This window comes from Erigeron canadensis, chromosome 1 (genome assembly GCF_010389155.1).
Source record: "Erigeron canadensis isolate Cc75 chromosome 1, C_canadensis_v1, whole genome shotgun sequence".
Taxonomy (NCBI): Eukaryota; Viridiplantae; Streptophyta; class Magnoliopsida; order Asterales; family Asteraceae; genus Erigeron; species Erigeron canadensis.
In genome coordinates, this window is record NC_057761.1 from 21,828,322 (window position 1) to 21,900,410 (window position 72,089).

Consider the following 72,089-nt stretch of genomic DNA (forward strand, 5'->3'; position numbering starts at 1 on the left):
GTTTGATTAGAATCCTATACTAATAAGAACAATGAAAATGAAAATGAAAATAAAAAAATAGATATGAATTCTTACCTCTATAGTCGATGATATGGATGGATATGGATAGTAAGAAGCTTAATCATCGATGGTAGGTTAGAGGAATTGTATGGATGGTAGGTTTGAGGAATTGTAGAAGAATAAGACTTTAATTATTTATTAATTTCCAGTTATTATTAATTTACAATAGCATTCATCTAGTTATTAATTTCCAGTTATCCTTACATTATATAAATCTCACTTCAAAATTTGTTAGTTATTGCCTATGTGGTATGTTTAAAAATGCAAGAAAGCCCAAAAATCATTACAATATTGCACCTTGGAAGGTCTACGGATTAGTTACTTTTATAAGAAGTTTAAATTTTCAAAAACGGATTAGTTATGCTTTCAAGAAGTTCAAATTTTCGAAAATTTGAATGTGTAACCGTTCGTGTATTGCTTGTGGCAGTTACTTCCTTGCATGTCTATGTCTATATAAGGCCACTTCCATTCAGTTTTAAGGCATTTCAAAACGTAAACACGTAACAGATCAATTTTAGCACGACTTCACTAAACCATGTTTCAATTAGAAATTAGCGTTCAAATAATAAGCCATGTACGATAACGGTTAGAATTTTGCTGCTATGGAGGCAACCTCTATATGGAGATGTTAATAACATAGGTAGTATTGAGATGATCCTGATGGACGAACATGTAAGTATTCATTGTTTGTGAATTTTTCTTTTTTGATTAGATTACTTTTTAACATAACTTTCTTTCGAATTTATAACTAGCCTTTTAACATTCTAATGTATAAACATTTTCATTTTGACAGTTTGATAAAGTGTTTGTTGTTGCAACAATCGGTTTTATTCTAACCGACCGGTTATGGTATTCAATGGAATGTGTGAACTGTTCTCAAGAAGTTAAGTTGACCGATCTCTACATGGATGCAGACGACATTATTGATGCTTTAAGGGACAACAAAATGTGGATTTGTTGTTCATGTAACAAGGAAGGAGTTCTCATCAATCCTAGGTATATATTTATATTTCATATTAAAACTCTATAATCATTAAGTTGTGTGGTAAAATTGTATCTCTGTTTTTTTTTTGTAGGTTTAATATGCAAGTTAGGATTGTAGATGCCACTGGTGCTATTGGAGTTAAAATGAATAATCAACAAATTTTAAATCTTATACAAAGAACAGCCTATCAAATTTGTGATGAAAATTATGAAGTATATTTGGTTTATTTTAGTGCTAAATAAGACTTTTCTATGCATTTTAAAGTCATTAATTTTTTTTAAAATGATCATTAGTTGTAATAGGAGTACAGTTACTTCGCTACATGCATGCTTGAACTGGTGTTAAAGAAATTATTTAAGGTTATAGCGCATTCACGTGGGTCTATATATCAAAGTGGGGGAAAATTCATAGTACCTATCACATCCAGGTAACCAACATAATCCTTCTTATATGCGCAAACTATGGGCAATCAATTTTATAATTTATCTTCGGCGTGCAATGTACGCGTTTTAAGCCCTCGTGTATCATTAATAAATCCCAAGGTATATCTAGCATTCTTCTTCGTTAAATTAATCAACTCATAAGAATATTTTTATTATGTCCAACTCAATTATATTTATTCATTGATACAATCTTAAAATAAAGTTTAAGAAAAATTATTTAGGGTTGTCCGTGCATCGCACGGGGTCTAAGCACTAGTTATTAATTTATTACAATAGTATTCATCTAGCTGAATATGATACGTAGCTTATCAACTTGTGCAAGACTTGGGCCTGATATGGGGCTTGGACTGATGAGCTTATGTAATTAGAGAATCATATGTAAAGCGTAATTGAACATTGAACATTTAGATATATCTAGAGGTGCACAAAAAAAATCGGTTAACCTAACCGACCCGTTCAAAAACCGGTTAACCTAACCGGTTACTAACCGATTTATACTGTACCGGTTATAGGTTATTATAAACCGTAGGTTAGTAACTGATCATCACTTTCAAAACAAGAACCGGTTATTAACCGATTAATCATTAACCGGTTTTTTTATAGAAAAATAACCTATAACCGGTTAACCTATCTAATATACTATTATCTATTGACAATCATTCATAGTAGTTCCATCATCTTTCAAATGTGTAAGTAGCTCTTGTGTTCATACCATTTTTTGGCTGAAACCTTGATGGGAATGAAGCTATTTCATACCATAATCTGCACATCAGTCGATGTATCTTGCAAGATATATGCTTTTAACTACTTCATTTGCTTTCTTGATTGCCTGCTTTCTTGCTTGCCATTATTGTGTGTTTAGGTTTAAGTTTTTATGTTTTCTTAATGGTTTGATGAGATATTTCTAGGCTTATTTGAGTGGAAAGATAATAGTTTTCGTATTTTTTTTTCCTTCATGTATATGCTTATTTGTGCTTATTTGATGATGGCTCAACATAGAGATGAGGTGGGATACTTTGTAAAAAAATGGGAAAAGCATGTGTCACTATATAAACTGAACTTACTATACCCCATTTTGCTTTTATATTTACGTGGCATCAACCCACTCCAAGATAATAATATATTTATTTATTTTTATCAATATAAAAGTATAGCTAATAGAATATAGTTGTTTCTCAATGTTTTGATTAATTCAAGTATGACTTTATTATATTTGATTAATGTGTACTTACATTAGTTTATATGTACTTCTTTTCACATGCTGCCTTCGTTCCTTTTCTTGTTACTGCTGTTCTGCTACGCATTCTTGCTCCTGTCTGCACCGGTTAATAAAAACTGCTTATCAGTTAACCACTATCGGTTAACCGGTTTTTATAAACCGAAATCGATTACATCAGTTAAGGTTTTCCCGTATAGGAATCGGTTATTAACCGGTATAGGTTAACCGAAACCGATTATTTTTTTTTAATAAAAAAAACCGGTTTCAGTTATTACATATAAATAACCTAACCGGTTAACCGATTGTTGCATCTCTAGATATATCTATCGAATAGAAATCCATAAAGATAATCCGTAAATTCTTAATTTTATTTTTTTATTTTATAATTATGACATCAGCGATTTTCAATTTGAGAAAATTGAGAGATATGATTGGTCAATAAGTTATTACGTCAGTTGTCTTTTAGTATATATAAAAATAAAGATTATATTTAAGATAGTATCTTCAAACTTCTACTTCATGAAGATTAAATATTTGGTAAAAAATTTTAATAAAGATTAACAGATTTCTAAATACATTATAGCAAATATCTGTTAAAAAGAAAAAAAATAATATTGGATGGTGACATGTGAAAAAATTTATAGCAAATAGAATTGAATATAAAAAAAGAAAAGTAATAAACAGCTTGACATTTATTTAAGGGAAATGATAAATTTTCATAATAAAATAGCCTAAAATTTTTTTTAATTATTGGATGGTGACATGTGGAAAAATCAGGGGACAAGATTAGGAAAAAGAATTAGTGGACACCACATGTCACCTTCTTGGAGTGTTAGGAAGAATTTTAGGCTATTTTATTAAAAGGATAAGTTATTTTCTTTTATTTAACTAACTAAAATTTATAGTTTGTTAACCAGCCTTGTAGTCTAGAATGAAAGTTGGGAGTTTACGAGCATCAGTTAGTTATTAAGGCTAATGTCGACACGTATTAATTGTTGACACTTTTTTCTAGGAAGCATAAGTATATGTATATCCAGAGGCGGCCTTGCATAAGGGCCAAATGGGCTCAAGCCCAAGGCAAAAAAATTATAAGAGACAACAAATTTCTACCTGTAGATTTAATTAATGACTTGTGTGAGTTTCTTAGCTTAAATGAAAAATAGACATAAACAAAATAAAACAATTCATAGAGTCGTAACTATTGACTTTTCACTTTTATTCTTTCATATACTTGCACCAACTATGGCCTTTTTTTTAACAATTTAAGATTCTAACTTTCAAGGTGACATTTTTTCAAGTTTTTATTTTTATATAACAAGTTTATTTAACTTAATTTGTATTAGGAGTTTCATATTATATTTTTGGAGTATTATCTTCAATAATTTGTATTGTTTATTTACTTCTTCATACAAATTTTGTTAAGAAATTAACATTTAACCATGAGTCAAGAGCGGTTAAATAAGTTTAACAATAATAAGTATCAAAAGTAATTATTTAGGTAATGTAGATTGTAAGAAAATAACTGAAGTTTTTGTAAAAAAAAAAATACACTTAGACATCGTTTTGTAACTTTTTATTTAGATAATAAATTCGGCATAAGAATGAGCCTAACTTGACTAGGTTCCAAATCATCAAAAATATAGAGTTGTATCGTTTAAAGATTTTTGCATGGGCATAACTTTAACCATTAAGCCCTGAGCATCTGAATTCTCTGGACCGGCTCTGGGTATATCGCCCAGTTTAAAGAGTTTTTTAATAATTTAATTTTAATTTTAATGATAATATATACATACATTTGAAGTCTATCTCCAGCATACATAACACTATCAATATAAATAACCTTTTTATCTTCTTCCCCACTTCTATGATCTATCTTTCATTTCAACTTCCTCCCAATGTAAGTTACAATCGGAACATATTTCCCAAATTGTTGTCATATATAACCAAAATAAAAAACTAAATAGATCAATTGACTCCTTTACTTATTCATTGTAAGAAAAAGGGGGTGAACATGAGTAAAGTTTATACTTTTCTTCACTTCATCAACAAGCTAAGTGTGACATTGGTTGGACACGTGTGAAGACCGGTCACCTAGAGACCGGGTTTAAGGAAAAAGACAGAAAGTCGGTCTCTTAGATACCGATTTTTGGGTGAAAACTTTGAAGACCGGTGTCTAAGACACCGGCTTTACCTTCCTGCTTGCCACATCAGCTAAGACCGGTGTTGGAGTGACCGGCTTTCCTCCAAGAAAACTTAAAACCGGTGTCTTACCGGTGTCTAAAACACCAATTTTCGTAAGTTTACAACTTTTATAACAAATGTTCATATTCGCACCAAATGGGTCCAGATTTGTAGCATCCGTAAAAAAAATTCATCTGTGTGAGATATGTATTCTTTATCCCATATATTGTCGTCCAACGCCAGCGTGAATTCCGCGAAAGAATAATTACAATAATAAAAAGTTGAACGTGATGGTGTTTTTTTTCTTCGATTTTTGTATATAAAAATATTTGAGTGGATATCCATACCAAATTTCATTATCCTGTGCCATTTTCATGTTTTATATGTATTGAACGTAATAGTGTTGTCTGCTATCTTTTCTTTTATATAAAATAAAAAGATCCCTTGTAAAATCATACTGAGTATAGTATAGTATTATATTTCATCTTGGTTTAAACAAAAGATTGCAATCATTATTTACCCTTTTCATCATCCACATCAATCTTTACTACAATTTACAATCTAACTTCGATTTGTAATGGCAGAAATCATTCTCTCTGCTTTGCTTCCCATTCTTTTTGAGAAATTAGCCTCTAATGCCTTCAACAAAGCTACTCGCTCCAAAGAAATTCAGTCCCAGCCGAAGAAATTATAGACCTCGTTACCCCTAATCAAAGCTCTACTTAACGACGCTGCTGAGAAGGAAATACAAGATAAAAGAGTCAAAAACTGGCTGAATCGACTCCAACATTTGGCTTATGATATAGACGATATATTCGACTCTTTGGCTACTGATGCTATGCATCATGAGCTGACTAAGAAACCTGCTGGAGGCATTACTAGAAAGGTAACAAAGCTCATACCAACTTGTTGCACTACTAGCACTTTCTCGTTGTCAAATACTGAGATTCACCTCAAACTTAATGATATTACCATCAACTTACAACAAGTGTATGATGAAAGAAATGATCTTGGTTTGATTGTGAAAGATAAAAGGTCAAAAAATATAAACAGAAATTACCAGACCTCTTTATTACCACCTGGTATTATTGGACGTCAAGATGAAAAGGAAACTTTGCTCCAAAAGCTCTTAGCAGATCATGAACCATGTGATGATCAAAACTTTAGCATCGTGCCGATTGTTGGTATGGGTGGGATCAGCAAAACCACTCTTGCAAGACTTTTGTATAACGAACCAAAAGTCAAGCAACACTTTGATCTCATGGCCTGGGTTTGTGTCTCGGATGAGTTTGATAGTTTTAATATCAACAAACTTATTTTCGAATCTGTAGCCAAGGAAGGGAAGAAATTTGAAAATTCAAACCTGCTTCAAGAAGCTCTTAGAGATGAACATGCAGGAAAACGATTTTTGCTAGTTTTGGATGACGTGTGGAGCGAAAAGATTGAAGATTGGGATACCTTAGTGCCTCCGTTTCATGCGGTGGCCCCTGGAAGTAAGAAATCACCACTCGGAAGAAACAGTTGCTTCAACAGTTAGGAAACGATAATCCATACCATCTAAATAAGCTATCACAAGAAGATGCTGTGTCTTTGTTTGCTCAGCATTCATTAAGTGCAACTAACTTTGATTCATATCCAACACTCAGATCATATGGTGAGGGTATTGTGCAAAAATGTGATGGCTTGCCTTTGGCTTTAAAATCACTTGGAACTTCATTGAAGACAAGAACAAATGAAGAAGATTGGAAAGAGTAATTGAATAGTAAGATATGGAGTTTAAAAGATGAAGGCGGTATTCTTCTTGCTCTTCGACTAAGCTACCATGAGCTCTCTGCATGTTTGAAGCAAATGTTTGCATACACTTCCATGTTCCCCAAAGATTATGTGTTTGAGAAGGTGGACTTGATTCTGCTGTGGATGGCGGAGGGGTTTTTGCACAAATCAACTACAGGACAGCCAATAGAAATATTTTGATGAGTTGTTGGAAAAGTCGTTTTTTGAGAATGCAAATAGTGATAAATAATTGTTTTTAATGCATGACCTTATGAATGATTTGGCAACATCTGTTGCCGGAGAATTTTTTATAAGGTTAGACATTGAAATGAAAATTAAAATTGAAGAACAAAGTTTGAAAAAGTACCACCACATGTCCTTTGTTCTTGAGGAATTTATGACTTGCAAAAAGTTTGAGGCATTCAAAAGTGCAAATAGGCTGAGATCATTTTTAGGAGTTCCGATTGTGTCGACAGATTGGAAGAAATTTTATTTACCAAACAAGATTTTGGTTGACATTCTTCCCCGACTACCATTATTAAGGGTTCTTTGTTTGAGTAAAATATGGATAAACGAGGTACTAGATTCTGTTGGCGATTTGAAGCACTTGCGGTATCTTAATCTATCTCAAACTCCAATCACACATTTACCAGACAATGTTTGTAATCTTTATAATTTACAAACATTGATCGTGTCTGGCTGTAAAAAGTTGAGGGAGCTGACCGACAGCTTCTTGAAACTTACAAATTTACGGCATTTTGACATTAGGGACACTCCGATTTTGAAGAACATGCCGTTAGGTATTGGTGAGATGAAAAACCTACAAACACTCTCCAAGATCAGTATTGGGGGAGAAAACGAATTTCCAATAAGCGGGCTAAAGAACATGAAGAATCTACGCCGAAGAGTTTGCATTGATGGGCTAGAAAAATTGCGAACCAATGACCAAACACGAGAGCTCAACCTATCACAAATGAGGCTTAGTGAGTTAGCAGTCAAATGGAATGATATGTTTGATGGGTCTCGAAAACAAAGACTTGAAATAGAGGTGTTGGATGTGCTTAAGCCTCACAGTGAAAATCTGAAAAAACTTGAAGTTGTGTCATATGGAGGCACAAAATTTCCAAAATGGGTTGGGGATTCCTTGTTTTGTAAATTGACTATTGTTTGTATGTATAAATGTAGAAATTGTGTTTTTCTGCCACCACTTGGACAGCTCCCAGCGCTAAGTCTATTAAAAGCATGGATGATGTGAAAGAGGTAGGTTCAGAATTTCTCGAGAATGGTCCTGCAATTTTCCCCTCACTTGAGATTCTAAAATTTGAAGATATGCCATAGTGGGAGGTATGGTCAGTCAATGCGGTTGTTGTAGTATTTCCATGCCTTGAAGAGATTTATATAAGAAACTGTCCTAATATGGCACAATAGGAGGTGCGGTCAGTCAGTGCCGATACAATGTTTCCTTGCCTTCAAGAACTTAGTGTAAGTAGTTGTCCTAATTTTTTTAGTCTCACTTGAACCACTACCCTCGTTGAGGAATTTAAATGTATGGAATTGTGGTGATGTTTTGTTGAAAAGTCTGGCTAGTGTAGCTTCAGAAGTCACTAAATTGAGTATATCTGGTAAATTAGGACTCACCGATAAGGTGTGGGGTGGCGTTGTACATTATCTTAGGGCACTTGAAGATTTCGAGATTGGTGAGTGTAATGAAATACGAAATTTGTGGGAAATAGGAGGGGGGGAGAGAGAGGAGGAGAAAGGGAGCAATCTCCTCCCAACATCTCTTAGGATTTTAAGTATATGGAGTTGCGAGAACTTGAAGCATTTGAGTTGTCCAGCCTGCATTGAAACCTTGGTTATTAGTAATTGTGAAAATCTGGAGCATTTAAGTTGTCCAGCTAATAGCATTCATATGTTGAGAATATATGGTTGTAGTTCAATTACATTTGTCTCCTTCCCAAGAGAAGGAGGAGGAGGATGCCATAAACTCAAGTCACTTGATATATGGAGTTGTAACTCAGTATTGGAGAAGGAGTTAGAAGAACAACTCTATTTAATAATCAACAACACCACAAACATTCCGCCCATGATTCAAGTCTTAGACATTAATGGTTGGAATAATCTGAAATCGATAATGAAATTTTCATGTTTCACTCGACTAATGAAATTGGAAATAGAAGATTGTGGGAATATCGAGTCATTCCCTGATTTGCAGGATCTTGTGTCTTTAAAGCGTCTGAAAATCGTGAATTGTCCAGGTATAGATGGTCTTCCTCCCATTACAAGTGGGGTTTGGCCTCCCAAATTGGATTCCTTAACAATAGGGAATTTAAAGAGAACCATCCCAGAATGGGGCCCACTTCCAACCTCACTCGTTGAACTAACTCTATGGGGTGGTCCTGGAGAAGGGGAAAACATGAAGTGTTTCCCACCCTTGCTTCTTATTCCATCATCATCTCTTACTACCCTTGTATTATTTGGTTTTTAAAAAATGGAAAGAATATCGTCAGAGGGACTCCAACACCTCACCTCCCTCCAACATCTCTCCATTTCGTGTGGTGCCCAAAGATGAAAGATCTGCCAGAAACACTGTTGCCTTCACTTTTGAGTTTGCGAATTTTGCGTTGTGATGAACTGAAAGAAAAGATGATGAGTAGAAGAGGATCCTATTGGCCCCTTCTTTCCCATATCCCTCAAGTCGACATAGACTGATTAACAAACTATCAAGTGACATGAAGGTATATATTTCCTTATCTCGGCCTTCTACTCTTTTAAGCTTGACTTTCTACGGTCTATTTGTGGAATTACTTACATGGGTATGCTACTTTGTTCTTTATATTTACATCTGTTAAAAGATTTCAGGTTTATTAGGTTGGTGTTGTAGTGTTTTTTTTTTTTTTCATGAGTATTAGCTTGTGACTTGACTGTTCTGTTATTGCGTTTGTACTTTTAATGGCTGCAATGGGACTGTTCAACGCGTGTTTTTTAAGAATGGTTTAGGCTTACCTGCACGCATTTCCTCATCTTCTTGTCGAATTTCATTTGATGTATTATATTATTATTATGAAATCGTCTTATTAAAATGAAAGTGTCTTCTTTTTTTTCGAATAGTAGGATTTAGGAGAGGTAATTTGTAATCATTTGAATGCTCTTTAATTTGTTTTTGACCTTTTCTTTTGGGCTAAATGCTTGAAATTTACCTGTGTGACCCACCCATTGGAGATAGTATATATAACCATATAAACTAAATTTCACATAAAAGTTGCGGAATGTTTTGGCTTATATAAACTCATTTAGGTTTGTTGAGCTGCAAATCTTCTATAGTTGAATAATACTTCCTTGGTTATCTAAATAAGATTAAAATTATGTTTTTGATTTTTTACTTATACAGGTTGAACATATTTGTTTCCATACTCTTCCTTACACGGGCTATTTTGGTGCCGATTAACTGGACAAACAAGTGGCCCGAGATCTCTAAAGCAACTTACAGTGACATCAATAAGCTTTTTATATCAAACATTCCACAAGGATCTCACAGGTATGGAATATATATCTCATTGCATTTCAGTTCAGTGTCTCTCTATATTCATTATGTGTGTTGGATGTGTAAATGATGATCATTTGGTGCAATACATTTTGATGTTCCAGGTTTTATGTTCATCATGCAATGGCATATGTTGTTACATTTTGGTCATGCTCTTCTTTGAGGAAGGAATATGAGACGATTGCAAATATGCGGCTGCATTTTATGCAATCAGAAAAACGTCGCTGGACCAATTTACAGTAAGCTACACTACGCTCATACAATAACGATTGTAGTTTTGAATTGTTATCAATCCCGACGTTTTCACAGGTTCTTGTGAAGAATATGCCACCAGATGTGGATGAATCTGTCAGTGAGGCTTAGGAGCATTTTTTTTAGTCAACCATCACGTAACTATTTAAGTCATCAGGTTGAGCTCCCGGGCTCTCGGGATGACTATAATTTTAAACCAGTATGACTATAATTTTAAACCAGTATCATTATTATATACAAGGGTTCTTGATGTGGTTTTTGTTTAATAAAAATAATTATAATGTACAGGTAGTGCTAAATGCGAACAAGCTTGCAGATTTGGTTGAAGAGAAGAAAAGTAAGCAAAATTGGTTTGTCTGTTACCAGAATAAGTATTCAAGAAATCAAGATAAACGACCCATAATGAAGGTTGTTTTGTTACATGTAGATACTTTTTTGTTCTATATATTTTCCTAATTTTCTGTTTAATTGCTTTCTTATGTGGTCTATTGGATAGACTCATTTTCTAGGCCTTTGGGGAGAGAAAGTGGATGCTATTCAATATCACATAACTGAAATTTAGAAACTCAAAGATCAGGTAGTGGTTACATCTTTCAGTTGATTTTAGTTGATATCTTACAATAGATTATGGTTGATTTTAGTTGAATGGCACATAAAAAGAACGTACCTTCAAACGTTTTTTTTTTTATATTTTTTTAAATAGATAAAAGCATATTCGAAGGGCAATATAATTGTTGTTGAACCGTACTAAATTTAATTTAGTGATACCTAATCTACTACCATGGCTTAATGTTTCAAGTCATAACTATATTGGATCCGAGCAAACCAACATTTGCTTGTTGGTTTGCTTCGTGAGGTGAAGGTGTAGCACCTCGTGTTCTTGAGAATTTAGGTGCAGACCCAAATAGCAACTGTACACAGGCAAGATATCTTCATCATCTCTGCTTTAGTAGAATGGTATTTTTTATTTCGTGCATTCTTTAATTCGTCATCTTCAATTTCTTGTAGGTCATCAGAATGGTTGGTGAGAGTGCAGAAGCTGTAGGTGCTAGAGTTGGTGGTGGTACCTCTGGTAACAAGATGCCAACCTTAGAATAATATGGTACCAACCTGACAGAATTAGCTGAGGAGGTATCTTTTATTCAACAGGGAGGCGTTGTACCTTTGAAATAAGTATTTTCTTTACAGTTGGTTGCTTTTGTTATATAGGGTAAGCGAGATCATCTTATAGTTGTTGGAAGGCAACCACAAATTGTTAGGCTTACACAATGTTCGGACGCCGTATAAGTAGCAATCCCTGTCCATCGGAGAACCTGGAGTTGGAAAGCCTGCTATTACAGAGGGTCTTGCACAAAAAATTGCAAACGGTGATGTTCCAGAAACAATCGACGGGAAGAAGGTGGGTTGCAGACGTGCAGTTTGTAAACTTGGCGTTTGAAAATATTTTGCCAGTAAAATAGGTCATCTTATAATTTGCTCCTGATTTCAGGTGATTACACTGTTGTTGCTGGCAAAAAGTACGGTTGAGAATTTGAGAAGAGACTAAAGAAGCTGATGGAGGAAATCAAGCAAAGTAATGAAATTATGCTGTTTATTGATGAGGTCCATACTTAAATTGTATCAGGAGAAGAGGGAGCTATTGATGCTGCAAACATCTTAGAGGTGAATTGCAGGCAAGTATACAGCTGAATAACAAGCTAATGACACTTAGCATCTGCTAAAGTTATGTTGGTGGTATATACAAATTTGTTTTTCCTTTCTGTCTCTGATTACAAATATGAGTTTAAGTATGAGTTAATGTACACGTGTATGCACGTGTATGAGTTAATGTACACGTGTATGAGATATTTGAAGGACGTGCAATATCATTGATAACCATTAACTTACTGAGATACAAAGGGTATGCAAATTTGTGCAGCGAAAAATCATCCCAAAAGCACATGATAACATGGAAACGCTACTAAATTCCATTTGGCATAACATAAGATTCTTGAGGAAAGGAAAGTTGGTAGAGACCGGATTTTGAGCAACATCTTCTGGCAAGAACTAGAAAAGATACATTGAAAGAAAGCCACTTTAACTGGTGAAATGGTCATTAATCCTCCAAGTCGCAATATTATGTAAAGTGAAGTTCAAAGACTCAATTTAGCATTACCTTGCAGTTTTCAAACCTTAAACAAAGCTCCTGAAGTTTTGGAAGAAGGTATATATGCTGGAACATAGTGGAAAGTCTGACCATGGTCACATTAATGTCAAACAAAGACAATGACAAATCTAACTTCTTGACATTTTCGAGTAGTTTTGCAATCTCAACCAATTTCACTCCCCCTCTAAGGTTGCTATATCCCAAATTTTCAGTCTCAAGTAAGGGACACTTTGCAATTAATTCCCCATATTTGTGGTCTCGAACATTTACCTTATACAAGTCTAAGGTCAATAGCTTTGGAAAGCCACAAACAAAAGTGGATGGGCATTTAGCAAAGTGAGTTCCTTAAATCCTCGTATTCTAGACACGAACATAATCCAATGATAAATATCCTCATAATATGAAGTTACTGGATATAGTGAGATAAAATTTCGTAACTTGTTTTAAGATGAAGGAGAAGTCTACTTATATCAATTTTATTTAAAGGAACTTTTCGCGATAAACTAATAAAGAACATGCAATCAAATATGAGTTTGGTAAGAAGGGTCCACTTAAATCTCCAACTTGGAGACAAAATACTAGTCTTCACCGCGTCTTTCAACGACAAACAATCCATAAGGCTATCTCCAATGGGGTGTTATTGGGGGCCCTTGAATATTCTTTGCCGTTGAAGCTTGTTCAAAACTAAGGATTTTTTGAAGGATGCAAAACGTAAACTCTTGTAATGGAAGGTTGTTGCTGTAACTAAAACATCTTTAAAACATCTTTGACTTCTTTTGTTAGGAAGACTAGCGGATTTTTCGAAATGAAAGGATTTTTTGAAGGATGTCTTTATCTAAGGGCATGCCCTTACTTATCCTTACATAATATATTTTTGTTTTCAGTGGAGGGAAAATGATATGTAAGGATGTTTGTATGGTTGGAGATAAAATTATCAGATTTGAAGGATTTATAAGAATGTATAAGGATTTGTAAGGATATGATGTGGCAGATCAAGTACGCCTAACATTGGAGATAGCCTAATATTAGCGATCACATTGTCTGGCATGCTGCTCATAACATCATCTTTTCTGCCTTTCGCTGAAAATTTGGGTTCTTTGCAGCGACGCTGAACCACTTCCATTGTTCTAAAAGCAATAAAAAAAATCAGATTTACACAATAAGTCCATCGTATATGATTGTATTTCAAGCTTTCTATTGGTTCAATTTTAAGATAATTTCAAATGGTTATACTTATTATGCCTGGCTGATTGATAATAAGAATCATAAGATAAATAAGAATAATAATACGAGTAATAATAATTGATTTTCATGTAAAAAATGATAATAATATGGGAGACATATATCTTACTTAGATGATGTCTAATACAGTATAATTACAGATGTACAGTAGTTAGATATATGCATTACCGTTTGATTTCTTTGAGACAAATTGTCAAGCAGATGGTGGGCAAAATGGTGTAGGGTAAAAATATCTATATAATATAATAATTTTTAAATAATAGAGTAAAGAAATTACCTCTGAAATTGTTGTGGATAATGAACCAATGACTCGACAGTAAAAGCGGGAATATTTAGCGGGACAAATTAGGCGCCAAAATGCTTCATTAATTAGATTTTTTTTAAAAAATACTAACAAGGTCTGTCCATTGTTCTTTTTTATTTTTCTTAATCTGGAAAGTGGAAATACATCAAGTTGGTTGAAACTTGAAAAAGAGGAGTTGACAACACTACATCACACAAGCAGAAGACATTTTATTTGGAGAAAGAAGTCTCTCAAGTTTCTTAAACAAAAAATCCTCATCTTTAGATTAAAATTAAATATTAAGAGTTGAAAACTCTGATGCACGGAAACGCCCCTTGGGCACCGTATCCCGTCCCGGAAACTCGTCGGGGACAGAAACCCCTACGGGGACGTGTGAGAAATGTTTCTGGACCGTTTCCAATATTTTGGGTACCTTCGTCGACCGAATCTGGAAGTCAACGAGTGTTTCTTATAGTTTTGGGACGTTTGAGACATTCTAGGGACGTTTTTTAAAATCTACCAGAAGTCCAGGGGTGTTTCTTGTAACTTTCAAGGCTTATCATGTAAGCTTCCAATTTCCAAGATGTATTACCTTAGATATTTTATAGGGTTTTTCAATCAACAATTCATATTTTTTTCCTTCATCTGTAAACCCAAAATAATCTTCAATAACGATTCTTCATAAAATCAAGAACCACCAGCGGCTAGTTCTTCATCAAGAATAACCTTCATTAACAATAATCTTCATCAACAATAATCTTCATTATGGCTAGTTCTCAAAAAACACAAGGTCAAGGTTCTTCATCAACACCAGCAACATCAACATCAACACCAGCGGCAGCGGCATCAACTGCAACTGATGAATAGCCATTGTGGCAGTTTGTAACCAAAACCAAAAAGGCTGGTATAGGAGGTACTTGGAAATTTACGTGTAATTTTTGTCAAGAGAATCGACAAGGCTCATATTCAAGGGTTAAAGCACATCTACTTGGGATCAAAGGTAATGATCATATTGGAATTTTTGAGCAGCCTGTTCTCTGGTTTTATTTGTTATTTGAGCAGCTTGTTCTATTCATTTATATATATAGTTGTATTTGAGTATTCATATATACAATATTATACATAAACTGTTTCAATTAGGTGTTGGGATTAAGGAATGTAAGAAAGTAACAGTGAGTGACAAAACTAAGATGAGAAAGCTAGAAGATGCTTATGAAGAGAAGAAAGCCGCATCAAAGGCGAAAGAAGTTAGGCTGCCTTGTGAAGCTACTATCGGTTTACAGAAAAGAAAAACTATTTAAATCCTATTGAAAGAGCATTTGATGTTCTATACCGGCGGTTTACCTTTCAATCTTGCAAGGAATCCACATTTTCAAAGGGCCTTTCGGTTTGCAGCTAACAATAAAATTGATGGCTATGTACCACCTAGCTATAATAAGCTTAGAACCACCTTGTTAGAAAAAGAAAAGGAGAATGTACACAAGTTATTGGAACCAATCAGGTTATCATGGAAAGAAAAAGGTGTATCTATTGTTAGTGGTGGTTGGTCTGATCCTACTAGAAAGCCACTAATTAATTTCATGGCTACATTAGGTAATGGTCCCTTGTTTATAAAAGCGGTGAATTGTTTTGGGGAGTTCAAATATAAGTTTTTTATTTCAAATCTGATGAAAGAAGTTATAAATGAGATTGGACATGAAAATGTTGTGCAAGTCATTACTGACAATGCAGTAGTTTGTAAGGCGGCTGGAGAGCTTCTCATGAGTGAGTTTCCTCGCATCTACTGGAAACCGTGTATTGTTCATACACTGAACCTTGTGTTAAAGAATATTTGTTCACCAAGAAATGCGGACAACAATGAAATGGCATATGATGAGTGCCACTGGATAAACGATATTCACTTAGATGTTGTTGCGATAAAAAAATTTCATTATGAACCATGGCATGAGACTCTCTATTTTCAGCAAGTTTACTTCCCTTAGACTGCTTTCGATTGCTGATACTCGCTTTGCCTCCATTATTGTGATGCTCAAAAGATTAAAACTTATCAGAAGGCCTCTTCAAGAAAATGGTCATAAGCGAAGAGTGGGCTGCTTATAGAGAAGATGACACGGTTAAAGCAAGCATTGTTAAGGAGAAGATTGTGGATGATGAGTGGTGGGATAAGGTGTCATATATTCTTAGTTTTACAGGACCTATATATTATATGATGAGATTTTGTGACACACACAAACCATGTTTGCACTTGGTTTATGAAATGTGGGATTCAATGATCGAGAAAGTGAAGGCCGAGATTTACAAGAAAGAAAGACGTCCATTATCTGCTCGTAGTATCTTTTATGATGTTGTCCATCAAATTTTAGTGGCTCGATGGGCGAAGAACAACACTCCTCTTCATTGTTTAGCTCACTCCTTAAATCCAAGGTATGTGATAAAATACTATATGTTTGATTTCTATTATGTATTTATATTTTTACTTTTGAATGTTGTAGATATTATAGTGATTCTTGGTTGCTTGTGGATCCTGCAAGAGTTGCTCCACATAGGGATGATGAAGTTTCAGTAGAAAGGCAAAAATGTTTTAAAAGATTGTTTCCAAATGAATATGAACATAGTAGAGTCTTGGAAGAGTATGCTTTGTTTTCGATGAAGGCTGGTCTTTTTCAAGATTTAATATGTATTACAAAGATGGATGAGATGGAACCCAAGAGTTGGTGGGCTAACTTTGGTGCTGGAACTCCTCTTCTCCAGACTTTGGCTTTTAAATTACTAGGACAGCCTAGTTCCTCTTCATGTGCTGAGCGTAATTAGAGCACCTACGCATTTATTCACTCTCTTAGGAGAAACAGGTTGACTACTAGTCAGGCTCAAGACTTGGTTTATGTACACAATAATCTCCGACTTTTATCTAGGGCTCCCAATGATGACTTGAAGATGTGGGATATTGGTGGAGATATTTTTGACTCGATGGAAGATGTAGGCTTTTTGCAGTTCCCGGATCTTTTACTAGATGAACCAGATCTTGAAAACGGTTTGATTGATAATATTTGATTACCTTTGCTTTAGAAGATGTATGAATTTTAAAAGATTTATGATTATCTTCGGAAGATGTATGAATTTTGAAGTTTATATCTATGAATATATTTTAGGGTTTGTGGTACATTATCTATAATATATATTTTTATTATTTATTTATTTTCGTACCTGTGCCGTACTCGTTTTTAAAATTTTTAGTTTGGTTGTTTCCCGTTCCTGTACCCGTACCCATACCCGTATCTCGTTCCCATGCAACATAGGTTGAAAATTTTAACCTTTTTATTTTAATCTAAAGGTTGAGATGTTTTCAACTTAATCCTTCAAATTAAAAACAACTTAAGAGGATATCTTCTTTTTTATTTGGTATCTTGCATGTATAGAATGTAGTCATGGAACTCACAGGCATAGAGGAAAAGATATAACACCTCATACACGACATGTTATAACAAGACACGATAAGACCCAATATCTCTACAGGCTTGACACGAACATGACAAAGAATTGTATGATTTTCAAAACTCAATAGCTAACAGGTTGCTCGTAAAAACCCGTTAAAAACATTTTAATAAATAAGCACTTTTTTCATCCATGTGGTTTCCCGTTTGTGCACTTTTCATCCCTCCGTTAAGTTTTCGGCCAAAATCATCCATGTAGTTTTCAGTTCGTCCTAGCTTCCGTTAAGTCCCCCACGTGTGTGTTACGCGAGGGGTATTTTTGTCCACCAGGCATTTCATGTGTCTTATAAATAACTGCCCAACCGTAGTTTCCCCCATTTCATCGCTGTGCTTTCCCCATATTGTTTAAACAAAAGAACACACACGTACATATTAAACACAAAATCAAAATCAAACCTTTGATTTCACCATGAAGAAAGCAGAAAAATGGCTACGAAGAAAACCAAATTCCATCGTCATCTCATTCATATTTGGTTAATTATTACTTAATTTTGTTGATTTAGGGTTTTCTTTATACTTAAAATTAAAATAATTAATATTTAACTTCTTTGTTGATTTTCACAAATAATTAATATTCAACTTCTTTGTATCTTTTTTTCCCCTTATTTCCTATGCAAACTTAGCAACCCTATCCCCTTGTGTTTATGCTCCATCCTCTTTACTTGTTTTGCCATTATCTACTACTTTTTGATTCCCACTTTATTTGTTAACATTGTACCATTATGTCCAAAAACTTTACAATGAGTGTAAAACAAAAAGGTAAAAGGGGGAAGGTTAGCCCCATACCATAATTAGATACCCAATGGCTACAAACTGTAGACTTTCAAGTATACTCCACGATAGGGATGAGTACGGTTCGGTTAGGTCCGGTTTTGGCTTAAACCAAAAATCAAACCAAATCTTTTGGTTTTTGAAAAACAGAAATTGTTGGATTCGGTTTTGGTTCGATTTGGTGATTTGTGCACAAATATAGTTTACTTATATTATTATGATGTGTACAATATTATCTTCTCCCGTGTAGAACCCAATTTTGCAAGAAAAACTCTTCAATTGGCACTAGCAACTAGCTAGTTTTGCTCCATTCGTCCATTCCATTTGCTTCAGCCACTTTCGAACTATATATATGTACGTGTTTAATTACTGTCAACAAGTGGGACTAACATTCTTCTTGCCAAACTCCTGTCGACCCACTCGCTAAGGCTACATCATCGAAGTCCAGTTGCTAGTATACTCGGATATATGTATAGTAGACGTTTGGGAGCGGAGTCAGACTATATGCACGTCATCATTAGATTAACTAACATATTATATATATATATATATATATATATATATATATATATATATATTCATGGTTTTATAGATATATGTCAAAACATATGGTATAATAATAAATTAAATTATAAATTAAATTAAAATATATATGGTTTCGGTTCGGTTCAGTTTTTTCGGTCAATTTCCGCGTACGAAATCGAAACCCGAACCTATCCGTTCGGTTTTTAGAAAATCAAAACCAAATCAACTGGTTTGGTTTTTTTTTTTGTTCGGTTTTGTTGATTTTTCGGGTTTTCGGTTTTCCTAGTTTGGTTTTATTCACCCCTACTCTACGGTAATAAACTTAGATCTTTTGATATTTTGCTTTGCATCTTTGTAAACCACGTACCTTATTAAATTCCTTTTTTAGCTCCACCTTTATCAAAACTCTAGCATACTCATTCAGCTCTATGTGACATATATTAGCTGCCATATTATCCATCATTAAAGGCTTTTCTAATCTACTAGCTATAGCACTTGTTCCTCTCAAGCTTCATGCTACCGATGGTAGATACAAAAGCTTAATCCACATAGAGATCTTAGTTAGTTCAGTCTTTTCAACACAAACATCCGGTTTCCATTCTTTCCCAACTAGAGGTTTCCTATTAACCATCCAAGGAATTTTATCTATTACACAATTCAACCCTTCCAGAGTGTTAAAACTTGAAATAGCATATATCATTGCTATCCTTAACGATTTCCTCTAATTCATGTCTTCCATACATTATTCTCAAACTATATCTCATCTCATACAAAGACATAATACATCCCGCAAAGAAACCACATGTAGTTAAAACTCGAGAGTGGTACCAAGACGCTCAAAATTAAATTCTGCAGAAACACTTGCCAATCAATTCTGCAAAGTTCAACGGAAAGTAACCATCGCGCGACCAGCCGGGTCACCTCCTTTTTTCATCTTCATGTTTTAATTTCTTTTTAAATCAAGAGTCTTTAACTTTCATACCGTAAATATGGTTTGAATGGAGAAGCATAAAAATAATAATAGAAAAGAATTCACCCGCCAAAATATTAATTAAAATAGCTACATGTATGTTTTAATATCTGGATATTGATGATGTTGTATGATTAGGTATGTGTTCTTGATTTCATATCTTGATTGTTTGTCTGACGAAGGTGGTGGGGAGTGGTTGATGATGGTGGTTGACCGCATATGTGTTCCCACATTTATTTTAGTGATGATGAATGATGATTGATATGTATACATATATATTATAGATGTGTACATGAACAAGTATATGGAATAGGTATAGGTATCTATATAATATAATTAAAACAGGGTTAGGGTATACTTGGCACTCCTAATTCCCTTTACTTTAATACTCTTTCCTTATTAATTCTTTATTTTTTTAATAATTATTTAATAAAAAATGATTTTATTATTATTTAACATTGAATTCTTATATTATTGTTATTATTATCTCTTTTAATTTAGTTTGTTGTCCATTATAGGCTCATTATAGCTTCTTATTTAACAACAAAAACTTAAATAAGACCACATTGTTTCACTTGAAGATCTTAATCCAACACATGTTAATTATCATCTACGACTCTGTGTTGTGCAAGTATAAATTGTTTCGGAGTGGAACAACCCGAAGAAAATCAAAACGTTTGAGATGGTCTTTCTTGATGAATTGGTATGTATTTTTCAAATTGTATACTCTATACTTTTTGTATTCTCTTTTTATATAACTAAAGTTAAAAAAAAAAAAGTAAACTGGAATTAATATTTAGATGGAGTTAATTTTCATATGTTTCTTTTCTAGCTTTTGTATTGATTAAGTTGTGATATTGGTCATAGACTTTTTGTTTCCTTTTTATTTAACCAAAGTTGAAAAAAAGGGTAATCCAGAATCAATATTTATAAGGAGTTAATTTTCATATGTTTCTTCTTTAGCTTTCGTATTCCTTAAGTTGTGATATTAAAACATACATATAACATATAATCATAATCATATCAACATCTAATTTTGCCTATCCACATTTGACAACTCATATCGTTTAAACATCTCATACCTTCTGATTATATATTGCCTCCCGACGTTTTGGTCACTTATGTAGTACCAAAAGACTAGTAGTGCATGTCTTTGAAATCTTGTGGACAATTAGATAGGGGGTATGTACGTAATTAGGAGTATTGGGGGAAAAAAATAAATTCACAAAAACAAAGATACATACATTATTGATATGTTACATCCGATGATTCAGTAGGGTCTCAAGACAAACAAAGAGACCCCGTTATTTATATATCACACAAATGAAAGAGATTCATCATACAAAATAAGATGCGATAATATATCGATCACTGCTAGTTAGTTGGCAGATTGATCATCAATCGTACCTTTCGTGGACACTTGGTTGTTGACAACATAAAAACCGTAATGGTTAACGCCGAAAAACATCCCATCATCCTTGACGGTGGTCATGACCTCTCCGTTTACAAGCACATCACGTTGGGTGTACGAAAACGGCACATCGCAAGCCGCCTTCGAACAGCCCAGCGTCACCTTCACTGTCGTAAACGGTGGCACCACAGTAGCGTAAGTTACTTCTTTCTGAACCTCCGTTGTTTCAGCCACTCCCCATTCATGTGTATCGCGTATATATTGATTTGACAATTCGATCGAATCATTTGTTGCGATAACCGGAACAGCCGTAACCTTAAAGTTTACCTTGACTCCGGGAGGAGTCGCTACTGACGCGTCGTTAGTCCATTTGGTGATATTTGATCCGGATGCCGATAACGTGAGGGTAAATGTGTCTTTTTCGTTTGTGTAATTTGACGCAATAGCTTGGGCAACTTGTTTGTCTTCTTTGTTATAAATCCTGGCATCCGAGAGGCGGTACGTGATTTCGAAGATGTCGCGTTCTGCCACGCGCTCTTCCACGATCAGCCTCGTCTCTCTGGTTATCTGTTGATACGAGGCATTTAAACAGCCTTCTAATTCCCCGTCATCGGTTTCTGTAGCTGCTGCTTCTTCTTCTTCTTCATCGTCATCTAAACTTTCGGGTTTTCCAGTACCGCAGAAGTTTTTGCTGCCCAAACTGCGGACAGCAAAGACTCCGTCTGTTATTTTGACGAAAGAGAATGTGGAAGTCTCGTTGTCAGCTTCGACGCCGTCATCCAGTATCCACTTGGAAGGACCTTCCCTCCAGAACTTTCCGGAGTTGAGGTCCTTTATGCGATAATTTCCGTCAGAAGTGGGGAAGAGCTGGTGGACCACCAGCGGATCTTCGGCTTCCAGTCCAGATTCGAACCTAAGATACGGTGTCGTTTCGATCACCCGAGAGCAAAGGTACTTGCCCTCGTATTTGAACGAAACTTGAGATGGAAGCACAACTAGTGTTTCCCAATCAATGATGTTGAAATCAAGTTTCTCTGAATCCGAAATTTTGAGCCCGTCTGCCCAGTCCGTATCATCTGCGCCGCCTGTCGAGGCGGTCGCATACTTGGACATCCCAACACTAAATAAACACACACGACCTTGTTCTCCTGTTTGAGGTTGGAACAAGGTGCATGAGGGGTCTGTTTGGTCTTCCTGTGGCTCGTTTGCGGACGCGATGACCCAGTAGCCGTCATCGTCGGTTTTATGAACCGTTAAGTACTTGTTGTTGTAGCAACATCTTATGTTGACTAGTGTGCCATCCCCGGTCTTGGCTTGCTCGGCTTCAAACTTGGCACGAGGACTCCAGATTTGTTTTTCATGGAATTTTAGAAAACCCGATGGAACACTTGCCGGGAGATCTTCAGGTACGCTCAGGTATGGGCCTCCGGAAGTCGCTTGCATCACGAAAAAGCTCGGAAGCAATGCCATTATGGTTCGATCGAGTATGTATGGTATGGTACGAGAGTAGTGATTAGCTAATGCTATGTGATCGACTGCTGCTGGCCGGGTGGGTGGATTTGGTGGTAAATTACATACCAACTTGACACTTATTTATAGTATGGTAGTGATCAGCTAATGCTATATGAATACTGTTGCTGGATATTTGGTTATAAATTACATACGAATTTGACACTTATTTATAGATAGGATATACGGACTGTATAGTATATAATGCATGATTTATTGAGGGATAATGGATTGAAGATAAGTATAGGTAACATTTTTGTTCAAGTTGTAAGAAGTTTGGACCACACTTCAATAATCGATCACTTATGCCGGTGCTTATAAGGATGCATTCCTTCCGGCTTCTTGACTGGCACGTCAACATTACATCACTCAGGACTCCCCTCAAGACTCTCACTGTATATAAGACAAGTTTCTTCGAACTTCTTCCTCACATCATCAATTAATTAATTTTTGCTTGAATGTTTTAATTTTATTACTTCAATTAACACTGAAAAAGCATCAAAATGCTATAGATATTTTTGTATACCACATGTTTTGGAAAGTGGTCCAAGCTTCTTTAAAAAGAAAAATCGACCTCACCTTAAAAAGTTGATGAAAATGGCAATGATACGATTGTCATACTTATCAACAATTATCCATTATAAGACTATCTCCAATGTTAAGGATGCCCTTAAGCGTCCTTGAGCTGCCACATCATATCCTTACAAATCCTTATACATCCTTAAAAATCCTTCAAATCCTATAATTTTATCTCCAACCATACAAACATCCTTATATGTCTTTACATATCCTTATATATCATTTTACCTCCAACTAAAAACAAAAATATATTAAGTAAAAACAAGTAAGGGCATCCTTCAAAAAATCCTTAGTTTTGGACAAGCTTCAACGACAAAGGATATCCAAGGGCACCTAAGGACGCCTCCATTGAAGATAGCCTAAGATCTGGATCTTATATATTTACAAAAGAAAAAACGAGTTTTATTTAGATTTGAAAAGGACAATCAATAATGGTCCATACTAGCTAATTAAATATGCAACAAGCAAAGCAAGAATTATTACGGGCATTCATTCATTTTGTGGTCTGGTTATGTATATAAATAAATGACAATAGAGCTGGTATTTCACAACCCATGCATCCCCAAAACACCATCCTTCATCTTCCTCACTGCCACATCATGTTTTTTCTCTCATAAATTAGCTCTTTCCCACTCACTGCCAACCCTATCTCTTCCTCAACTTTTATTTATTTTTATTTTATATTTAACATAATTTTAAAATTACCAAAAAAACCTTAAACTTTCATTATTATATTCGGTTTGTGGGTCCGTTTTATTAATGACCATTGCTCAATAAAAAATTTTAAAAAAAAATCGAATTTTTGAACATAACAGCTAGTAGGCAGTTTTGTTTTTTTTTGGAATTTTTTTTGAAAAAGGGACTGCGAACAACAGTTTGAGGCAACAAGCACCAGGCCGCAAGGTCTCAAAGCACGAAAAGACATATTCTTTGTTTCTCCAGGATGAGATCAAGAGGGTCAAGAGGGTGGTCGATGATGTTTTTAAGGCTGGTCACATGTTGAGTGACCAATGCACTTGGGCCGAATCGTACTACGACAATTGCGGGGAAGACAAAACTTCGTGGGAAGTCAAATGCCCGCAACACGACAAGTGGTGACTTGACAATTACGCTTACCGTGGTTTAGGAAAAATGTCAATCAAAGATAATGAAGATGAAGATTAATCGTATCATTATTATGAATTTCGTGTCTTTTGTTTTGTAATGTGTTTTAATAATAAAATGCGTTTGATTGTTAAAAAACATACAAATAATCTTCTTCAAATACATAAATATATACTATACATATACATACAAAAAAAAAACAAATCAAAAGAAAATTAACTTTTGACCCCATACGCTCCCCCTCTTCCTCCGTCCACCCCCTACGACCGATCGACCAATGCCCATCGACGTTGGCCACGAACATCCCCTGCCAACAGTTTCCTCGTCGACGACCCTCACGAAGAAGGCGTCGACGGGCCGTTGGCACATGCCTTACTATATTTGTTTTTCTTTTTATATTGACGAGTGAACCACCTGTATATCCCCCCTATTTTTTAAAAGGGACCAATAAACCACAATTTTTTAAAATTCACTGAAGCTTGGACTGTTTAAGTTTTATTACTTCAATTAACACTGAAAAAACATCAAAATATTATAGATATTTTTGTATACCACATGTTTTGCAAAGTGGTCTAAGCTTCTTTAAAAAGAAAAAATCGACCTCACCTTAAACAATTGATGAAAATGGCAAAGATAAAATAGTCCTACTTATCAACAATTATCCATTATAAAATCTGGAACTTATAAAGAAAAAACGAGTTATATACAAACATGAAAAGACCAATATATAATAGCCCATACTAGCTAATTAAAATATATAACAAGCAAAGCTATAATTATTATATGCATTCATTCATTTTGTTGTCCAACCATGTGTATAAATAAATGACGATTGAGCTGGTATTTCACAACCCATAAATCCCCAATTAAGACACCATCATTTCTCTTACTGACTGCCATATCAACTTTTCTCTCTCCTAAATCACCTCTTGCTCACTCACTACCAACCCTACCTTTTCCTCAACTTTTATTTATTTTTATTTTATATTTAACAAAATTATAAAATTACCAAATAAACCCTAAACTTTCATTATTATATTCGGTTTGTGGGCCCGCTTTACTAATGGTCGTTGCTCAATAAAAGAATTACTAACGGCTAGTAGGCAGTTTTTTTTATAACTTTTTTTTTTTGAAAATGCGACAATGCGAGCAACATGATAAAGCAATACAAGCACCAGACTGCAAGGTCTTGAAGCATGAAGAGACATATATTCTTTGTTTATACGTGATGAGATCAAGAGGCTGGTCGATGATGTTTTTAAGGCTGGTCACACGTTGGGTGACCAATGCACTTGGGTCGAAGCGTACCACGACAATTGCGGGGAAGACAAAACTTTGTGGGAAGTCAAATGCCCGCAACACGACTGTGGCTTAGGAAAAATGTTAATCAAAGATGATGAAGATGATGAGTAATCGTATCATTATTATGAATTTCGTGTTTTTATCAAGTACTTTTTTTTTAATTTTGTGTTGTCTTTTTTATTCTAATGTGTTTTGATAATAAAATGTGTTTGATTGTTAAAAAATAAATATAAATAATATTCTTCAGATACATATATATATACTATACATGTATATAAAAAAACAAAACAAAAGAAAAGTAACTTTTGACCCCACATGCTTCCCCTCTGGCCCTCTTCCTCCGTCCACCCCCTTCGACCGATCGACCAATGCCCATCGACGTTGGCCACGAACACCCCCTGCCAACAGTTTCCTCGTCGACGACCCTCAGGAAGAAGGCGTCGACAGGCCGTTGGCACAGGCCTTACTATATTTGTTTTTCTTTTTATATTGATGAGTAAACCACCTGTATATCCCCCTTTTTTGAAAAGGGGACCAATAAACCATAATTTTATAAAATTCACTGAAGCTTGGACTATTTTAATTTTATTACTTCAATTAACACTGAAAAAACATCAAAATGTTATAGATATTTTTGTATACCACATGTTTTGGAAAGTGGTCCAAGCTTCTTTAAAAAGAAAAAATCGACCTCACCTTGAACAATTGATGAAAATGGCAAAGATACGATAGGCTTATTTATCAACAATTATCCATTATAAAATCTGGATCTTATAAAGAAAAAAAGAGTTTTATACAGACATGAAAAGGCCAATCGATAATGGTTCATACTAGCTAATTAAAATATCTAACAAGCAAAGTTAGAATTATTACAGGCATTCATTCATTTTGTGGTCCGACCATGTGTATAAGTAAATGACGATTGAGCTGCCAAGACACCATCCTTTCTCTTACTTACTGTCATATCAACTTTTCTTTCTCCTAAATCACTTCTTCCTCACTCACTACTAACTCTACCTTTTCCTCACCTCTTACTTGTCTTTCCTCAACTTTTATTTATTTTAATTTTATATTTAACATAATTATAAAATTACCAAATAAACCCTAAATTTTCATTATTATATTCGGTTTGTGGGCCCGCTTTACTAATGACCGTTGCTTAATAGAAGAATTAAAAAAAATTCGAATTTTTGAAAATAACGGCTAGTAGGTAGTTTTATTTTTATAATTTTTTTTTGAAAATGCGACAATGCGAGCAGCAGGTTAAGGCAATAAAAGCCCCAGACCGCAAGGTCTCGAAGCACGAAAAAACATATATTCTTTGTTTCTGCAAGATAAGATCAAGAGGGTCAAGAGAGTGGTCGATGATGTTTTTAAGGCTGGTCACATGTTGGGTGACCAATGCACTTGGGCCGAATTGTACCACGACAATTGCGGGAAAGACAAAACTTCATGGGAAGTCAAATGCGCGCAACACGACAAGTGTTGGCTCAACGATTACGCTTACTGTGGCTTAGGAAAAATGTCAATCAAAGATGATGAAGATCAAGAGTAATCGTATCATTATTATGAGTTTCGTGTTTTTATTAAGTACTTTTTTTTTTTAATTTTGAGTTGTTTTTTTTTTATTGTAATGTGTTTGGATAATAAAATATGTTTTAATTGTCAATTGAAGAGGGGGTGCGTGTGGGTTCAAAAGTTAATTTTTTTATTTTGTTTTTTTTATATATATGTATAGTATATATTTATGTATTTGAAGAAGATTTTGGTTAATTGTAAAGTTGTTACAAAATTAACACCGAAGCTTTTTCCAAATAAATAAATCGATTTATTTATTTATTTGATATAAAATTATCAAACTCAGTGATATTAACAAAATAAATCGATTGAAGCTTGGACTGTTTTAATTTTATTATTTCAATTAACACTGAAAAAACATCAAAATGTTATAATATAATTTGTATACCACATGTTTTGGAAAGTGGTCCAAGCTTTTTTAAAAAGAAAAATCAACCTCACCTTAAATAATTGATGAAAATGGCAAAGATACGATGGTCCTACTTATCAACAATTATCCATTAATCATAAAATCTATCTTATATATATACAAAGAAAAACGAGTTTTATGCAGAAATGAAACTGAAAAGGCCAATCAATTATGGTCCATACTAGCTAATTAAAATATCCAACAAACAAAGCTAGAATTATTGTAGGCATTTATTCATTTTATGGTTCGGCCGTGTGTATAAATAAATGACGATTGAGATGATATTTCACAACCCATAATTAATCCCCGCTCATCTATATTTAGCTAGCATTGTAATGTAATACATACTACTAAATATAATCATGTCGTTTATTCCAAGCTTTTTCGTGTTACAAACCACCCCTACGAGTCAATATCTGAGCTCAGGTGCATCAGGCAACCTGCATTGGAATGGTGGTTTTTCGACTCCAGGTTCAATGTTTGCTGCAGAGCCGTCACAACGAGTTAGCGGGGCAGTGCACTTAAGATCCAACTTCAACAACCGATATTGGTTGCCACATCAAGTCGGCAATCGGGTGGTGATTAGTGCAACCGCAGTTGAAGCCGTGGACAACACAAATGATGCCCGATGCACCCTTTTCGCTTTTGTGCGCCATGTTACGGGGTGGGATAGTAGAGTTACATACTCATTCAGGGTACTCAACACCCGATATAGTGCACCGGTATTTGCAGACCCGGGAGGTGTGACAATTTCCTGGCAAGCAACTTTTTTCCATTTGGTTGATTGGGAAACGCTGGCGTTGCTTCCTTCTCAAATCTCGTTGGTATCCGTGGATCGAAGAGACCACTGGGCTACCGCCTGGATGTTGAGAAGAGTTAACTACCTTTGGTTCGATACGGGGAGGGATATTGGAGACCTACGTGTCGCGTTAGAAGTCAGGCCTACTCTTGAAGCATCAACCTATCGTATACTTAGCCTACATTTTGGCAGGTTTCTGCGGAATAATGACTGGATAGTGGTTGATGCGGACAATAACAACACCACCCCGGCCACCGTATTCGGTGTTCTGAGTCTAGGCGGTGGGGAGTTCACTATTCGCAGTTTGTCCAACAACCGTTTCTGCACTCCAAACGGGAACACCCCTTATTTAAGAGCTAATAGTCTAACAATGACAAATCAAACACGGTTCAGAATTTTAGAGCGCGTCCTGGAAAGGACTATCTCAGACATCGATTACCGGTTACAAGACGCAAGGATTCATCAGGTGCAGAACTTAGAGGTTACAACCGCTTTCGCAACAAATAACACCAACACACCAGACCAAATGGCTGTCACCTTTACGATCGAAGACTCTCGCACCACTACTTTTAGGAGTACTCATTCGGTAACCCTTAGCGTAACGACAACGTTGAACGTCACCATTATTCCGGTTATTCTCACGGGGACAATCGAAACAAGAGCTGAATATAACTTCACGCAAGAATGGGAGGAGACAAGAACAAGAACCACTACGAGATCACTGGAATACAGAGTGATGGTGCCGCCATTCAGCAGACGAAGGGTGACACTCGTCTGTAGGGAGGCTTCTTGTGATGTGCCTTACAACTACACGCAACATGACCTTCTTCCCGACGGTAGACGGATTAGTATTCGCAAAGACGATGGGGTTTTTCATGGTGTCAACACCTTCGACTTTGACGTTGAATCCTCAGAAGGCTTTGAAGATGCCCTCGGGAGAATGTATGTGTAACATACAGGTCCCGGCCCGCGCTCTTGTATGTCATGAGATCGATCCCACTGCCTACGTTTATGTATGGTGTGATGAATAATGAGTCCGGCCTTTCTGTAGACTCTTGGTGTGATAATTAATGCATTTTTGTCATTTGCTTATGCCAATAATATCATTTGTGTTAATTACATTAATGTTGTTGGTTATTGGACTTTTAGTATATATACTTCCTATAATCTAAGCTAAAAACAACAGATAAGACACTACAACAAATTTGTAGTTAGTATGCACTTCTTCCATGCAGCTTTTGAAATGCGTAAAATTTAGTTGAGTTAACGATCCGTACTTAAAAATGTTTACAAATAGTTAAAAAAAAGTTACAAGTTTTACAAATAGTTAAAAAAAAGTTACAAGTTTCACATTTATAAATGTAAAGAAAAATGTTTACACACTAATAAGTGTATATAATTAGTATTAGATTTTTACACGCTTTTAAATATATAAATCATATTTTTCGCAAGTGATTTCTACGCATTAAAAAATGATTTTCTTTGCTAATTTCTACTCAAGTTCGGATATTCAGGTCTTTTTAGCCCTTTCTTTCAACCTCCATACAAAACTCTGATTCAAGTTTATATGAGCAATAGGAGGAACATTTCAAATCAAAATAAAAAAAAAAAAATCTTTATTAAAATAATTTTTCAAACTCAAATCAAACAAATTTTTTTCAACCCGGCCATCAAAAACCATATGAAATACATCAATATATACATCTAGTAGTGCAATACTAGTAGTGCATGTCTTTGAGTTTTTGTGGACAATGATGTAGCATTAGATAGAGGGTATGTAATTAGCAGTATTGGAAAGAAAAAAAAATCCACAAAAACAAAGATACATATATTAATTATTGAGGTTACATTCGATGATCCAGTAGAGTCTCAAGACAAACTAATTAAGACACCCCATTATTTATATATCACAGAATGACCCAAATATGACAATATCATTTTACAAAATAAGATGCGATAATATATCGACCACTGCTAGTTAATTAGTTCGCAGATTGATCATTAATCGTAGTACCTTTCGTGGACACTTGGTTGTTGATCGACAACATAAAAACCATAATGGTTAACGCCGAAGAACATCCCATCGATCATCCTTGACCGTGGTCACGATCTCTCCGGTTACAAGCACATCACGTTGGGTGTACGAAAACGGCACATCGCAAGCGGCCTTCGAACACCCCAGCGTCACCTAATTCACTGTAGTAAACGGTGGCGCCACACAGTGGCGGAGCCACGTTGGACTGAGAGTGGGCCAAGGCCCATCCCAAGTATGCTAATGACATTCAAATATAATACATAGCCTCCTTTGATTTTAATCTATCTTACCATATTGGCTCATCCTATTAAAAAAAAGTAAGAAGTTTAAAAAATCATACCAATAAAATTGTTTGGTCATCTAATATTTGTTAAAGTTTTTTTTTTTCTTTTTCTTTTGTAAGAAAACGTTGCAAGTAAAAAACCTAAAAGGTAAAAATATTCCATGTATGTATGTTTTTCATTATTATGAACCATTGATTTTATTCATGACACATTTACTCGTTATTATTAATTAACTAGCCTTGTACCCGCGCGATGCGTCGGGGCATGGGAAAAAATGCCGGTTAATTAGAGGTACCCGCGCGATTACCATATCACCGTACCTATGACTATGTGTGTTTTAGACGGAGGAGACGATGTCGGTTTTGGAGGGCGGTGGCTATGTGTGTTTTAGAGGGAGGTGGTTCTGAGGGGATGTATGTGTGTGTTTTGTTCTGTGGGGATGTATGAGTGTGTTTTTTGGTATAATATGTGAGCAGCTTCAGGGGAAGGGAAGAGAGACAAATTCAGTGTAAGGTTTTCTTAAGGGTATTTTCAATATTTCATAATTAAAGTGTTTGGTGGTAGTGTAGATTAAAAGGATAAAATAAGGAATTTAAAAGTAGAGTGTTTAATTACAAAATGGGTAATTTGTTTATATAGGGAGTATAGATGATTAAAATTACTAATAACTTTTCATTATCTACAATACTATATACAACTTATCTTAAGGATGCCATTGTTTTGCTATTTGTTTGTCTTACATTATTCTATCATTGTATATTTTCAATAGCTTAATAACATGTTGCTTTTTTTGAAAAAAATTTGGTTGACTTGTTAAGTGGTTTCAAGCTCTGTAAAGGTTATAGCTAGGTTGTTATCATTATTTTCTTCAACTATTAATGTTGGATTCAGACGGCTAAAATTTTTCTATCGTTGGGGTCTTTTTTCCTTTTTAGAGTTGGATTCTATTTTCACCTTTAATCAAAATCAAGTATAAAATATATTAAAATATCGTTGCTTGACTACTAATCGTTAGGGTCAGTCTCCCTTGTGTTTAATGCATTGGATCCGCCTATGTCATATTGTAATGTTGTTGTTTCTATGTAAAGATATCTTATATTGTTTGTTATTTCTTAGGGTTATGATTATCATCTAATAACTAAAATACTAAATGATGTTACGTCATCACCATTGTTCGGCTATTGTTCACTTTAAAAAATTTTTGGCCCTTCCTAAGTTAAACATCTGGCTTCGCCACTGACACCACAGTATCGTAAGTTACTTCTTTCTGAACCTCTGTTGTTTCAGCCACTCCCCATTCATGTGTATCGCGTATATACTGATTCGACAACTCGATCGAATCATTTGTTGTGACAACCGGAACGGCCGTAACCTTAAAGTTTACCTTGACAGCAGGGGGAGTCGCTACTGACGCGTCGTTAGTCCATTTGGTGATATTTGATCCGGATGCCGATAACGTGAGGATAAATGTGTCTTTTTCGTTTGTGTAATTTGACCCGATAGCTTGGCCAATAATTGGTTTGTTTTCTTTGTTATAGATCCTGGCGTCGGAGAGGCGGTACGTGATATCGAAGATGTCATGTTCCGCCACGCGCTCTTCCACGAGCAGCCTCATTTCTTTGGTTATCTCCGGATGGTAATCGCGCAATGCGGTAGCGTTGGCGGTGACAACGGTCTAGTGGTGTCGGTGATGGTATTATTGGTGGTGGTGGCGGTGTCAATTGGTGTAGGACTATAGGTTGATATAAAGGTGATAGTGAAAATATTTTAGAAGATAAGAGTTGAAGTGTAAATTAATTCATTAAGAGCATAAAATGTGAAGGACAATTTCGGTAATTCAAAGACAAAATATTTTAAAAATAAAAATAGGTTTTTTCTTTTATAAGGGAGTAAAGATTACTTTAATTGACACTGAAAAAACATCAAAATGTTATAGATATTTTTGTATATACCATATGTTTTGGAAAATGGGCGAAGTTCTTTAAAAAGAAAAATCGACCTCACCTTGAACAATTGATGAAAATGGTTTTTCGAACAGGGGACCAATAAACCACAGTTTTTTTGAAAATGACAGGAGCTTGGACTGTTTTAATATTACAAGCATGATAATTGTGCAATGCAACGGCGTTGGCGGGGACGACGGTCAAGTGGTGTCGGTGATGATATTATTGGTGGTGGTGGCGGTGTCAATTGGTGTAGGACTGTAGGTTGATGTAAAGTTGATAGTGAAAATATTTTAGAAGATAATGTTTGAAAGTATAAATTGCAAATCTTGAAGCTAATGCTATCCAAGGCTCAGATTCCTTTAGTCAATTTGACTGTAGTTGCTAAGAGAAACATAATGGGCAATACATGCTGCTATGTATTTACCTACACAAATAAGTGCTTTTGTATTGAAAATTTGTATATTTTTAAACTTAAATTTGAGCTGTGAGCCTCGTAATTAGCTACATAAAACGTTTCAAATTGATAATTGATCCAAATCCAATCCAATAACAACCCTAAAATAAAATTTATTAACTTTCAGGTAATTCAAATTTCGTGAAATCGATACACACCTTAGTCTTGTCCTTCGAAGCGGTATTCACCACAACCAAAACCTGCACACAAATAACTAAAACTTCAACTGCCACACCTAACACATATATACATATATGTATCGATACACACCTTAGTCTTGTCCTTCGAAGTGGTATTCACCACAACCGAAACCTGCACACAAATAAGTAAAACTTCAAAAACTGCCACACCTAACACATATATACATATATCTATCTACAGATATAGATATATATAGACACGAATGACAAAAAAAACGTGTTTGACAGCCAGAAGTTCCAACCATCAAATTCGCTTTTTTCACACAAAAAACAAACTGACGTGTATAAATAGCAGCCGCAATCTGAATATTAGTAGATCCAGATATGAAAAATAAAACAAAATATCAAAAACAACAAACTTTAAAAATAAATTTTTATATTCATATATATTGATGAAACCCCCAAATCTTAGAAAGAAAATTTGAAATATTCGTGATCCGAATCAAAACAGATTTATTACCCGATTCACGGCGGCGTCGATTACTTAATTTACACATCTGAATTCATGACGGCGACCTTGGTGATGGTGAAACGAATGGTGGTTGCAAATGAAAGGTGGGAGATTGAGAGAGGAAACGATTGGAGTCGTTACTCTTAGGGTTTTTTTCTGGGTTTTATTTTTTTTTTAGTGGGAATATAAGGTGTTGTAACAAAATTATAAGACGACATGCGGGGATGACATGCAAAGAAAGTGTATCCCGTGTTACACTATCTTTTTTTATGACACAAAAAATTGTGTGTCATAAACCTTTCAGATTTTATAAATTATGACAGTATTTTTAATGCATGCGTTTTTTGTTTGTCATTAGGTGTCATTAAAGACTATTTTTCTAGTAGTGTATTACGAGCATGGTAATCGCGCAATGCGACGACGTTGGCGAGGACAACGGTCTAGTGGTGTCGGTGATAGTATTATTGGTGGTGGCGGCGGTGTCAATTGGTGTAGGACTGTAGGTTGATGTAAAGGTGATAGTGAAATTATTTTAGAAGATAAGGGTTAAAGTGTAAATTAATTCCTTAAGAACATAAAATATCAAGGGCAATTTCGGTAATTCAAAGACATAATCTTTTAAAAATAAAAATAGGTTTTTGCTTTATAAGGGAGTAAAAGTTACTTTAATTGACACTGAAAAAATATCAAAATGTTATAAATATTTTTGTATATGCCACACGTTTTGGAAAGTGATCCAAGCTTCTTTAAAAGAAAAATCGACCGCACCTTGAACAATTGATGAAAATGGTTTTTTGAACAGGGGACCAATAAAACACAGTTTTTTTAAAAATTAATAGAAGCTTGGACTGTTTTAATGTCATTACTAGAAAAAATGCCTTTAATTACACTAATTGCGTATCATAAAAGGGGTTAGATGACACGCTTTTTGGTATCAGAAATCGACCCATCATAAAGTTTTATGACACGCATTTTACACGTCATAAATTAATGACACGCTTTTATGACGTACTTTTACGACACACTTTTATGACACTATTTTATGACACTTTTTTTACGTGTCATGATTCAAATTTTTTTAAAAAACTTTTTTTTTATTTAATTACTAATATCCACACATTAAATAACAGTTAATCTCATAATACAAATAGATACACAAATAGCAAAAGAGCGCATTTTATATAAATCAAAACAATGCGTCTCATAATTAATACAAATAAATTCGGTAACTTTCAATTGTTCAACTGATCATTACCAATTTAGCCGGACTAAATCTTACACACTTGATCCTACAAAGAAAGGGTATAACCAATCAACCTAATTTCCATATCTAGACAAAATGTCCACCTGTACTTTAAAAGAATATATAAAAGAACTACAACAATTGAGCGTTCCACTGCTGGGATGAAATCCATTTTCTCAACCACCACTTTGTTTTGTCTTCCTGCCAACAAAGCCGCTTCATTTACCAAATTTGCAATATCCGCCCTGCACATCCAATTGATAAATTGTCCTACAAGCATTGGAGATTAGAAACCACATACTCAAACATAAAAAGTTGGTTGCACTAGCAAAAAATGTTTCTAAGGTTAATTACCCGGTGAAACCGGTTGTCATAGAAGCAATTTTGGCAAGATCAACATCCTCTGCCAAAGGGAGCTCTTTCTTAGAAACATGCACATCTAAAATAGCTTATCTTCCAATTAAGTATTTCTGAGTGTAACAATTAAGTATCAAACATATGTAAATGTTTCTTTTTTGGGAGCAAGAATCATCAATTAGAGAGACAAATACCAAAAGAGAGAACAAGACATACCATAAACACACGATCATATTACAGTAAACGAAAATATATACAGAAGAAAAGAAAACAGTACGTCATTCTACAATGTTAAGTGATCTGCTAAAACGCATATATGCATCTTGGAACAATCTGTTAATCACTTAATATTTCAGGCTCTTGTTTTGCTAAAGCTAATAACACTAGCTTAAACTTCATATAATCTACTCTTGATTAAGCCACAGAAAATTGGAGTGATTCCAATAAGGTCGGACAAGGAGGGTTTGGGACTGATTACAAGGTTTCTTAAATAAGTAGGGACACTTACAACAAATTTTGGATGTGAAAGATTCTTTAATAACTTCACCTCTTCTTCAAGCTCCCGAATATGAGCCTATCACGTGTACGAAGAATCCTACTGCGTAAATAAATTTGATGCGTAAATCACGCAAAAACGAAGCACAACGGAATGAAACAACAACTCGACAAACTATATTTTTTTTTTGGTATTTTATGAAATTTTGAAATAAAATTTTATTTCACCACAACCAAAACCTGCACACACATAAGTAAATACGATACACACCTTAGTCTTGTCTTTCGAAGTGGTATTCACCACAACTGAAACCTGCACACAAATAAGTAAAACTTCAACAACTGCCACACCTAACACATATATACTTATATGTATCTACAGATATAGATATATATAGACACGAATGACAAATAAAAACGTGTTTGACAGCCAGAGGTTCCAACCATCAAATTCGCTTGCTTCACACAAAACATAAACTGACCTGTATAAATTCCTTCAGTAGCCGCAATCTAAATATTAGTAGATCCAGATCTGAAAATTAAAACAAAATATCAAAAACAACAAACTTGAAAAATAAATTTTTATAATCATGTATATTGGGGAAACCCCCAAATCTTAAAAAGAAAACTTGAAAGATTCATGATCTGAATCAAAACAGATTTATTACCCGATTCTCGGCGGCGTCGATTACCTAATTTACACATCTGAATCCATGACGGCGACCTTGGTGATGATGAAACGAATGGTGGCTGCAAATGAAAGGTGGGAGATTGAGAGAGGAGACGATAGAGATCGTTAACCTTGGGTTTTTTTTTTGGTTTTTTTTTGTTTTAGTGGGAATATAAGTGAAAGGACTAGACTCGATAAACTGCAGTGAGCACTCCCCACTGCGCCGCAGTGGAAAGTCTCGGACCTGCACGAGAAAACCCCCACTGCGCCGCAGTAGGAGAAAAGACATTTCCGAGTCGAGAGATTCCACTGCGCCGCAGTGGGCAAAATCACCCCACTGCGCCGTAGTGGGCAAAATCACCCCACTGCGCCGCAGTGGGCACCAGATCAGCAACCCTAAACTCATTTCGACACTTGATCAAACTTACAACCTTCAAATTTCAAAACGAATTTCTTAAAACACATTTCAGAGATTACTAACAACTATATAGACACATTTTAAACATAATTACAACATCAACTTGTTTAAAATCTCATGAACACCAACAATGGGTCATTTACCCATTTTGACACCATTTTCGTCCAAAATGCAACTACACAAACTTCCCACAAGCTTTGCACTTGATCAATTACAGAAATTTAATGAAAATATGACCTTCAAAACTAAATGTACCAAGAGCCATGAGGAGAGGGGTTTCTAAGCCTGTAACCAAAAGATTGTCATTCATCCATGAATGACCTAAATACCTCCAAGTCTTGCAAAAATCTTTACTTCTAACACTTCAAGCTTTAATTCAACAACTAGTTCCTTCTTCCGGAACTACCTATAAAAGATAAACAACTAAAGTATAAGCAAAGGCTTAGTGAATATACTTGCATACATTTATGAACACGAAGAAGGGCAAAGTACAAGGGCTATTACATGTAACCTATGACACAGTCATGCCGCATTTACATGCTCACCTTGCACACTAAACGCTATACATGGATCCATATAAGCTAAACAATCATAACAATAACTACTATCGGGATTCTTAGACCCCGGAGGTTCTTAGGCCTCATAACAAATCAACTATCGGGATTCTTAGGCCCCGGAGGTTCTTAGGCCTCATAAACACTATGCCCCAAAATGGGCCTACGCCAAATCAATTACCACACATGGATAAACAAACTTCAACATAATGTGGTCAATTGACCCAACGTATACATCAAGGTATGCAAATATACTCGCCTCCTCCGCAACTTGGACAATAACGCTAAAACGATAATGCACAAACAAGCTTCAACCTATGATCATATCATAAAAGTGCATAAGCTTACATTCACAACTTGACTAGCTCAACCTAGTCATACTCAATCACTAGCCTTTTCTAAACTCAAACCCAACCCATTTGTCATTGAGTCTCTTTTACTTTCAACAATAATACTAGGTAGCTCAATCTACCATCATCATTATTATTTCAAAAACTAGTAAGAACTCAACTTTCTCATAAATCAAAATTATCACAAGAGCTTATCAATTTCATAATCAACTTAACACATAACTCAATGACAAACTAGGTTATCTAAGGAATTGGAGAAAATTAACCATAATTTAAATTCTAGCAAAAACCCCCAGATTGGTCACTCCATGAACCCCAATTTCAAAAGAAAGATAAAAACTAAATTAGGGGAAATCAATACCTCAACAATGGAAGACAATAGATTAGGGTTTTCAATTCACAATTCCTTCCCCTTTTTCTCTCAATTTTCGGCCACCACCATCAAAACCCACAAACCCTAACTTTTGAATTCTTAAATGAAGATTATATTATGGTGATGATTATTACAATAAATTCTTCCTTGAACTTGAGAGTATTTATCTTTGATTTTGAAAGAATGAGATGGAATGCATGAAAGGAGTGTGAAGAAGGAGTAATGGAAAGTGAGTCATAAGCCAAAATAGATGGATGACACTCTTTGGAGATGTCACGTCCCATCTCTCAAATTTGTGGGTATTTTACCCGCTATCCACTAAAGTTCCAACTAATTTAACCCCATAACTAAAAATAAAAAAATGCTAGGAAATTAATTTAATGTCGAAACTATGAAAAAGGGTTAATTTCTTTTACCTTAAAACATTGTGGTGTTACAATAAGGTTTTGTAACAATTATAAGACGACATGCAGGGATGACACATATTTTTGCTTGTCATTAAAATGCGTGTGTCATAATTTAGGTGTCATTAAAAGCTATTTTTCTAGTAGTGTATTACGAGCATGGTAATCGTGCAATGCGGCTGGCGCTGGCGGGGACGACGGTCTAGCGGTGCCGGTGATTGTATTATTGGTGGTGGTGGCGGTGTCAATTGGTGTAGGACTGTAGGTTGATGTAAAGGTGATAGTGAAAATATTTTAGAAGATAAGGGTTGAAATATAAATTAATTCATTAAGAGCATAAAATGTCAAGGACAATTTCGGTAATTCAAAGATAGAATTTTTTAAAAATAAAAATAGGTCTTTTGGTTTATAAGGGAGTAAAGATTACTTTAATTAACATTGAAAAAACATCGAAATGTTATAAATATTTTTATCTATACCACATGTTTTGGAAAGTGGTCCAAGCTTCTTTAAAAAGAAAAATCGACCTCACTTTGAACAATTGATAAAAATGGTTTTTTGAATAGGGGGCTGATAAACTAAAATATTTTTTAAATTGACAGAAACTTGGACTGTTTTAATATTATTACTTTAATTAACACTGAAAAAACATCAAAATCATCAAAATGTTATAGATATTTTTGTATATACCACATGTTTTGGAAATGAGGGTTTTTTTTAAAAAAAAAAAATTGACCAAACCTTGAACTATTAATGAAAATGGCAAAGATATAAGAAAAAAAAGAAAGAAACGTGTTTCATATATAAATGAAATGGCCAAAAAATGATGGTCCTTACTAGTTACGAGTAATTAAATTATCCAACAAGATAAGCTAGAATTATTCTAGGCATTCATTCATTATGTGGTCCGGCCGTGCAGTTTGTATATATAAATAAGTGACGATCTGAGCTGGTAATTCACAACCCATAAATCCATTATCTCCACTCGCCCATATATATCTAGCTAGCATGGTAATGTAATACATACTACTAAATATAATCATGTCGTTTATTCCAAGCTTTTTCGTGTTACAAACCACCCCTACGAGTCCATATTTGAACTGCTCGGGTACATCAGGCAACCTGCAGTTCGATGGGGGTTTTTCGAGTCCAGGTTCCATGTTTGCTGTAGAGCCATCACAAAAAAACGGTAGCGGGAGAGTGCACATAAGATCCACCTTAAACAACAAGTATTGGGTCCAACATCAAAACAGGGACGGACTGTGGGTGATTAGTGCAATCGCAGATGAACCGGTGGATGACCCATCTGATCCCAAATGCACCGTTTTCGGTTATCAGCGCAGTAGCATGCGGGATACAGCATACGCATTCACTACATTCGCCACCAGTAATTTTAGATTTGTAAGTCCGAATGCGAATCGCTTGACCGCAATGGCGAGCGCGCCATTTCTTTTCCATTTGGTTGATTGGGAAACGCTGGCGTTGCTTCCTTCTCAAATCTCGTTAGTATCCGTGGATCGAAGAGACCACTGGGCTACCGCCTGGATGTTGAGAAGAGTTAACTACCTTTGGTTCGATACGGGGAGGGATATTGGAGACCTACGTGTCGCGTTAGAAGTCAGGCCTACTCTTGAAGCATCAACCTATCGTATACTTAGCCTACATTTTGGCAGGTTTCTGCGGAATAATGACTGGATAGTGGTTGATGCGGACAATAACAACACCACCCCGGCCACCATATTCGGTGTTCTGAGCCTAGGCGGTGGGGAGTTCACTATTCGCAGTTTGTCCAACAACCGTTTCTGCACTCCAAACGGGAACACCCCTTATTTAAGAGCTAATAATCTAACAATGACAAATCAAACACGGTTCAGAATTTTAGAGCGCGTCCTGGAAAGGACTATCTCAGACATCGATTACCGGTTACAAGACGCAAGGATTCATCAGGTGCAGAACTTAGAGGTTACAACCGCTTTCGCAACAAATAACACCAACACACCAGACCAAATGGCTGTCACCTTTACGATCGAAGACTCTCGCACCACTACTTTTAGGAGTACTCATTCAGTCACCCTTAGCGTAACGACAACGTTGAACGTCACCATTATTCCAGTTATTCTCACGGGGACAATCGAAACAAGAGCTGAATATAACTTCACGCAAGAATGGGAGGAGACAAGAACAAGAACCACTACGAGATCACTGGAATACAGAGTGATGGTGCCGCCATTCAGCAGACGAAGGGTGACACTCGTCTGTAGGGAGGCTTCTTGTGATGTGCCTTACAACTACACGCAACATGACCTTCTTCCCGACGGTAGACGGGTTAGTATTCGCAAAGACGATGGGGTTTTTCATGGTGTCAACACCTTCGACTTTGACGTTGAATCCTCAGAAGGCTTCGAAGATGCCCTCGGGAGAATGTATGTGTAACATACAGGTCCCGGCCCGCGCTCATGTTTGTCATGGATCGATTATATATATAGTGAAAAGTCATTTTGAGAAACTTTTTTTTATGAGAACCTTTGAGAACTTTTCAAATCTAGCCCAACCGATAATTATTCTTTACTTTAAAATTGTTTTTTGATTGTTTTCTGAATAACTTATGTGTAATTTTGAAGTTTATAATTGTGTGAAGGAATGGATTATCATCCGTTATACAATTATGTGGAGATTTGGATTCTTGATCACATGTGCACGAATATTGCTATGATTACATGTGATCGACTTGCATACATGTGATCATAGCAATATTCATGCACATATGATCAATAATCCAAATCTCCACATAATTGTATAAAGAATGATAATCCATGTCTTCACAAAATTATAAACTTCAAAATTATAAAAAAAAGTTATTCAGAAAACAGTCAAAAAACAATTTTCATATAAAAAAACAATTGTCATCCAGCAAGTCTCCTCAGCAAATAGGGGGAGATTGTTAAGTCTGGGATTCGCTGAAGGAAACTTGTAATCTGACACATGTCGTCAGCAAGTCTCTAGCAAGTCATCAGCAGATAAAGAGACTTGTTCAGCGGGATGCATGCTGACCTAAGTTCCTCATGGCGGGAAATATTCAAACTACATAAAGACAAAAAGGTCACATGGTGGTTAACCAACTGTAATTTGCCTTGAATGGAAAGTGTACATGTTGGGACCAAAGCGAGGATTCCTTCTCTCACTTACCCGATTTGGTATAGAAGACAATAGGCACATGATTCAAGTACCATGAGCCAATTAGAAATCGACAACCACCATCAAGTCGCAATCAAAGCAGGCTATGTTGCTCTAAGTCTTCCCCTATATAAAGCAACATAGCCACAGTGTGTTAAATTGCGTCTGGCCGTCTAAAAGTGTGTAATTACTTAAGTTTTTCTTATCTTCCTAGACTTAGCAATTATATTTGTTCTTTTGTATTCTTGTAAGTCAAGTGTAAGATCAACCATGTATTCATCATTTAATTAATGATACATATGATTATCCTTGCATTGATGTATTGCAATTGAACTTTATATTATTCTTGTTGTTTACTTACTTGCTTACTTTCTTTCTTGTATTCTAAATTTAAACATAAGTTGTGCAATCGTGGACCATCAACATCCGATGATCCAGTAGAGTCTTAAGACAAACTAATTAAGACACCCCGTTATTTATCACACAAATATGACAATATCATTTTACAAAATAAAATGCGATAATATATAGACCACTGCTAGTTAATTAGTTCGTAGATTGATCTTTAATCGTAGTACCTTTCGTGGATAATTGGTTCTTGACAACATTTAAAAACCATAATGGTTAACGCCGAAGAACATCCCATCATCCTTGACTGTGGTCATGATCTCTCCGGTTACAAGCACATCACGTTGGGTGTGTACGAAAACGGCACATCGCAAGCCGCCTTCAAACACCCCAGCATCACCTTCACTGTAGTAAACGGTGGCACCACATAGAATTTTAGAAAACCCGATGGAACACTTGTCAGGAGATCTTGATCTGGTACGCTCAAGTATGGGCCTCCGGAAGTCGCTTGCATCACGAGTGTAGTTATGGTTCAAGCCGGAAGTCGCTCAAGCTCGGAAGCAATGCCATTATGGTTCGATCTAGTATATATAGTGTGGTACGTACGAGTGTAGTTTTCAATCAGCTAATGCTATATGAGTACTGCTGGGTGGGTGGATATTTGGTTGTAAATTACATACCAACTTGACACTTATTTATAGATAAATATGCGGACTCTATAGCATAGAATATATAATGCATGATTTATTGATGGATTGATTGTAGATAAAGTATACGTAACATTTTTGTTTGCGTCCAAACAAGTTAATTTGGCCATTTTTGTTCTGAGTTGTAAGAAATTTGGACCACACTTCAATGATCGATCACTCACTATATTTGTTTTTCTAATTTTGTATTTATTCGTGAACCACGTTTTTTTTCCCTTTTTTTTGAACGGGAACCAATGAACCACAATTTTTTTTAGATCGAGGAAAGCTGGACTGTTTTAATTTCGTTATCACTTTTAACTCTGAAAAAGAAGGGCTGATTTTAGCACACCCCCATCAAACATCACATAGATATTGGACCACAATATAAAAACATTGATAAATGAAAAAAAATTGGTAATTATTTCTTTTAGGCAAAGAAAAGAACCACAGATATGAAATGCACACTAAAACTACGCAAGTAACTAGACCATAAATTAAATATTAGAAATTATATCTTCCAGTTTTTCTTAAAATCATGGTGGACCACCACTATAGATGGTAAGGGAAACCATGGTGGACCACCGCCATACCCGTCGGAGCACCACCATTGTACCCAGTGTCTTTCCCCAACATCAAGTCCAGCCATAAACCATGGTAGATCCAACAATGATGATTGTTGCTGTCGATTTGATCAGAAAAAATGTAGATCTAAATTATATCTAAAAACGCAGATTGGAAACATTTGGATCTGATAGGAGAAGAAGTGATGGTGATGCTGTCGATCTGATCAAAAGTGATGATGCCGTCGATGATAAGGTAGATTTTTTGCCATCAATCTGATCGGAAGTGATGTTGTCGTTGATTTGTTCATGTTCATAGCCTAAGATATGTTTTGAGAAGAAAGTTAAGTTGGAGAGAGGAAGATTTTTGTTTCCAAAACGGACATCTTTATCACAACTTTTGCAAAATAAGTTTTCATCTTCAAAAATTTACAAAACAAGTATACCCGGCAACAGAAGTGTCGGGTTCGTCCAAATCACTTAAACCCAACATTGTAAAGCCTGCATGTATGTCCTTTTTGCTGCTAGATTTGCTAAGGAGATGCCACGTTGATGAACCGGTAGTTTAAGTGTTGGTTGCATAAAAAAAAACAGCAGTACCTGGCAATGTAAATGCCGGGTTCATCTTTAGTTCTATAACCCCATTACTCCAACTGCTTTCTGTTCGAATCCATGGATGCCACGTGTTAAGGTGGAGTTGCTAAGGTACATATTTTCAATATAAACATGCACGGACAATTTGCAAATAATGTATTAAATCTAAACCCGGCATTCAAACTGCCGGGTACTCCTTTCTTTTTGTCAGACACCGGCATTCTAACTGCCGGGTGCTCAACATGGTGTCTACTATCAGCGAGGTGGTCATACACGTAGGATTAAACCGGCATTTTCAATGCCGGGTCTTAGTGATTTGGACAAACCCGGCACTTTCATTGCCGGATATACTTATTTTACTAATTTTTGAAGACGAAAACTTGTTTGTTTTGCAAAAGTTGGGGCAAAGATGCCCGTTTTGAAAAAAATTTCAGAGAGGAATCCAGGTAAAATAAGTAAGATGAAAAGAAAAGAAACGTTAATAGGAAAGAGAAGAACTGAGGGACCATTAGAAAAGAGGGACCACTCTAATTTTAAATAAAGGAGGTGTGTGGAAAGCGTTCGCCCTGAAAAATCATAGTTATAGATATTTTTGTATTGCACATATTTTGGAAAGTGTTCCAAGTTTCTTTAGAAAGGAAAAATGACCTCACCTTGAACAATCGATGAAAATGACAAAAATACAATGGTCCTACACTCCTACTTATCAACAATTATATCCATTACAAAATTTGGATCTTATATATATACAAAGAAAAAACGTGTTTCATACATAAATGAAATGGCCAAAATATGATGGTCCATACTAAATCAAATTATCCAACAGGATAAGCTAAAATTATTATAGGCATTCATTCATTATGTGGTCCGGTCGTGAATAATTAAGTGATGATCGAGCTGGTATTTCACAACCCATAAATCCATATATATCTAGCTAGCATTGCAATACATACTAGTAAATCATGTCGTTTATTCCAAACTTTTTCGTGTTACAAACCACCCCTTCGAGTCAATATTTGAGGTGCATGGGTACATCAGGCAACCTGCGTTGGGATGGAGGTTTTTCGACTCCAGGTTCAATGTTTGCTGCAGAGCCATCACAACAGGTCCCATCCCGCGCTCTTATCGTATGTCATGGGATCGATTATATATATATATATATATATATATATATTGATCTAATTAAGCTCTACGGTATATATATGGTGTGATAAATAATGAGTCCTTTATGTAGACTCTTGATGTCATAATCAATGTATTTCTGCCATTTTCTTATGCACATAATATTATTTGTTTTAAGAGTTATCGACATAAATCGTCCCTGTGGTTTACTAAAAAAATCACGTTTGATCTCTGTGGTTGAATAACCTCATTGGCAGTCCTTTATAGGAGGATAGGGTTCCTATTTCGTCCTTTGAGTTCACGGTCGTTATCTCTCATCCGTTAAAACCATCACGTCCCTCTCACGTGAGGGTTTTTATGGGATGTGTTACTGCGGTAGGGTAAAGACACTCACATCTATAGGATGCCTCTATAGTACAAGTTATTAAGGTATTAAGATGTCTAGTTCTACAAGATTAATTGATATAGATAAATCAATTTAGCATATATATAATCATGGTTATCGAACCATACATGGAGAATGATTTGGTGCAACTATTCATCTGCGATTGCGTCTTTGCCCACCTGGTTCCAACATTGTCCTAAAAATTAAACCGCATGGTAAGGCTCACCGCACAAAGTTGTAGGGTTATTCATTTTGAATTACAAGGATTTTTCTATTTCTATAGTTATTCATCTGTCATCAGTGCCCCTGATATGAATTAATTAGAAAGACTTTTCAAGAAAATTTTATCATACCTACTACTAATGCGCTTATATTAACAGTAATCAACATAAATGATATTCTGAGCACATAATCATGTTCAAATCTTATGTTGTTGTTCGAGGTGATAAAGAGTTATACATGAAGCATTTCTGTCCTGGCCGACATCAAGGTAAAATTGATCTTATTGATTTCAAGCTGTCAAGAATATAGCTAGGGAAAACAAAATTTAGCAGATACAACAACTTTCATCCAGTGCCCCTAGCTTATTACATATGTTTATATCCTTAATTTTTATTTTATTTAGCATCGTATGGTGACTGATAATTCCAAGTCTGTTTTTTTGCTCATTTGCTTGATTCAGCAAAGCGTTTTGTCAACGATGGCATTCAACCTATCTCGCCGCCAGAGGGAAGTGCGAGGCAGACCAAAGTGAAATGTATGACGGTCGTTGAAAGTCGATTCAAGTTATGGTTTCCGGATTCTAACATTAACTTTTGAAATCATATTTAGAGAAACAAATTTGGTAAATTAATGCTGCTGCTGGGCAGAATCTTGATGCACAATGTCTAATAAAAAGAAGAAAAAAAAAAGTGACATGGCACTTTACATGACAACCAATATAGAAGTAACAAAACTTAGTTATAGAAAATATTTATTGTATAATGAATAAATAATTACGCGAGCTTATTATTTCTCCTCCGTAGTAGATAAAAGTAGCCGGGGCAACTCCCAAGGCCTTAGACACATTGGTTCTAACCTAACAGCACTAATAGGCGGAATCTCAACCCCAACGACAGACCCAACTGGTTCCTCACCATCAACGACGAATAATTCTTCAGATAACCCAAATCTCAGTTTAGCTGACTCGACAAACTCATCCGCCACATCACAGGCATATCGGAACAATTCCAATTTGTGTTTGAGCTTTTCTAAGGGGTCTGTCTCTTCGTCGTCGTCCGTTAAGGTGGAAGATGATGATGATGGTGACGATGATGGTGATGACGATGCCTGTTGATCTTTGGATTCGAGTGTTGTTGCGACTGCATTCACCAATTCTTGATATGCGTTGTTTATTGCGTCTACCATGTCGTCCATTATTATATTTATATCAAGCGATTTTCTTTACGAACTATAAGAAGATGGATCGAAATATATAGGGGGAATGAATTAAATTAGGTTTAACTGCGGCAAGGGATATATATTTATGTAATCGTAATAGAAATAGGAATTACGTAAACTTGGCGCATAGTATCTTTGGAAGGTTTTTTTTCCTAATATCTTTTGATTTGGCAGGTTCTTCAACATACTATATTTTGTTTAAATAAAGTTTAATTTAATATATATTACGATAATTATTAAAAATTAAAAAACGTAATTGAAATATTATTTGTATTACAAGCTAGTCAACTTGGAAACAGAATCTGATTGTTATCGATATAAATAGGATGTCGATTTTAGGTACAAATATGCCAAGCGAGGTGATCAATCTAAAAACTCCATACATTTGACTTTTTTTTTAAAAACAATGGTAACGATTAACCTTAATGACTCGTAATTCTTTGTTTTTATTTTCCCTTTCTTTCACACTTCTCTTTTATTTCACTATATAACTAAAAGATGATAAATTTAAGCTTAGATGACATTATTAGTTTACTGATCACAAATGAGTTTTGATGTAGTTAATTGAATCAAACTAGTTCAAGTTTATAATTTACGTCAATGTTGTGATATTCACGCCGTGTTTGGTTTACATAGTGTTTTTGAAAGAAATGGAATCTTTCGAATGAATTAGAATCTGAAGGAATGGAATTTGACCAGATGTTTTTGATTTTTGAAAATTCAAGTGATGGAAGGAATGAATTTCCTTCCTCCATCCCATAAAATGAAGATTCCATCAAATGATGGAATGTTTACATTCCTACGGATTGAAATTCCTTCTTCTTTGAACAGCCAAACGCAATTAGGAATGGAATTCAATTTCAATTCCATCGGATTCCATCAAATTCAGTGAAACAAACGCGACCTTAATGTACCAAGAATCTTATTGTGTTTACATGTAAAAGAACTTAATTATTTGCTATAATAGTTTGTGTTTTACTTAAAAATAAATTATTTACGTTGCTGTTGAGCCAACTCCTGGCATTGGGATAATGAGAATTCTGGTAATATTGGTGATCACGAAAATTAAGTATTATACAAAAAGCAAAAGATATGTCAAATATGTGGAATTCGAAGGAGATGTGTACAGAAGACGAGTCGTCAACGTTTTAGCAAATGATCGATGTCCCTTCGAAAGTTGTTCAAAAAGCTGTGGATGGATCATGGATGTAATTCGCTTGTACGTGATCGGGTACTAGCATACATCATAGGGGTGTTAAATGTGCGATCGTATAAAGGTGTTACTTTAAACCCTAATTAATAATAATCTTTTTATTAATAATTATTGGAATCTTACGCTAAAAGGTACAATATCAATTCCCTACTTTGTTAATTAATATTATTGCATATACGTTTTTTTCCGCTGCATACTCGTGATTATTTGTTTTATATTTTTATACTCTGACATGTTGCTGCATTCCCAAACCCCCATACCCGATACCACAACACCGCCCGACCCTTCTTGCAACTCAATAACAACCTACGAACCACATGTTTATTTTTATTTTAAAAGTGATTTGTATTTGCGTCGCGGGGGGGCTTGTCATTATCCTGGCAATCAACTTTGTTCAATTTGTTTTATTGGGATACGTTGGCGTTGCTTCCTTCTCAAATCTCGTTAGTATCCGTGGATCGAAGAGACCACTGGTCTTACCCACCTTTAGCAGAATTAAGTATCTTAGGTTCGATGCCGGGAGGGATATTGGAAACCTACGCATCGTGTTAGAAGTCAGGCCTACTCTTGAAGCATCAACGTATCATATACTTGGCCCCAAGGTTGCGGAAGTCGCTAATCGCTCCCACGGTTGACAAGCGAGTTGGGAGTACTCGGGTGTATACGGTGAATACTCAGGGGTCAAATTGGCCAAATCGGGGAGTACTTGGAGTAATCGGCCGACTCGGGTTGACTCGACACCCTACCTTATAGCGAGGACGAGTACTCGGAGAGTACTCGGCTCTACTCGGTGAGTTTTACAACAGTGCTTAGCCCACATTTTGGCAGGTTTTTACAGAATAATGACTGGATAGTGGTTGATGCGACCAATAACAACAACACTCCAGCCACCGTATTCGCAGTTCTGAGCCTAGGCGGCGGGGAGTTCACTATTCGCATTTTGTCCAACAACCGCTTTTGCACTCCAAACGGGGGCACCGCTTATTTAAGAGCTAATAGTCAAACAGTGACAAATCAAACACGGTTTAGAATTCTAGAGCGTGTCCTCGAAAGGACTATTTCCAACATCGTATACCGGTTACAAGACGCAAGGATTCGTCAGGTGTAGAACTTAGAGGTTACCACTGCTTTCGCGACAAATAACACCAAAACACAAGACGAAATAACCGTCACCTTTTCCATAGAAGACTCTCACACCACTACTTTTACCAGTACTCATTCTGTAACCCTTAGCGTAACAACAACATTGAACGTTACCATTATTCCGGTTATTCTCATGGGGACAATCGAAACAAGATTTGAATATAACTTTACGCAAGATGGGAGGAGACAAGAACAAGAACGACTAGGAGATCACTGAAATACAGAGTGATGGTGCCACCATTCGGTAGACGAAGGGTGACACTCGTCTGTAAGGAGGCTACTTATGATGTGCCTTACAACTACACGCAACATGACCTTCTTCCCGACGGTAGACGGGTTAGTATTCACAAGGATGATATTATTTGTTTTAAGAGTTATCAACATAAATCTTCCCTGTAGTTTACTCAAAAAATCACGTTTCATCTCCGTGGTTGAATGGCCTCATTGGCAGTCCTTTATAGGAGGATAAGGTTTCTATTTCTCCTTTGAGTTCACGGTCATTATATCTCATCCGTTAAAACCATGACGTGACTCTATAGTACAAGTTAATGTAGCACAAACCTTAACTAGAATTAAGTAAGGTGTCTAGTTCTACAAGATTAATCGATATAGTTAAATCAATTTAGCATATATATAATCATGGTTATCAACCATATATGGAGATCGGATGATTTAGGGGACTTGCTAGCCCTAATGCATAAGTTGAATGCTACTATTCATAGGATATATCATTGACACTGCAGGTTGTTCTGCGATTGCGTCTTTGCCCACCTGGTTCCAACATTGTCCTAAAAATTAAACCACATGTTAAGGCTCACCGCACAGAGTTGTAGGGTCATCATTATGAATTAGAAGGATTTTTCTAGTTGCATAGTTAATTCATCTGTCAATCTGTCATCAGTGCCCATGATATAGAATTGTTTAGAAAGATTTTTCTAGACAATTTTGCCCAGTTACTACTGATGCGCTTTTCCAGTATATCTATTATATACGAGGGAAGTGAAGGTGGTGCTGTTAGGCGCTTAAGTTTGGTAAAATCCCTCTCACATTCTAACTTTTTAACCCATAAAAAACATGGGGGCCCGCATTATTGATTCATTATACATTTACGGATTAAAAAATTAGTATGTGAGAAAAATTTCACCCAACTTAAGTGTGTGACGACACCACCTTCACTTTTTCCATTATATATTAACAGTAACCAACATAAATGATATTTTTAGTAGATAATCCTGTTCAACTTTAATGTTGTTCGAGGTGCTAAAGAGTTATACATGAAGCATTTCCATCTTGGCCGGCATCAAGGTAAATTTGATCATATCGTGGCAATCTTTTAATTTACACGGAATTGAATCGGTACGTAAGCTCTTGTTGTACTTAATTTGGTGCCTGCCATTTACATTTACATCGTAATTAATTAATACAATATATACTTTTAACCTTGGATATTCTTTTGTACACAGTATTATCTATATTGTAGATATGTAAATATTGTACTGGCATTATAATTTCAAGCTGTCAAGAATAACATAGGGAAAAGAAAATTTATATACAACAACTTGATTCCAATGCGCCTAGTCACATATGTTTACAAGTAGAAATATGTAATACTTTTATATCCTTAATTATTTCATTTAACATCGTATGGTGACTGATAATTCCAAGTCTATTTTTTGCTCATTTGCATGATTCAGCAAAGCATTTTGTCAACGATGGCAGTCAACCTAATCTCCCCGCTAGATCAGGGAAAGTGCGAGGCAGACCAAAGCTAGTGAACTGTATGACAGTCATTGCGAACTGTTTTATATTTTACCACATTTACTAGACAAAATCTTCATGTAATTAATCCCCATACCCGATAACACCCCACCGCCAAACTTAATAACAACCTACAAACCACTTTTTTTTTGGTAAAATAGATTTTACCACGGTTAGCTTCATATATATATAAAAAAAAAATATGTAGTCCCAATGCGACACTTATAATGCACAATGTGCAATAACCAGAAAAAAAAAAAGGGTCACTTTACATGACAACCAACCTATGTATCTAGAAATAACAAAACAAAATTATAAAAAAAAAATATTTATTATATAATAAATAAATGATTGGGTCGGCTAATTATTACTCTTCCGTGCCATGGGCAACTCCCAAGGCCTCAGACACATTGGTCCTAACATAACAGCACTAATAGGCGGAATCCCAATCCCAATGACAGACCCAACTGATTCCTCATCATCAACGACAAATAATTCCTCGGATAACCCAAATCTCAGTTTAGCTGACTCGACAAACTCATCGGCTACATCGCAGGTAAGACTGGCAATTTTGACACGAAACTTGTTAACACGACACGACACGATTTGTTCTTAACAGGTTTCGTGTTTGGGATTAACAGGTTGCGTTTCCTAACAGATTCGGACCTGTTAAGACACGAAAAATATACTACTAAAACAGGTCCGAACCTGTTAAGACCTGTTAAGTTATAGATATATATACTACTAACAATATGAAACCCTAAATCTGTGATATCCGTCAAATTTCCATTCAACAAGATTCTTAATTGAAATCAATTAAGATGTTCTTCGCTTAATTTCCAAAGTAATTTAAGTTATTTAGGCATGATTAGGTGAGCAAGTGCATGTTTAAATTTTCTAATTGATTATATGAGTAATCAATCTATTGTATGAACTATTTTAGCAAGATTTAAAACCATGATAATGAGCAACTAAGAAAATAAAAATGTTCTATTCCGTGAAAAATCATAAAACGTTTATTTTTCGCGTGAGCCTTTCTCGTATGAACTTAAGACTTGGGGAAACATAATTTCTAGTATTTCTACACTCAATTATGATTTTTAATTCATAATTTATCACACTCGAAAAATCGAAAAAATCTAAATAGTTATAGTAAAACATTTTGGAAATTACAAAGAAAAAAACTAACTAGTTTTATCAAGACTTTTATACCATGACTTACACTATCTTTTCTAACTAAATAAACCTTCTAATATTTTATAAAATATCTAGTAAGTATATGTATTATATGTATAAAAATTATACATTTATATAAATTAAAGTCTTACATAAAATTTACCATGGATATAAACTTGCCACATAAACATTTACTATTTGAAACTTAACCTCCAAGTTTTTACCACATCACCTCCTTCCTTCACCATCACTACTTTCTAACACAATAAATTATAACTTGATATGAAAATAATGACTTGACTAACACAATGATACATAAAATAAAAATACCTATTACGTTAATAAAAAGGCATTTCATAATATTATATAAATAATTTTCTAAAAATTTTCTTTGTTTTAAATAAAAGATTAAGAATTTAAATAAGCATTATGTGCGGTTGAAAGCTTAATGCTATACGAAAACGAGAGAAAACTCCTTTTTTTAAATATGACATCATAAATGAAATAAAAGTTTTTTTAAAAATTATGTGCTTTTAACACATAATAATATTTCTAAAAATATATCTAAAAAACAATCCTTCTTTATTATATTTAAAGATAAAGATGTTACATCTTAATAATTTGATAAGTTATTAAAGCTTACGTACGGATAAATGTCCTCAAGATTTATTAACATAAACATAAACATTAAGTGATAAAAATCTCACAACCTTATCATATCATTGATTATACGAGTTTGTGAAATTTATTTATTTATTTTTAACCAATCTAGCTTAAGGTTTCATATACAATAACATGTTTCAAAAAAAAAAAAATTATTATGTGTTTCTGTGTTACTAATAACTATAATTGTATCATCGTAATTATGCATAGTTTTTAAACATATGATTTTTAAAATAACATTATGTTAAGGTCATAAAATCAAATTTTTGGCTTTTTTTTTAATATTGCTACTATCATTTTTTATAGAACGGCATTTTATTTTACTCTAAATTACACACATGTCTAGAGGAAACTCAAAACTTTTGAAAGACCCCTTATTAATCCATCCCACACATGTGGGAGGTGATACTCGAACCCACTTGGATCATTTCAAGGTCAAAGACGTTACAAATGGTCACTAAGCATTAACTTATTCTTATTAAATTAGATTTAATAAGTTTTTATTCTTTCTATATCATTGAATATTTTGTTTTAATCATAAATGATGTTTATGAATCAAGTCAGATTAGGTTAATTATAACAAATTGTACATAAAATTTGTTTTAATTTTAATGATTATATATATATATATATGGTAAAGTTATTTTGAGAACCTTTTTTTTTGCGAGAACCTTTGAAAACTTTTCAAATCAAGTCTAACCGATGATTGTTCTTTACATGAAAATTGTTTTTTGATAATTTTCTGAATAACTTATGTGTAATTTTGAAGTTATAATTGTGTAGAGCATGGATTATCATCCGTTATACAATTATGTGGAGATTTGAATTCTTGATCACATGTGCACGAATATTATTATGATCACATATATGCAAGTCGATCACATGTAATCATAGCAATATTCGTGCACATGTGATCAAGAATCCAAATCTTCACATAATTGTATAACGGATGATAATCCATGGCTCCACACAATTATAAAATTCAAAATTACAAATAAGTAATAATTCAGAAAACAATCAAAAAATAAATTTCATGTAAAGAATAATCATCGGTTGAGCTTAATTTGAAAAGTTCTCAAAAGTTCTCGCAAAAAAAATGTTCTCAAAATAAATTTTCACTATATATATATACATATATAGCAATATATATATATATATATAACAAGGTTCTAACTTTATTCCTAAATAAATAGGAACCCTTGAATAAGTTTCAACTTTGATTTATAATCATTAGATCAAATTTAATTATTTCGTCTTTTATTAGTGACAATATTAATACTTGTAGTTTTTATCATTTGACAAAATATATCCTTCTTAATAATTATAATATACCATAAATAATAATATATAAATAATACAATAACAATAAAAATATATATTATTGGTTATTCAATATCCTTTAAGAACGTACTCTTAATGATGGTATGATAATATACCATAAACAAATATGTTGTCAAAATTATATAACTTATTGTTTTTTTTTAATTAACGAGTTAATAACTAAAATGGTTTTTTTATTATTTATTTTACTTTTTTTACACATTTAAATATTTGTTTATTTACTTTTTAATATATTAAATATAATTATTAAAATCTATCTACCAATATATATATATATATATATATATATATATATTTTAAAAAATTGAAGACTTTGAGTACAACTTTTAGGAGGGTGTTTGTGATTAGGTTTTGAAGTGATTTTTTAATTAGTATGTTTATAAAACCCAAATAATCTTAAAAAATGTTTATATGAAGAAGTGATTATCAACTATGAAAACGCAATTTTGGAAAAGTGTGTATATACACGCTTTTTTCAAATAAAAACACAGTTTTGAAAACGCATAATCTATTTTGAAAATGCAAAATTTGTTTTCTAAACGCAATACCAAACACCCCGTAACATTGTTTACGAATGTAATTTAAGATTTTATGTACAATAATACGTTTTAAAAGAAAAAATAATTATTGTTTGTTTTTGTATTACTAGAGACTAAAACATTGTCATGTAATGCACTAGATATATGGTCTTAAACATGTGATATTTATAATAACATTATGTTATGATCATAAAGTCAAATTTTATGTAATGGTCATTAGAAAAAAAATTTCAGTTTGATTGAATAAGGTTTTATCCTTTTTATATCACTTGAAAATAATTTTAATTGTAAATCGTGTTTATAAATTAAGTCAGATTGTATCCGTATAAGGCACTAAGTATACAGTCTTAAATATATTATTGTTATCAATTCATAAAACTAAATCTGAATAGTTATTAAAGTAAAAACTATGAAATTATGTGAAAGTGATAACTACTTTCATATATGATATTAATAGGTCTATGATCGTTAATACGCGATTATATTGTATTTGCGATTATATTGCATTAAAGATAAAAATCTATTTAATTAGTGGTGTTCATTATAGAAACATAGCAATAATGTATACTTTTGGGATAACAATGCAATAAATGATGACCTTTATTATATTGTATTTGCTTTGTTTGTAACTATTTTTTTTATCTTAGAATGTGTAGCAAATTAGTCTGAGTCATTTGACGTAATTTTCTCATTCTTTGGTGCCTTGCCAGAATATTTAGTAAGAAATATAACCGTCTCAACAAAATTTATTTAAAATTAATACCTTTGTCATTTTAAAATCTCTTAATTATATTTGTCAAAATATTAATTTATCTCATATGAAAGTAGATTGATGAGTAATTCTAGCGTATATACGCGGGAATATAATCTGGTATATATATATACATATAAGAGTCCTTTTTGTCTATATTTGATGGGAGATGATTTGTACTATAAATTTCAATACATGTATCACAACGTACAAGTTTTACAGTTGATTTTATAAAACAATAGTGCATAGTTGTGACACATTTATTAAAAAAAAATGATACCAAAATCACTTCCGTTTTCTAAACTTTTTTATCTAAGTGTTATAGAAAAGCCTACTATTTAGACGTACAATTAAGCCTAACCAATAAAACATTTCCGTATGTACATCATTAGATCACTAAAACTTTTTATAGTTTTGTCTTCCGGATATACCGGTCCGGCCCCAATAAATAACAAATCTACAAATATATATTCTTCCTTACTGCAAATATTTTCACGCTCTTTGAATTATTTTTGAGATCAAATATTTACCATATGAAAATCATATATCAATTATATATGGTATTGTGATTTTTATATGTAAAGTAAAAAAATTTAAGAATTAAAAGCCACTGAACCATTTTGTAGAATGCATGAGTATACCATTGGTAATGATATAACGTCTGATCTAGTTAAACTTAATAATTTATAAAAACAATTCTAATCAGCATAAAGGGTCACTCGATGTAGTTATTAAAAGACACTTATAAAATACAATAATATACTATTTCCGTCCCAATTTAAATGTCCTATTTTAACTTTTAAAGTCTTTCTTTTACAAATTTGACTTCCGTCCCAATTTAAATGTCCTATTTTAACTTTTAAAGTCTTTCTTTCACAAATTTGACTGTAAATTATTTTGTGTGTATTATACATCAATTGATGTAAAACATATGAATAGATTGAGCTTTAAATATATTTTTGATTAATATAACTTTCATTAGTTATTATATCATACATACAAAAATACTTACGGTCAAAATTAGAGAAGAAAGACTCAGCAAGTCAATTTTGAACATTTAAATTGGGACGGAGGGAATAACTATTAGAAAATCAGATTTCATATGATATTTAATTAAGGATTTCATGAAATGTTGTTAAAAAAAAATCACGGATTGTTACGAATTATCATAGAGAATGTAAAAAGTAAAAACTAGAGACCAATCTTATATTTATATGTGTAAATTATACAAATCATACATGCGGTTTGTTCGAAACTACACTTGTCATACCTATAATTTAAAAATTACGCGAGACATACCCATCGTTGTCAAAAACTTACACTGGTCATACCTATCGCTAACGGTCGTCTATTTGACTGCTAAGTCAAGTCACGTGCCATGCATGTGAGCAGAGCCGGCCCAACTATATGTGATAGTCAAGCATATGCTTTAGGCCACCAATATCCAAAGGCCACCAAATTTAGTAGAAGGTGATGTGTATCTACTTAAAAATATATCAAGCGGCTATTCCGTTAAAAAAAAAATTCACCTAAAAAAAAGTACGCAGCTCCTCTACTTGAAGTTTTCAATCTTTATTTTCTATTCTTCTTTGAAAAGTAAAAAGCCTACTTCATGCTATTATGATGTCATCTTCTTCTTCTGATATCTAATTAATTTTTATTTTTATTTATGTTAGTTAATTTGTGCATCTGAGTTTTTTGATTTATTTATATTTAATTTCATCTGTGAATCTGTGATTTTGTAAATTAGTAGACTTTTAACTTTCTAAGTTTCTTTATTGATTGTCAATGTATTGTATATATGAATGTGGTAATTTGAAAATAATTAAAAAGTTAAAAAGAAAAGCCCAGCTGCATCAGCAACATCGGCAGGTACATTTTTTTTCCAGTTACTTTACTTCGTATGTTAAGAAACTAGGCCCCAAAAAATGATCTCGTTTAAGGCCACTAAAAAGCTTGAGCCGACACTGCATGTGAGGTATCAAAACTGTAATTTCGTGTAAACTTTAAGTATTATTTGTGTAGTTTATTCTAAAAGAATTATTAGGATATTTATATTTATATTTCATTTATTAAAGTGGGTAGATGCTCTATATTAAAATTCACACACACACACACACACACACACACATATATATATATATATATATATATATATTCTTTTAAAAGCCTATTTCAAAAAAAAAAGTGAAACATTTATGAAAGAATGTCATCAATGATCGTTGTCGTTGAGCCGATCAAAAATAAAACTAATTACCTATAACTAGTACGGGCAAGTAGAGTATCGTATCCATAGGGAATCAAGGGAAAGTGTTAAACAATTTTTACAATGTTAATTAAACTAGACATGAACTCAAAATCGATTGATTGATTGGTTTGATTAAAAACTAAACTTGATAATAAACTTAACAAAATAACTCAATTAAACAAAGGAATCATTCTCATGCTTCAAATTATGTTTTCAAAAGTATAACCTAACTTATGTTCGTTGGAAATCACATAGACATGATTCGTTATAAGCTTGTACTGAATGAACGTTAAGAACTAAATTAATCGGCTGTGATGATTCACGATAACGAAAACCGGGGAATTGACACAACTAGATTTTCTATTCATTAACAAAATTACAAGTTCATAAGAGATTCTTCTAATAATAGTTGATTAACAATAATTTGAAATCAAAAGATAGATAGAATTCATTCAAAGTTATAAACTAGCAACCATTCAAACAATCCAAACAACATTAGATGTTAAAAGGCTAATGAGAAATTAAACATCTAATCCAACATGAACATAAGAAAAGTTGAATACAATTGTCTTACATAATTGTTCACATGAGAATGATCAAAAGAGAATTAGCCTAAAATCTTCATCATTGATATCATCATTGATTCTTCAATTAAGGCTCTAATCTCCATGAAATTGTGATTTGATGATGAAATTGGGGTCTTGGGAATGTTAGGAACTACTCCAGGGATGAGAAAATATGAGTGGTAACTTCCACAAGTCGTGTTTGAATTGGATATAAACTGAAAATAATTAAAACCCAAAAAATTCGAATTTTCACACAACAACTGGCGTAACCTACTACCCTCCTGGGCGTAAGTTACGCCCCTTGTATCTTCAACTGGCGTAACCTACTACCCCCCTGGACGTAGGTTACGCCCTTTATAATTCCAGATTTCCAGATTTTCTTCCTTGGACTTCATTCGACTTGTTCGACTTCTTCTTGACCCATATTTGATCCTTTTAGCTCCAAATTGTAACTTATGACCTGAAACACTTAATCAAACATAAACACGCCCTAATCTTCTATTAACAATCACAACAAGTGCCATTTTTATCCATTATAATCATACATTTTAGGCGTTTATCAACAGGGACTAAAGTTAGTCACTTGGAAAAGTTTGTTTGGAAAATTACGAAAACCTGCAAAAAGTATCCCAAATATATATCCTATATATTTATATATATATATATATATATATATATATATGTATATAAACGAAGTAAAGGAGAAAAATAAGATGAAAATAGTTGTTTGGGGGGTCCCACGCGTTTGTAACGTTCCAAAATTGAAACCGAGCATCAGCTAGTTAACTCGATTCCTTACCCGAAAGGACGTACCCGATTGCTAGCCGGAGGGTTGCGGCGGTGTACCCAATCGTGGTCAGGGTACCCGACCCTCTACCCGACTAGTACTCCTCCCAGCCAGGTCATGGAATTGTATGGTTGATGTGTTGGAACCATTTTAGTATGATCGTCACTGATCATGTATCATTCCTGATATGATAATTGACGATAACTGAAATCCCTATGTCTAGTAAATATATAATGAGCTTATTTACTCTTAAAGACGTAGTATAGGGTTTCCCATTAGGTGATTGTAACTAAGAGGACTAAAGGTGCACATATTGAACATCGAAGGGGTTTAAAGTATAAATTCTCTCCTTATATATAGAGAATCATTAATCCTAAGTTAAGGTTAATCCCTACACACATAATACCCTAATTTTCGTGTGTCTCTCCTCTCTAAATTCGTGCATCATGTTACAGCCGAATTACTCAATCATCTTGTTTTGGGAACCCGAAATCAATAGCAATTATGCTTTATGTTCTTACAGGTTCCACAGGACGATTGGGGATGTTTTATCACACAAATCGAATCATGTTTGTTCCAACATGTGGTATCAGAGCCTTGTTACGAACAATCAGTCGTGGTTCGGTTCGAATTTGATGAATTTCGCGATCTAATAAAACTGCAGAAGACGAACTTCGCGCTGACGTCACACGAACTTCGTGCTGACGTCATCACGGACTAAAGCCTACTTCACACTGACGTCATCCCCGTGCTGATGTCATCTTCGTGCTGACGCCATCCTGGCTTCTTCTCATATTCGCGCTTACGTCATCTTCGCGCTTATGTCACCTTCACGCTTACGTCATCACACGAACTTCAGCTTAATTTCATACACGAATTAGCTACAAACTCGTGCTTACGTTATCACGAGTTTATGACACCTTCGTGCTGACATCATCACGGCTTTATGATATCCTCGTGTTTACGTGTTCACGACTTACTGATGTCTTCGTGTCTATGTCATCACAACTTATTGATGTCTTCGTGCTTACATTATTACGAACTATTACTTAACTTCGTGCTTACTTTATCACAAGTTATTACTTAAGTTCGTATTATACTGAAGATGATTTTAGCTGATGAATGTGTTCGTGCTTACTATTTTACCCTATAATTTTATGGCTGAATTTGTCTCTAATTTTTCAAAAATAATTTTTTCAAAGACATTTTTAACGTAGGACCTTGAGGGTAAAATTTTGTGGTCGCGCTGAATAATTTTTAGCTCGATCCCAACCAGGGGCTCTACCCCTTGGACCTCGCCAGGGGTTGCCGCCCCTTGGATCCCGCTTCCAGGGGTGCTGCCCCCGGACCCCCGTAATGTTTGGGGGCTTCGCACTAATGTACATGGTTTCATCATTTGTGCCCAAAGGTCAAATGTGATTCTCATGGTGCTATCGTTCTTTTCCTTTTGCATAATGAACAGTAAGTATCTTGATTCTGCCCAAAGGTGATTTAATATACTTTTGTGTGCTAAAAGGATTATTTTCATACATAATATACACGATTCTTTATTTTGTGCCCAAAGGTCAAAAGATAAGCGTTGTGTTGCATGACCTAATGCTTATTTGTACTTAGATATTAGTTACTTCTGCCCAAAGATGATGTAAATTCTAAGTAGAGCCTTATGTTAACTTATTGTTTTGGTGTTTACAATAGGTTTACTTATCACTAGCTTCATTAATATAATGGTCTTAGTCTCATTACTTTTAGGAACATTACTTTAGCCTCTTACGTACTTTAGGCATTATGTTAGTTCCATTATTAGAGACATTACTTAATGAGCCTTAGATATCTAATTATGTTATTATAAGGAACATTATTATTAGCCCTTAGTTTAGTTTAGGCATTACTTTAGTTCCGTTAGTTTTATAAATATTGCTTAGTCTGCCTTAGATAGCTAATTGTGTCACTGTAATCTTATTGCCCTTAGTTTTAGGCATTACTTTAATAATCTTCTATTACTTGTCTCATAAATTGACATCCTCTTTATTTCCACTGTAGTACCTAACTTAGGCATTAAGCCGCTTATTGATGCAAACTTTACCTTATGAAAGGATTAATTACCTCTAACTCTAAAGATGCTAGACCTTGACTATGTCATTCGCCATAATGAACCTACTGCTATTACTGCTAACTTTTCCGCAGCTCAGAAAGCGAATTTTCAGAAAGTGGGATAGGGCGAATCACTAATGATGGTCAAGAACTTCATCATAGTATCTGAGGGAATGTATAAAGCGTATGCAAGTAGCTTAAGATTAAAGGAATTAGCAATATTTGTGAACACATAATGAAGATGACTGACATGACTCATAAGCTTAAGAGTCCTAAAATAGAAGTCTTTGACAATTTTCTTGTGCATTTTCTAATGACCTCATTGCATGCTCATTTTGACACCTTCAAAATTAACTTTAGCGCTATGAAGGATAGATGGTCGATGAGTGAACTAAATGCAATGTGTGTGCAAGAAAATGTTCGTCTTAAGTGGGGCCAACATAAAGTGTTCACCTTACTACCACTGCTAATTCCATTAAGAGGAAAGATATAACAGTAATAAGGCTACAATTACAGTTCAAAAGGATAATCATGGTGCTACTGCCTCTGGCTTTAAGTCCTTGACTAACAATCCTAACTGCAAATTCTCATTGTACCCATATTGCCTTAATTTCAAGGAACTGCTAGCTAAGAAAGATAACTTATTTTATGTAATATTTGATTCTTTTATGTTTAATGTATCTTCTAATACATGTGTGAGTGATTCTAAGTCTATGGTTCATGTGATTAACTCAACATAAGCATTCCACACAATTCAGAAACTATCAAATGACCAAAGAAAGCTTAAAGTTGGAATGCTTGATCTCTTATATGTCGAAACCACGGAGACTTATGATTTACATATAAACACTTGAAAGTGTATTAGACTAGTGGATACCTTATGTGTACCGAGAATTTCTCGGAACCTTGTATCTATTTCTCTAGTTTAAGACCTTGAAAGTTATGTAATAATGCATGGTTACGACGAGGTTGCCATTACTCATAATAATGAATATCTTGGTCATAGTTTATTTGATGAATTGTTGTGTAAGCTAGAACTAGATCATAATTTCTCACAGTCTTTGTTGTCTCCTAATATTGATGACATAACTAAAACAAAGACAAAATCACCTAAATAATTAGAGAATTCCTCCATAATGTGGCATAAACATCTTGGTCACATTTCACGAGTTTGCATGATATGTAAAATAGAAATTTGAGCTCGATTTGTGCAAAAATGGTGTTAGTGTGTGAAAAGGTGTTTGTGTGTGTATGGAGGTTAGGGATGAAGATTGAGAGAGAATTGGAGTGGAATGTATATGATTAATTAAGAAAATGGTGAAAGGCTTAAAGTTGTTATGATTTCTAAGGTGTGAGGGGTTATTTATAGGCTAACTATACATTTATGCTAATTATCACATCTAGTCCCTCAACCTTAGAAATCATTTATCTATGACTTAACAACAAGTATGTCCACTAATCTTAAATTACAATTTATCACTATTTTAAATTTCTAACATGATACGACTCATAGAGGATGGAATATTACATTCTCTTGACTTTAGTGATTTTGAAACATGTATTCAATGGCTCAAGGGATTAAGAAAGGAGCCACTAGAAGTTCCAACTTGTTGGAAATTCCTCACTCTAATGTTAGTGGCCTCTATCCCGCATCCATCTCAAGACATGCATCATTTATTAGAATCATTAACGGTTATTCACGTTATATGCACCTATATTTGATCTGAACCCTTAGAGACTTTTATTGATCTTAAAACTTTGGTTTTAAACCAACTTGATCATAAAATACAGGTTGTGAGATCAGATAGAGGAAGTGAGTATTAAGGTTGACATACTGATATTGGTCAAGCTCATGGTCCTTTACATAACTTTTGAAAGGAACATGGCATAATAAACCAATACACCATGCAGGTTCTCCTCAACGAAATCATGTTGCTAAACGAAGAAATAGAACCTTAATCGACATGATGACAAGTATGTTTGTCAACACTAACTTACCTACTTTCCTTTGGGTTAAGGTCTTACGCACAGCTATCCATATACTCAATAAGAGTTCCATTAGAATCTGTCCTTAAAACTCCTTAACAGAAAGGAAACTGAGTCTAAAATATATGAACGTATGAGGATGTTCTACCAAAGCATAACTCTATAACCCTAACTTAAAAAAATTGAATCTTAAATCCCTTCAATATTTCTTTATCGATTATTAGTTTTACTGCCTTTCCTACACTACTAACATTATTGACACGCAGTATGTCACATTTCATGAGAACTAAGAGATCAGTGGGAGCACGACAAATCATAACTTAATATTTGCAGGAAGTACAAGAAGCGGGGGGAACCACTCGTCGGTTATTATTACTCCTCCGATAACTCCTCTTGTACCCAACGCTACTCCTAATATCACTGATCCACCTTCTCCTAATCAAAATCCTAATCCTCCTAATAGAGATATTACTAATGTTAAAGCATCTTCCTTACTAAACCTGAAAGTCAACTCTGGAGATTATCTAGGTCACACAAGACCATAACTTTGATGATTTCATAACTTATTTAATTGAAGTTGAGGACATTGGAAAGCTTACTGATCCTATTCCTTATTAAGAAGCCATTAATAGTGGAATGAAGCCTTAATTTGAAAGCTCAATTCCATATAGCATAATGACATTTGGGACTTGGTTGAATTTCTTGAAGAATCCAAATCTATAAGTTGTAAGTGGATCTTCAAAACCAAATTAGACCCGGATGGAAATGTCACACGCTATAAGGTCATAACCATTTGCGAAGGGCTTTACTCAAAAGGAAGGAATCGATTATCAAGAGACCTTATCTCCTGTCTCATAAAGATTCCTTAAGCATCATGGTGGCATTCGTATCTCATTATGATTTAGAGTTACATTAAATGGATGTCAAGAGCACTTTCCAGAATGGAAACTTGCAATAAGACGAATACATGTGAACCTAAAGTTCCATAAGGTAAAGAGCACATGATATGCAAGTTGAATAAGTCCATATACAGGTTGAAGCAAGCATCACTAAAATGGTACGTTAAGTTTAATGAAGTCATAAGAGGACAAGACTTCCTAAGAAAAATGAAGTGGATTAATGCACCAATCTCAATATCAGTGGGAGTAAACTTGGATATGTTGCATGAGTCGAAGTGTTTACTTTTCGCAGAATGTCGACATAAAAGATCTCGGTGATGCCTTTAACGTCACAGGTATCGAAATACATCGAGATAGGCGTAATGATGTTCCAGTTCTTTCTCAAAAGGCTTATATTTAACATATCTTAAAATGCCATAACATGCAACACTACACACCCACTATAGATCTATTAGTAAAAGGAAACGTATGTGATTGTTTCCGAAGTCCGAACATTGAGATAAATAAGGGGCAAATGAGGATGATACATTACTCATAAGTAGTTAAGAGCATTATGTACGCTCAGGTCTGTACTCGTCCAGATATCACTCATATTGCCGGTATACTTGGGAGTTAAGTTTATAATCCCGGATTAGCATATTGGAAAATGGCTAAAAAGGTTCTACGATATCTACAAAGGACCAAAGACTACATATTAACTTATAGAAGAGGTGACAACTTAGAAGTAGTGGGATGTTCTAATTCCAATAAGAAATCTACTTCTGAATGTATATTTATAATTAGCTAGCAAACCTATCTTTTGACGGAGTCATAAGTAGAAACTGACTACAACGTCTACCATGATGTCTGAACGTTCATAATTTCATGTCATGAGATGTTGTTAAAGAACCTGGTCAGTGGACTCAAAGTCGTCAACTTTATTACTAGACCATTGAAGTTTTACTGTGATAACTCAGCTACCGTAACTTGCTTGAACAGTAACAGTTCAACTGGCGCTGAGATGTATCTCGATACAAAGTATCTGTTTGTGAACGGATTGAGGAAAATGTTCTTTGTATTGAGTACATAAGTACACATAATATGCTAGTGGATCCAATGACCGGAGGTCTTCCTCCTAAAATCTTTATAGGATACGTGTCGAAGATGAGGCTTACTAAAAGACCCATTATGATAGCATGTTGTACTTATTGGTCATTATTATTATGTTAATGAAAATTTTCCTCCTTATTCAGATTTTGTTTGTCTATTAGTTACACTTCGAGCTCATAACAGTGTAAAGACATTACATAACAAAATTTGTCTTAGTCAATTGATCATTGCTTATTAGTTTTAAATTTGAGTCATAGTTTGACTAATGGGGTTCCTGAGTTGATGTTCTTCTCTACGACTGTACTTATTGGTTATGATTTTGACTTAAAATAAAATAAGTATTATCCCGGCCGGACTTACTGAATACTCATAGATAAATGATCGCTTGGTTAAGTGGGAGAATGTTGGAACCACGTTAGTATGACCGTCACTGATCATGTATCATTCCTGATATGATAATTGATGATAACTGAAATCCTTATGTCTAGTAAATATATAATGGACTTATTTACTCTTAAAGACGTAGTATAGGGTTTCTCATTAGGTGATTGTAACTAAGAGGACTAAAGGTGCACATATTAAACACCAAATGGGTTTAAAGTATAAATACTCTCCTTATATATAGAGAGTCATTAACCCTAAGTTAAGGTTAATCCCTACACACATAATACCCTAATTTTCGTGTGTCTCTCCTCTCTAAATTCGTGCATCATGTTACAGCCGAATTACTCATCTCATTATTACTCATCTCATTATTACTCAATCACCTTGTTATGGGAACCCGAAATCAATAGCAATTATGTTTATGTTCTTACAGGTTTCACAGGACGATTGGGGATGTTTTATCAGACGAATCAAATCATGTTTATTCCAACATGATGACCAATAGGAGGCTCGATTTTCACAATAGTGGGAAGCAGGATTTTTGGTCTATAAAATAGAAAGTTGGGGGCCTACGGAGTATCTCACCTGCCCGCACCACGAGAAACGTGAACCTTGATTTCGTTGTATCTATGAATCTATGTACTACAATAATATAATACTGTAACAATAAAAACAAGTCTAAGATACATGTATTTCACAATAAATTTTCATTAAACTTATACTATTTGTCTCACATATATAAGACAAGTAGATTAACATCATTATATGAAGTCATAAATAGATAATGATTTCGAAATCATTATCCTCATGCCAATGGTAAACATCATCTGTATACAACTTCTTAGGTGCAGCAATTTACTATAGCATTTTACAGTAAATTGTTGCACCAAAAAGTTTAGCATTTTACATCCCTTATTACAAATTTTATATGACGTAGTTTTATGATCTAAACGGCTACATTATTCACGTGTGAGCAACAATTACAGATATTATAGTACTGATTTTTATCTCCATTTTGATATTTGATGTAAATGCTTATGCCCCCAGTCACAACTATTCCAACCAACGCCCCCACCAGCCATCTTATTAGTTTGCTAGGCTTGCGGTAAGTTTGGGTTGTATGAGTGGTTGATATCGTTGGTGGCAGCGAAAATGGCGTTGGGTCAAATGGGGGGCTCATGAAGTCTGAAATTGGTGGTGGTGATGTTGGAGGTTGTGAGTTTGAGCCGAGTTCCGTATATGGGTCATCAAAAGCTGAAGTAAAACTCCAATATTCAACTGAGTGGACCTCAGTACTCCCCTGAGTTGACCCCGAAAACCCAACAAACATAAATTCATTTACGTAATGACAAAGATCTAAGGTGACTGGTAAAACTGGTGATTTGGGCTTTGTTTTGGAATTCGAAATGTATACTTTGAGTTGATGATTTGACCCGGAATACTCAACCCACGAGTAGATTAACTCCCCACTTCTTAAATTAACTTTAACCCTATCCAAATCTACAACATGTAAAGAAACCGTTGAGTTGATATCCAGACCAACATGGTTTCCATTAACATCCTTAAACTCCATATCCTTAAAAGTGTCAAACTCTAAGGCGACAGAGCCAGCCGGAATCCCAAGAAACCCACCAGCGGCTCCAATGGATATGTCGTCGGGCGAGATAACAAAAGCAAAACCACCACCTATAGAATTCGGGTTTAAATCAAAAATAGAAAACGAAAAGTTACTATCAAAATTGGTCGGGTTTGGGTTCCCGAGTCCACAAAATCTTATGGGTTTATTGTATAAAACCAGCCCTGCACCGGAATTGGGTACAATGAGGTCATAAGTGAGTCTAAAAGTATTGTTGAGCATGTGGGCATCTCCTAACAACTTGAAGTTGGTGGTGTTTAGTGTTTGGATATCAAATGTAGTTGCTAAATTGACCGTGGAAAAACAGAGTAAAAACAGAGAGTATATGTACAAAAGGGTTTGTGTTTTTGTTTTGGAGACACAAAGAGAATATGTCGACATATGCGTCGATTGTTTGTGTGTTTTTATCATACAAGAATCATTAAAGCCTAAAAACGAGGTTTTATATAGAAAGCCCGTGTAAAACGTCTTTCAAATGGTTCAATAAGCCCTACTAGTCGGCCAAGACTTGATAATGTGAGTAATACTAGAATTGTTCAACTATTCTTATCTTTTTTGTTGTCTTTATGCATGAGGATATGATTGTTTAAAATAAAAGTCGAAAAGGTACGCCTCTGGTAAAGTTTGAGAAGAAGGAGAAAGTATGAACATGAAAAAGCTTTCGGTTTTTTTAATTAGCGGTAGTGGGCTTTACGTTTGTTTGCTTCCAATGCTGATTACCGTTTTTTTAATTTTTATTTGTTACGTAAGTACTATATATCATTTTTAATTACTTCACATTTATTTCATAACACCAGTGTCTACAAATTTAATAAACCCATTGTGTATCACAGCAAACACACGATATATCCGACAAAAACAAAAACACAGTATATATATTTTTTTTTTTTTTTTTAATGGCAAACAAAAATCTATATTTTTATATAAATAAATTATCCCCTCCTTCTCTAAACAATTAAAAATGATTTGTTTTTAATTGAATGAGTACCTAAAAAAAACTATGATTTGTTAAAACCAAGTCAAAAAAGGTTAATCATGTAAGGTCTATCATGACCAAGTTAAGGATGTTGGAAAATGTATATATATTATATATATAATTATTAAAACAGTAGTTAACCGAACCTTCTAAAGCATCTTTAAAACTCAAAACTATTTTAAAAAATTGCCACGTAGGATTTACCCTATGTGACATCCCCATATTTTTTCACAATTATTTTAATCTTTTTTTAAAAAGTCGATATATACTTGCAAATCTCCATTTTCTTTGTTTTTGAGTCTTTTCCATCATTATTCTTTAGTAACCTCATTTTATTTATTTTCAAATCCTCCTTCTGTTTTTATTAATCTTAAGTATATTCTTTCTTTTAAACCCCTTTTTTTCTATTAATTCATCATCGTCGTCGTTGGTCTCCTTTCCATATAATTTTTTTTTTTTTTTTGGTATTTTATCTATCGTTGCAATTTTCCATTAATAACTAAATAAATTGGATGTGGGTGTTAATTACTTTCGGGATGTTATTTATAATTTCATATACTCATTATTATCTCAGTATGAACCAAATATTGTTAACATGTTGATTTATTTATATTGAATCACTTTTTTGTCTTTTACTTATGATGTATTTGACGATAATTTTGGTTATGTTTTGTTTGCACTAATTAGCATCGTTCACTCCTTTTTGTATTTCATCATTAGGTGTTGTATCACAGGCATATATCGTGATTTTAGATGTTTCTTTAAAACATTTTATTATACTTTAATGTTAGTTTTTGTTTGTGAATTTTAAGACTTATATTTTATTATGATACCTATTTAGAACCAAATATTATTTTTGAGTGGATAATAATTGTATTTTGACTATTGTCCTTGAATTGTAAGTTTTGTAGTATTTTATTAGTATAATAATACATATATATATATATTAAAATAACCATACCATTCATACCAGCCGATAAAACCAGTAATACTAGTAAAACTGATACCGATAACTACTCATAAAATAACTACTGTTTTAATAATATATATATATATATATATATATATATCTACTTTTACTAATCGACAATTAACTATTACATCGAAACTTTTTTAATTTACGTAAATTATTTTAAACTATCGTGCATCGTGCGGGTAAAATACCTATCTATATATTAAAACAGTAAGAAACATAGCCTTCTAAAACCTTCTTTCAACCCAAAGCTAACTTTAAACATTGCCACATAGGATTTTATCCTACGTGGCGTCTCCACATATTTTTTACAATATTTATCTTATAACCTCTATATTTTCTCAAACCAATCTAATTTATTTTATTAAATATAATATAAAATATTAAATCAAAAACTAGATTTAAAAAAAAATCAAAAACCATATTAAAGAAAAGGACGTCCAATACATCTAATAATTTGGCAAAGATATTTTTGACAAAAATAAATATTATTAAAATATATATATAATATATATATATAACTTTTAAAACCATATCAAATTTTAGAAATTATTTGAAATATTATTAGATTATATATGACAAGTTAACTTTGGTGTTCCTCTCCTTGGGCGAAAAACATAAAATAAAGTAACCAAAATTGGTTGTTATTCTAGCCACAAAACAAAGTCTATTATATAATGATAATAATAGTTACTTGAGTTTTACAAATGAGTTTGTTATTGACGGGGGTAAAATACTTTATTTCTTTATTGTGTTTGAAATTTTTTTTCCTGTCACTACATGAGGTATTTCTTTCATATCTTCAGCATAACTGAAAGCAAAAACCATAATGATTTTCCCTTATTTATCTTATTGGTTTTTACTTATTCGTACTGTATATATATGTATTTTATGACTAAATTATTGTCATGTTTAGCTTTTTGCTTTGTAGATATTATTACGTTTGATGAATAGACATCATGCTAAATTATCTATTTACGTTTGATTTGTTGTAGTGTTAATCTATCAGGTGAATACATTCTTACGCCATTTATGGCTACACAAATGATGTTGTTGATGATATCAAAATATCTTAGGTTAAATGTTGTGAGAAGGCGTATGTAAACAATATAGTAGGTTAAGTGAATGTGATATCGACAAGTTGGAAAAGACAAAAGGCAACCAGAGTGATCCAGAAATTAACCATTAACTATAACATAATCAATTTTTTCATAATAAACCTATAGAATAGCTATTTACTAATGCATAAAATAACCTTTTTAACTAGTCGCGCATCGTGCCGGGTAAAAAATATATATATATATATATTAAAATAGTAGAAAACCTAGCTTTCTAAAGCCCTCCTCAATCTTAAACCCATCTTAAAACATTGCCACGTAGGATTTATTCTATGTGGCATCTCCATACTTTTTTTTTATATATTTATTTAATTTAAATAGATAAATAGATTTGATTAAATAGGTAAAGATTATATCAAATATACGATTACAATTTATTTATTGTTTCATCCGATATATTTTAAAAAGTATATTTACGAGGGACGTAATATATGTTAATGTAGATGTTGCCATTGTGATTTTGCTCCACAAAGTTATTAGTGTTTATTTTTTTAATTTTATTCTTTACTATTATCAAAGTAATGAATCAATTCAGTTATTGTTATGTGGATTTTATAACACAAATCTATCTATTTATGTATTTTTTTTTGTGATATTAGACAACCCACTCCCTTGAATTCGGCTAACTAATCTATATATAAGAATTGATTATGTATAAATATTTATATGAAGATGATAACGATTTTATGAAGTTAAGGTTAGATAGTTGCACAGATTGAGATTATCCCATCAACAACAGTTTTTTTGATATCTTATCAATTCAGTCATATAAATTAAATATTCTTACATATACATATATTTCACATTTGATTATCATTTACCTAGCAGAATTTCATTATCTTTTTTATTCAACATTTACAGGAAGGTTTTTTTTTTTTTGGTTTGTTGCCGAGTACTTTATATATTTGCTAGAGTTGCTTTGTCTAGATTATGCCACGATATATCTAGAGCTAAATCATTAACTAATTACTGTGCTGATATTGTTACCAAGCTACAAGAACTCTTAAATCCTGTTTCTGTTTTAGTATATCGGTGCATTATTAACTTTGATAACATTCCTTAACTTACATGGTTTTCAATTTACTTTTAAACATTCTTTTTATTAATATTCAAATTCAAATAAACAATTTTGGTCAAAACTTTGTTGAACCGTCATTTTAAAAAATCGCACATCGTGCGGGTAAAATACTTAATATATATATATATTATATAAAGAAAAAAAATAATATGCGGTTGTTAGATACATAACATTAGGTATAAAAACACTCACTTATAATTTTTTTTTAATATATTATATTATAGATAAATGTATAAGTCCCATATTATTTATGAATTAAAACACAATAATATAAAAGTTCTATACACAGCCTTAATTATATAACATCCACATATTCTCATTTGTTAAATGTATAATACAATTTCAATTCCGCAACCAGTCACACTTTTACGCAACCAGTCACAGTTTTATATACCCCATCTATCTTCCCGCTAAAACATAAGTTGAAAGACTAACCTTAACGTCATGTATTGTGTCATCTTTATAGTGTCATTATCTTTGACGCCACCTTTGACATTTGATAAAAAGAGTCCGATGACTAACATGTAAAGTCATCTTAATTTGGTTACATAG

General features: G+C 34.1%; 4 protein-coding genes, 1 long non-coding RNA gene and 1 pseudogene across 5 annotated transcripts; 4 read left to right on the forward strand and 2 right to left on the reverse strand.

Annotated features, from left to right (window-relative positions):
- The first annotated feature begins 5,465 nt into the window (after positions 1–5,465).
- LOC122587095 lies at positions 5,466–11,019 on the forward strand (annotated as a pseudogene).
- Positions 11,020–21,263: 10,244 nt separating this feature from the next.
- On the reverse strand, positions 21,264–22,766 carry LOC122587104. The gene has a single exon (XM_043759185.1). It carries the CDS (start codon positions 22,764–22,766, stop codon positions 21,264–21,266), a length of 1,503 nt encoding a protein of 500 aa, XP_043615120.1.
- A 5,221-nt stretch (positions 22,767–27,987) lies between these two features.
- Positions 27,988–41,316, forward strand: LOC122585792. Its single transcript, XM_043757918.1, has 2 exons — positions 27,988–29,553; positions 41,269–41,316. The coding sequence occupies exon 1, from the start codon at positions 28,140–28,142 to the stop codon at positions 29,526–29,528; it is 1,389 nt and encodes a 462-aa protein (XP_043613853.1). The 5' UTR covers positions 27,988–28,139; the 3' UTR covers positions 29,529–29,553; positions 41,269–41,316.
- LOC122587113 lies at positions 39,852–41,243 on the forward strand. The gene has a single exon (XM_043759197.1). The coding sequence runs from the start codon at positions 39,852–39,854 to the stop codon at positions 41,241–41,243; it is 1,392 nt and encodes a 463-aa protein (XP_043615132.1).
- A 4,528-nt stretch (positions 41,317–45,844) lies between the features above and the next one.
- On the forward strand, positions 45,845–47,355 carry LOC122582531. Its single transcript, XR_006321195.1, has 2 exons — positions 45,845–46,172; positions 46,365–47,355. It is a non-coding gene; the product is annotated as an uncharacterized LOC122582531 (long non-coding RNA).
- Positions 47,356–51,596: 4,241 nt separating this feature from the next.
- Positions 51,597–67,614, reverse strand: LOC122587122 (L-type lectin-domain containing receptor kinase VIII.2-like). The gene is made up of 2 exons (XM_043759209.1): positions 66,741–67,614; positions 51,597–51,781 (listed from the first exon to the last, which is right to left on the reverse strand). Exons 1-2 carry the CDS (start codon positions 67,612–67,614, stop codon positions 51,597–51,599), a joined length of 1,059 nt encoding a protein of 352 aa, XP_043615144.1.
- Between the last annotated feature and the right edge of the window lie 4,475 nt (positions 67,615–72,089).

Bases quoted from the DNA above. Each gene is read 5' to 3' on its own strand.
- LOC122587104 (XM_043759185.1), bottom strand. From the start codon at position 22,766: ATGGCATTGCTTCCGAGCTTTTTCGTGATGCAAGCGACTTCCGGAGGC.
- LOC122585792 (XM_043757918.1), top strand. From the start codon at position 28,140: ATGTCGTTTATTCCAAGCTTTTTCGTGTTACAAACCACCCCTACGAGT.
- LOC122587113 (XM_043759197.1), top strand. From the start codon at position 39,852: ATGTCGTTTATTCCAAGCTTTTTCGTGTTACAAACCACCCCTACGAGT.
- LOC122587122 (XM_043759209.1), bottom strand. From the start codon at position 67,614: ATGCTCAACAATACTTTTAGACTCACTTATGACCTCATTGTACCCAAT. The intron at 51,782-66,740 runs GTAATTGTTGCT...CCTGCGATGTAG, and splicing joins AAATCAGTACTATAATATCT to CCGATGAGTTTGTCGAGTCA.